Here is a 72089-nt window from a genome sequence, read left to right as displayed (position 1 = left end):
ATCTTTAAAGTTCCCTTCCAATTCAAACAGTTCTTTGACTCTTTGATTCTGTAAGATCAGTTCTCTAAAATATCATGTGATTGTTATGTAAGACATTGACAAAATTGAAAAAAGAAATGCCTTTCAAAAAAGGCATAGAACTGATATGTATGTGTGTATATATGTCCTTTTCTGCACTGTTTTTGAGCTTATTAATACAAAAGGTATTTTTAACACACGTGCTTAAAGCAACATTCGTAAGTCTGTTAATTGATATCAGTGACATTTTGGAAGTACAAATCAGAAGTTTAGACAGCTTGAAACAAAGCCTTTTGTGTGCATGGTTAGGGCACAGGGAAGGTATGCCTATAAAACTTAGTTTTTCCCATGATTTCAGTCAGATTAGAACAGTATTTAGTGCAACAGTCAAAATTTGGCATTTCAGAATCAAAATATTCTTTCTAACATTTCAGTACTAGTACCAGTAAAGTGTACTCAGGGATGTGCTATAAGACCAAAAGACACAATGTTTAAAAAAGAAGATAAATGCTGCTCTTCTCTTCTTTTCTATAAAAGATATTGAGGCCCTGGAGCGTGTTCAAAGAAGGGCAACGAAGCTGGTGAGGGGTCTGGAGCACAGGCCATATGAGGAGAGGCTGAAGGAGCTGGGAATGTTCAGCCTGGAGAAGAGGAGGCTCAGGGGAGACCTTATTGCTCTCTATAACTTCCTGAAGGGAGGTTGTAGTGAGCTGGGGGTCGGCCTCTTCTCTCGTGTCATTAGTGATAGGACCAGGGGGAATGGTTTCAAGCTACGCCAGGGGAAATTCAGGCTGGACATGAGGAAGTATTACTTTTCAGAAAGGGTGGTCAGGCACTGGAATGGACTGCCCAGGGAGGTGGTGGAATCACCGACCCTGGGGGTGTTCAAGGAAAGACTGGATGTTGCGTTGAGGGACATGGTTTAGTAGGAGCTATTGGGAATAGGTGAACGGTTGGACTGGGTGATCTTCTAGGTCTTTTCCAACCTTAGTGATTCTATGATTCTATGATTCTATGATTCTTAAATGCTACTACATTCATACATAGGTTTCTCTATGTTAATAGCCATCAGTAGCAGATCAACTTGAAGCATGTCTTAAGACTGATTGTGCATACAGATCAAACAGGACAAATATCACAGAATCATTATACATATATATCTATATATATACACAATATAATCACAATAAATAATGATAATAATATATCACATATCACAGATATAGAGATACAATCTGGAAGACCACCTGGCCTTCCTGCAATCAGATTTGATCCTATGTTTTTGCAGAGAGCAGCAGCGCATTTAGTTATCTGTATTTATCCAGCTCCGTGTTAAAACTGAGATTTTTAACCACAAACCTGTGATTGAAAGTCAGATAAACTTTTAGGCATTGTGATACTCTTTATAATGTCATTTTGCTTGTGACTGTGAGCACTTTATCTTAAGAAACTGTCCTACTGCCTTTATTTCCTCTTCTTTTTGTATATTTATGGGTAGAAATTATTTCCTCTACAATATTTTTCTGATAAGAATCTCAGTTCCCCAAGTTTTCCCTTAAGTGACAGGTTCTCTTTCTGCTTCCTAATTGCTTCCTAGCAGCAATTCTTTGCACCTCCTCCCCTTATTTTTTTAAAGAGAGTTCCAGATCCCTTCACAGAAAATTTGTTGGCTGTTGTGGTTCCTCAGTTACTGGTTGGCAATTCCAGTCTTACTCTATAAAGATGTTGATTTCTGCTACCTGTTGGTTTATATCAATGACTTTTTAATCAGGTTTGAAGTTCCTTAGAGGAACTTTAAATCAGATTCCTCTGAAGATGATAAACAGGAAAGTTATTTAAAAGCCTTTTTCCAGCCTGATACTATTTTCTTCAATTGCTGTCTTCCTTGAGACATCCTTTTGTTCAACATTCATTCCCTTCTCTCATTTCACAAGGGTTTCCTTTATGCTAGTATATCAAATCCTTTAGCAAAGTACATAGGGAAAAAAACTACAACATTTCCTTTGGCTCAGAACTAGGTTTTCTTATCAAAGTTACCTTTTCAGTCTTTGTAAAACACATATTATAGGTTGCATCACTTATTATTGTCTGATGTCTTTAATTAATCTCTTCTTCTGTTACTCATTCTAATAGCTTAAGGTTGAGAAATATTTCTAAATTGAACATTTTTTCTTTTATAACCCACATTAGACAAAATAAAATAAAATCTAGTTCTTAACCCTGAAATAGTTACTATAATTTGGAAAATGATAAGGAACCATAGGGTTGTAATTCCACTCTACTATTAGTGAGATACTTAACTATGAAGCATCCAAAGACGAGGTTAATGTTCTTGCCACTAGGTAATAGAGCAGGGAACACTAAGTTGTATTCCAGCATTGAATAATAAAGAGAATACAAACTCTTGAATAAATTATTTTTTAAAGTCCAGATGAATGCTCTTATTGCATATTTCTATAAGCATGGAGTAAAAGTTTATTTCTTGACCCTCCTACCCTCCCTTGTCAGAGAATATTGCATTATGTATGAAAAATTGGAGAGGACTAGTAATATAAACTGCAGTAACCTCCTCCAGGAAAAGTCCCATACTGTATTCTGATTCAAGCCCTTGGTCTGAAATAAGCCAGACAATATTCCACGTAAGGCCTTACTCACTCAACCAGCAGATCTTTGGCAATCTGTTCCCTTGAATTTCTTTGCTTCACTTCCTCCTTTTTTTTTTATCTTACTCTGGTACTTGCTTCGACAGACATTACCTTTGGCTAAAGCAAGACTATCCTGATAAGAATATTGTTATTATTATGTTTCTTTAGAAAGTTCAGATTTAACTAACTGGTATTTTTTGTCAAAATAGTTTGGTGGAAAATCTCAAGCCAGAAATAGAATGGTTAAATGAATCTGTGTCAATGAAATTTATTTACAGAAGTTAGAGCTGGCAAACATAGTCTGTTTAGTGTTTGTTTACTTCAGTAATTTCTCTGAAAAATATTTGTATTCTCTTAAAATTAATCAAATTAGTTACTTAATTTTAAAACTGCTAAGGTTATATTTTAAAGCACTCTATCACTTGTATTAGGAAAGCCCACAGTTACATTTGTCATTTTATTTCAGTTATTCTGTGTATTTACATGCATGTAGTCTATAATTATGCAATCTTATGCTATGTAGTCCATGCCTCTCCTTGTGTGGAGAATGGGGAGCACTCGCTTACAGAGCAACTAATCAATGCTGTGCACTCTCTTTAGTGTTTATTATGTACACAAAGTTCTTGTTTACTGCACAAAATGTAGCAGCTGCAGTAAGTTATTAAATTCAGTATATGTTTTGACATGGTATTCTTCGTTATGGTATCTCAGTTCTCTACTTTTATTTACCAATTTTCACAACATTTCTAGTGAGGATGGTGGCTGAGGGAAACAGGAAAAGGTTAGAAATATTGAAGCTGATGCACATATTAAATCAAAAGAATCTGTTAATTTGAGGTACTCTGTTGGCTTTTTCTTGGAGAGTATATAACTCAGAACATCACAAGCTGCTCAAACTACACAGAGTGATCTGCAAATTGCATACTGGAAAATAAGGTTCAACAGTGCTTCGTTTTCCAACACATAACCTTTGTCATTCACTACTCATCTTCCACATCTGTTGGAAAGAAATTTGTAATAAAATATTGATGCAGAGCTCTGACTTATTTTGCAATAGAATTGATTCAGTGCAGTGATTAAGACATAACAGCTTTGGAAAACTTCATTTGTGATTGTGTATGTATGTTGAGTCACATTGAGCTTGCACGGGAAATACAAACAGTGGAAACTCCAATTTGGTATTAATATCCAATTATGTTTCATGGCACTGGGCACAAGATCTTCATATTGATAATGAGCTGGTTAGAATATAGCATGCTGGTGGCCACATTTTGTGGTAATAGGAAATATCCAGTGAAATCCTTTAGAGATTTGTGGGGAAAAAAAAAAAAAAAAAGGGTGAATGTTTGTGGGGGGGTTGAGGAGGGGGGGGTTGGAGGGAGAGGGTGGTGCTGTTAAAGGTAAATGACTTGAAATAGTAGGAAAGCTGTTGGTACCAAAGTCTGTAGGTGTTTAGGGAAATTGAAGTGAAAATTGACTGTCAAGGATTGCAGAAAACGTTTGAGACCATAAGTATCTAGAACAAAAAATAGGAGATTAAATATGATTTATGTAAATGTAAGTAAAGGATAGAGCACTGTCCTGATGAAAGGGACTTGGAGTTACTGGTGGATGACAAGCTAGACAGTATCCAGCAATGCGCCCTTGCAGCCCAGAAAGCCAACTGTATTCTTGGCTGCATCAAAAGAAATGAGATCAGCAGGGTGAGGGAGGTGACCCTGCCTCTCTAGTCTGTGCTCCACTGAGACCTCACCTGCAGTACTATGTTTACATGGGGAGTCTTCAGCACAGGAGAGATGTGGACCTGTTGGAGTGCATCCAGAGGAGGGCCACAGAAATGATTCAAGGAATGGAACACCTCCCCTGCGGAGACAGGCTGAGAGAGCTGGGGCTGTTCAGCTTGGAAAGAGAAGGCCACCAGAGAGTGGCCTTTCAGTATCTCAAGGAGAGCTGTAGGAATGAAAGTGACAGATTCTTTATCAGGGTCTGTGGTGATAGAACAAGAGGAAATGGTTTCAAACTAAAAAAAGGGAAAGATTTAAGTTGAATATAAGGAAGAAGTTTATTACAATAAAGGTGGTGAGTCACTGGAACAGGTTGCCCAGAGAAGTGATGGAGTCATTCAAGGCCAGGCGGGATGGGACTCTGAGCACCTGATCTAGGTGTCCTTATTCATTGCAGGGGAGTTGGACTAGGATGATATTTAAGTAGATGATATTTAAGGATAGTTAAGGATTTAAGGATTTAAGGATGAAGCTGTGAATGCTCCATCCCTGGAAGTGTTCAAGACCAGACTGGATGGGGCCCTGGGCAGCTGGTCTAGTATTAAATGTGGAGGTTGTTGGTCCTGCATGTGGCAGGGGGGTTGGAGATTCATGATCTTTGAGGTCCCTTCCAACCCAGGTCATTCTGCGATTCTGTGATTTTGTGATACCTTCCAACTCAAACAATTATATGTTTCTGTGATTATTTCATATTCTAGCAGCCAGCAATCTGACTTTTCCAGTTTAGAGTAAGAACTTCCAGCAAAATAATGGAGATCTAATATAGTGAATCTCTGAGTCTTTTTTTCCAGCTTCTGGTTTCAGAGGCCAAGGGAAAGATGAGATACTATTCTCTGGATACTTTTATAGAAAACACGATGTAATTAGACTGGAAGTAACAGAAAAGCAAACTTCAAATCTGCATATTCACATCTGCTGGATCTTACCCAAAGGGAATCTGGGATTTCCTCTTTATGAGGATACATTAAATTTGTGAAATGTGACTGTGAGATGGTTATTGCATAAATTTTGGACATTAATTATTGTTTTACATAAAGAGGGTGCTTTAAATCGTGCTAGTTTTCCAGACCTTCATGAATGCATTACATTATGTATCATCATAATTGATATTTCATGTCTCATGGAAGTACTCATGAGCAAAGTATACCCAGAATTTAGATTTTTCTCATGGTTAAATGTCAGTCTCCACCATCAGTTTAGGCATCCCCTACACTGTTACTACTGGAATTCTGGGAAGACTCCTTTGAGATCTTTGATTGATCAACAAGTGAACAGAACTGGAAGAAAAGCTTTGTGTTGACTATGTCTTAAAAGCTTTCCATTTGGCTAACAGTACATTTTCAACTTCCCATAGAAAGTGTGGTTCCTTTTAGCTATAACAAGATGACTGCTGAAATGTGGGATGTTGATGGTTGTTTTCATACAGCCAGTCCATGGCTTCTGTAAAGCCAAATGGGAACTCACAGAGCTGGTGCAATTCAGTTTTAATTTGCTGGAAACTGCTTATCAGATCATATCAAAATGATCATTGACAAGTCCTGGAGACACTAAACAGGAGTACTGGCTTCTTTTTAGAGCTACCTCATTGATTCATGCTGAGATGAAGTTTCACAAGCTTGAAACATACAGGGTGATACATTGCATTTTCAAAACAAGTTTGATAAAGAATGTTATGTCTCCTTTCCTATCTTTTCAAAATTATTAGCTCTAAATTAGAACATTTAGTTGAAATATTTGTCCTTCCCACAAAGTGAAAAAAAAAAAGAGCAGAAAGAAAAGTTTGCTGCCTTTATAACTTATAGGCATATATTGGGAGCCTTTAGTGATTTGTGTTCACCAGTTCACTTTGTCTGTAAAATTCTAACTAAAATTCTAATTTTACAGACAAAGTGATATAACTTTACATACAGGAAGAGCCTGAATCAAAGTGCAAGAGTACATTCAAAATTACTTTGTTATTATTTTAATCACCTAAATAATTTCTTCTGCTGTCTTGATTTTCTTTTATAATTCACAAATCATATACTGTGCGATGCATGAAAAAAGTTGAAGTAACTGAAAACATAAAAAAAGGAAGCCCAGGAGAATGAGGTTTTATCCTTGGCTCTTCAGTTACACTCTTGAAGTTATGGCTTCATAAGAAAAATAGAGATGCTGGCATTGGAGGCACTCATCCTGTGCTCTATTTAAATTTTGCTATATTCTGAAGAATTACACACATGTACATAATTACATAAAAGGTATTCTAGAATTGAACATTCTGAACAACTAAAGGTCACCATATCCAGTGCATGAAATTTTTACTGAATTAAAAACCCAAGAGATGAAGGAGAAATGTAATTACTAAAAAATAAACATGTTTCTTTAAAAAAAAAAAGAACAAACAAACAAACAAAAAAAATTGACCTCGAAACGAACTATCCTTTCTGTATACTAGTTACTCTAGAATTTATGGTACTCTGATGCAATTTGTCATAGCATGGGAATCTATTCATTTTGAAATATTTCTTGGACTGTGAAATCACCTTGAGGTGTTCTTCAGATTCTCCTGAAAAATAAATAGTTAAATATCCTCTTTTGTTCTTCCTGTAGTATCACAATTATTTTTGTTTATAAATTATATGTGCACAATCTTACATTTTACATCAAAAATTAGTATAAGCTGCTATGCCAGGAACAGTATTATACCTTCTTTATAACAAATTGTAGTGAAAATTGATGATACTGAAATACACTCAATCATTTTAAGAGATGTTATTGAAGTGATAAGGCATGATCAATCTCTTGATTAATGATACAATCATGCCTTGTCAGAATCTTAGCAATTTTCTTTCGTTAAGGAATAGCAGTTAAATTAGAGCCCATGGATTTCTGCAGGGGAATGGTTTTTTTAGGAACTTTCCATTACAGAGCTACTTTTAAAGGAAGCAATAGTGTCTTCTTTGGACTATTAAAAATGTTATTGCTCATGGTAAATATCTGATGGTTTTTTAATATGCTCTGTGGGTGTTCTCTTACTTAAACACTGATTTTGTGGGCAATTCTAAGAGGTTATTGACTTTAATGTTTTATGTACTTTGACTTTACAATATGTGTTCTCAAGAGATATACATGTTGTCTCACAATGAAAAAGCAACTCAGAGGACAAATTACTCTTTACCTTGAGAATCTTAAATGTTTTCAGTGATCTTTCCTCACACATTACTCCATACAATAACTGTCCTTGGAGAAATTTGGTGTTACTTGACATGCTTAAAGGTAATGAGGTAAAAATAAAGAAAGACTCCAAATTGAATATCAAAAATCAAATTCTTCAACAATGGACTTAAGGTTTGTACTGTGTGGCACTTACTCAAGTTTTTATTCACTTTTTAGAGTCACTTAGTCAAGTTTTTATTCACTTTTTAGAGTTTCCTTGGGGAAGCTCTGGCAACAAGAATTAGTTTTAATTAAGAAAGAGCAGATTACGTCTGTGTTGAACCACATCTCACTTACATGAGGGAAAAGCAAAACTTGGTAATGTTTTCCAGCATATAAACTGCCACTTTATGTTAAAGAAAATAGACTTAAGTGTTTTCAAGTGTAGCCCCTCAATTTCCATTTTGAGATAGCTTTCTCTTGACCGTGTTAAGTAGCGCTGAGTGTGTACTCTGCACAAGCAAGAAGACTACGCAATAATGCAAGCTCAAGGATAGAATATAAATAAATAAATTGTTTTCATATGGATTTGGTCTGGTATAAATGATACAAATTGAGAATTAAACTAAATATGAGATTTTTCAGGACTATCTGGTTCATTTTCAGTGCTAAAACCATTTTGATATTTATTTAGTATGATCATTAAAGTTCAGTATCTCTGAAAGCATCAAGGTCAAACATTCACTTTGGTAGTTGTTCTCAGAATATAAATTTATGCTGAAATGAAAAAAAAAAAAAAAACAACACACAAAAACAGACTTTGAAGTTATAGGTTTCCATGGAATTCAGATGTACATCAAATTTTATTTAAGTTCATCAAGGTGTGGCGACATTCTTTACTTCAGTAATTAAAAGGTGAACACACAGCATGATGCCTTCAGGTTTCAGTTTTTATGTCTGTGTTAACACTACATTACCTAGATTAAACACAATTCCTCAGAAAAAGAATAAGAAATGAGGATTTCACATATTCAGTGGACTAATTCTACAGCCTTCCTTATTTCTTCGTTTAGTTTATTTTAGTGTGATCCTAGTCAATACTGCTTTTCTAACTTTTTTTTTATTTAATCATTACCTAAGTCTTGTTGGGAAAATATGGGAGATGAGTTAAATAAGTTATTGAAACCATTTCTTTTCTCCTATTAATGAGAGAGAAGGAATATAAGGTACATCCAACATTTATTCTGAGTGATACTGCATCACTGAACCAAAATCAGACTTTAAGCAAAATGTGCCTCTACATAAATCCATGAACTCAACTTGAGGTTTACCATAACTGATATTTATACAAGCTGTAGCTTGTATTCTTAAACTTCTTTTGCCTAACCCACCCAACTAGTAGTTGATCAGTTAATAATAATAATAATAATAATGTAAATCTATTACTTTTAGATTTGTAATATGTTCTTATTGTAATGAATTGTAGGAATATAAAATAGACAAGTTATGTTAAATGATCACTGTAACGGTATTTTGTTATATTGTCCTTTGAACACACTGAAGGTCACCAAGAAACATGATGGAAAAGAGGTCCATAGTACACAGAGGTTATGATTGATGTCTCACATATATAACGTAATCTGTAACACAAAGGATTTAATTTATTCCATGACATACAGCTTAAATTTTGTTTCCATTTTGATCTGAAAAAATGGAAATGTGTTTGAGTATATTTCCCTTTGCAGCTGTCATTGATTACTGTAATCCACAATGAAATTAAAAGGCACAGTGGATCAAACAAAGGTATTGGAAAGATAACTCTTTTACAGTACAGAAGGCTAGCACATAAAGGAGAACTATGTTAACTATGTTGACTTTCCTCCCTATACTGTTGGAAAGGAGAGGTTATGATTAATAGCTTAAATACCAACAGTTAGGCCTATTCACCTTGGTATCTTATCTGACTGTCTGAAATGGCATGTAGTGTTAATGTGTTAAATATGATAACTTTTTTAACTTCTGACTTCTTTTTTGAGAAATGACTTGCGTTTTCACGCACATAAGAAATGCAGGCAGTCTACTGTCTTCTCACATTAAGTCTAATATCTTGGATGGTTGAAATTCTTTTCTTCTAGGAAAAAGCTAGAATGTATATGTAGCCTATAGTTTTTCTTGCTAATTTTTCTATTTTCCTTTAGAAGATCTTCATCTGTCTGTTTTTATGTTATACTATTTATCCTCTATATCACAAGGCATTTTGGAATGAGAAACTAGTTAAAGGAATGGGGACGCGTCATACAAGTTCACTCTCAGCTCTATTCTGTAAAATAGACGTGTTTTATTTTGTTTGCTTGTTTGTCAAGTTTTTGTTCTGTTTTGTATTGAGATGAAAAATAAGTAATTAAGAAATATTCTTTTATGTTTCTTCACCAGTGGGGCAGGCATGTTTCTTGGGAGAAGTCAAAATGGAAAGTAAAATCTCTAAGAACATGTTAGCTTTGTCTCAGGTGACTAGAACAAGGCACTGCTGTGGGATGATCTGATTGGTTATCATCTCCGCATGCTACAGTACCATTCATGTTCTTGATGAGGTTTAGTTTACTGGATGCATTTTTTGGTTGTCTATTGGTTACCTAAAAGATCATTTCCTAAATGTCAGTTAATGATCATTGTTATAGAATATTTGGGGAATTATCTTTTGGATGTTATTAGAGGCATATCTTCTTACAGTAGGAGACTAATTCAACTAGCATAACAGTTTTCCTCCATAGAACAAACTTGTCTTCCCCAAAACTGTCACTGATCTAATAGCATTACAGAAAAATAAGTATTTCCTGCCCAGATATTCAGTAACACAATTATTTTTCAAAATCAACAACAGTTTTAAAATGTGTAATTTTACATTGTAAATGTGCCCCAGAAAACTATTATCTTATCTTATTATCTTAGCTTAGTTTGTGTTTATTGAGCCATATGGATCATACTTTCATATTCATTATTTCATGTATGATAAACAGAGACACATAGAAATATCAATTAAATGGACTGCTGGGTTCAGAAGGTGATATATCAACGGCATATTGGTAGTGGCTATTATAGATCTGTGTACACTAAAGTTGATACTGGGACTCATTCTTCAGAATATTCATCAACATTCTACATGTTTATTTACATTCTATGCTTAGTGAAATTTTTCATGATATCAAATTGTTGTAAGAAGTCTTTCAGTACACAAGGACTTTAATGATTGAATCAACAAAAACTTCCTGAAGTTCTACATGGAAAATTGCAAAGTTCCATAGCAAAAGCAGAATCACACCACACAACAGTACATAAGAATTTAGTGATCCTATTTGAAAGTACTTTTGTGCATTTGTTGAGGACAAGTTTAGTACACATGATGAATAAACAAATCACAAGTCTCACAAATTGCATACTGAGATACCTTAAAAAGAAGCACAGCAAGCAATTCGAGTTAAAACACTTCCTTTAGTGATGATGAGACTGCTACCAGAAAATGTGGTCCAGACCAAGGACCCCTATTTCCAGAAGCATGTCAAAAAGCTAGAGAGTCTGCCATACACCTAAAAAGGTCTTGAGGCCCAAGAGCTCATGAGCTATAAAGTAAAGCTGAAAGAAGTGAGTTTGTTCATCTGCTGATAAGGAAGACAAGAGGCCATCTAATAGCAGTCCATTGCTGTTTGAACACTATTGCAAAGAAATTGGAAGCAGGTTTTCTCAGTAGTAGCAGAAGCCAACAAACAAAGCCCACAGACAGCAACCTGAGGTTCAGACTGGGTATTAGGAAATTTGTATTTGGAACGAGTCACCTAGGGGGCTGGGAATTCTTGAAGATTTTCAAGGTATGGCTAGGCAAAGTTAAGGCTGATCTGCTCTAGTATTATTGGTGAAAATAGCTGTTGAAACACACGTAGGACTAGATCACCTCCAACATTTCTGTGATTCTGTGACACTTTATGATTCTTGTGCAATCTCGTAGATGCGGCCCAAGAATTCACTCCCCAACAGTCCTGATTGAAGGAGGCGGCTTGTAACGCATCACATTGTTAATTAAAAATGCCTAGATATCAAAAACTTCTTCAGCAGATTTTAGCTTCACAAAAGGGTTACAGAGGCCCCTCTTTTCAGATGTAACTCTCATGATTTGTTCTGCCAAATAAAAATTAGCTGTAGGAATTCTGGCTTGTGGAACTCAGTGAAACACGCAAAGATTTAATCTGTGCTAATGCACTCTCACCTGACAAATCTCAAGACAATTTTCTGACAGGAAGGAAAGAAGTCAGATCATAACAAACTTACAAGTTCAGTCTGTTGCATTTTAGCATATCCTGCCTCCACAGATACATGCATTGTGAGCCAGAATGCAAAAAACATAGGTGTGGTGACTATAAGAATGTCTCTCTAAGGTATTATGAGGCAAAAAGTACAGCCAAAAACATTCAATTATCTCAGTCTTCTCTTTTCCATGTTGCTTCATAAAATGTGCTTTAAGAAAGACTAAGCTACAGTCATTACTTTAATACAAGAGTCATTCACTGCTCAGTTCAGAATGCTAAAGCAAATAAGTTCTCTACCTTTTGCTAGGAAACAGAGTAGTCTTTCAAATATCAACACTACATTAAGTATTTTCTTCATGCGAACATTTCAAACAACATCAGAGTTGTGCTTAGTATATTCAACAATGTAAGAACTGTCCTGCCAAAGTCACTGTATAATGACTACTCACATACTTTTTATTAGATTATAAATATCAGTTGTTAAAACTGATAGCATGTAACGTCTGTGAATTGATTGTTGTGGCTTAAAGGAGTTTTGCTTTAGGAATTACTAGATGAGAGTTAATGTCTGGTGAGTTTAGATGAGAAGATCATAACAGTCCTGTGAGACAACCTTTAAAGGATAAACTGTGCATGTTACCAAGAAATATTCAGAAACTTAGAAATAAATGGAAAATGAGATAAATTGAAATGTGTGTTTATAGAAGACATTTGTTCAATATGTTCCAGATATGCCCCCCCTTCCCCTCCTCTTTATCTAGTGAGGATGTATCGAGCTTTAGCCCAATGTGTAGTATGAAAAGGCAGTTTTTCCAGATTAAAAAAAAAAAAAAAAAAGCAGATGCACTTAATCTAAGTCTGAGAGGTAATAAATTATTGAGAAATACAGGAAACAACGAATTATGCTGAATCAAACTGGAAGGTTTTCTTGGTATCAGCTAAAAGTGTTAGTGATGAATTCAGAACAGTGATAAAAACTACTAGTGAGTTTTAGTGATAGAGAATTGAGAAATATTTTTTAATTGAGAATAACTGAAAAATCAATATTGAGGACAGAGATCACATGTGGTTATATTTTCTTTTAGATGTTCTTTTGAACATAATGATTAGAAGCGGAGTTATATATCAAACGTGATGAAATATTAGTTTTAATAGGACAAGAATAATCACAATTAAAGAATCAAGAAAAAAAAATAATTTTACAAGGGAAAATAAAAACTACATTCAGACTCAGATGAGGAGAGTGAATCCTGAAAAAGAATTTGGAGTGGAAGAAGGAATTACACATCTGGGTGGGGAGAAGGTCATCAAATATAGAGGTTCATAGGAGACATTTTGCTGCTTTTTTTGATTTTGAAAAATCTCTTTACTACTGCAGAGGAGAAGTTCTAGAGCAGTCCTCTGCTATGAACACATAGGAGAAAACTGTTAAAGATACGATTGAATCATTACCTCTGTCTGGAGAATTAACTTAAGGGATTTTCTCTTTTACTTGTTTGTCCCTAATTCTGCTTGCTGCCTCTTATCTTACCTAGAAAATCTATATGTAAATATTTACCTTACTGACAGTACGTCATTACTATCACAATCCTTTAGGACTGTGGCAAAGCCACTTTGGTGTATAGGTTGCAGTCACCTGTTGCAGGAGTCACACATCAACATTTATTTAACCGTGAGAATTCACATATCCAGCTGCAAAATGCAGCTCACTGTTGGATGAGATACAGGATAAACAGGATGTGCTTTTTCCTAAGATCTTTGGCTTAGTTCTCTCTCTCTTGATATTTATGCCTGTTATCAGCACTCTATTAGGAGAACTGTTGTTCTTTTTATGGGCTCCTTCACTGTCATCCACTAAAGGTGGATTTTCTCTTCAGCAGAGAACTCCTTAATTTCTTTCTGTTTTTTGATTTCTTCTCCAAGAGCTGCTGACTGATTCCCTAGCCTCCTTAGCTCTGCTCAATACCACCCTCTAAAATAATCTTTTCAAAGGTGAAAATTACTTGCCGCATTGCTGCTAGTAAAGCTCTCAGGATTTAGATTTTTATACAGCACACTGAATGATATTCCTTTGTTCTAGGTAGAAAATTCTTAACTAGTCAGGAAAATTTTTAAAAAAGAGAAATGATTAACTAAGACAGTCTACCTGATTACCAATGTAGCAGAAGCACGCAGGGCTGTAGTAACACACTATTTATATTTGACAGAATGTAGGCAATAATAACTAAAAAAAAAAAAAAAGTTTGCAGAATGTCCTAGAAAATGATTGCAACCTCTTTGAATGGTTTCAAAGAAATGTGTTAAAAGACTGTCATAGGAAGGAAAGAGTTAATACTGTACTCAGTCTGGAGAAAAAAACTACAGACATGGATAGATTTACATTGAATTGGAGGTGGTCTTCATTCAGAATTGTCTGCTTGTAAGTGTGTGTATATTTGTATGCATGTGTGTACATTATATATAGAGGGCTTAGATCTTCCTGTTTAATTTCAGTTTGCAAACAGCAGCAGGAAGTTTGTCAGTAGTCAAAAAACTTGAGGTAATGGCTCTTGTTACTTACTCTGAAAAAAGTTAGCATACAGGAGCTTTGAAAGATCTAAATAAAAATGTGTTCCATATTGGGAAAAGGTTGTGTAGGCGTGGGTATGCGTTTACATGGGCATATCCCTGACTCTTCCTGGAACTGCATTTTGCAAGAAAATCCAGATGTTGCATACAAGTTTCCATTAAGTTCTTCTGTTCCTGTACTGAAAACAGTAGATACCAGTTTAAAATGTGACCCAATACTGTGATTGCAGCATTTCTGGAAATATTATTTCTTGGGAAAAACAGGTGTTTTATATTCATACAATCATTTTTATACATATATGTATGTGTGTGTAGACTTATATTTATGCACACAAACTTATGTGAATTAACAGAATCAAAGAATGTTTTAGGTTGAAAGGAACCTCTTTAGACCACCTAGCCCAATCTCTCAGTTCAAGTAGGACCAGCTAGATCAGCATCTTAAAGGGCCAAGTCCAGTTAGGCTTTCAGTATCTGCAAAGGTGGAGACTCCACAACTACTCTAGGCAAGCTCTTACAGTGCCTTATCAATCTTACAGTAAGAAAAAAAAAGTGCTTTCCCCAGATGGTATTTTATGTGTTTTGTCTTGCATCCATTGTCTCTTGTGTCACTGGACACCACTGAGAAGACTCTGGTTTCATTATCCATTAATGAAAATGTTGAACAGTATTTCCTGCAAGACCGAACTCAGATACACCACCAGTGACTGCCCTCTAACTTGACCTTGTGACAGCACATGCTTTGTCAGTTTGCCCATGTTGATACTGTAGAACAGTATCAAAGTCTCCACTAAAGCTAAGATAAATATTCAGTGCTCACCTCTTTTCTCCCAAGCTAGTTACTTCATTGCAGAGAACAAGAAGATTGGTCAAGCAATTACAATTTCCCTTTTGTAAATTCTGACTTTGTAAGTTCCCAGTGTTCCCAATCACTTTGTCATTCATGGTAGGTTCTCATTCAGAATACGTAGGAATCATGGTGTAGAGCAACAGCTTGCAGGAATCCGAAGTTTGCCTTAAAGTACAATGTAAATACTTAAAAGCAAGGTCTTCGTTTTACTGCTTTGGTGTTAGAAGGGTCATCAAAAAATATGGAGAGGAATAAAAGTTTTTCATCTGAAATGCTGTAATCACCTAAATTAATTCTAGCACAGTAACCACAAGCTGAGGTGATAGCTATACCAAGAGTACTACAAACTTAGTCAGTCAACTGAAAACCTATCACCAGAAAAATAAATTGGATTCACAAGACATGTGGCCCGATATACTTCTATCAATTCATTTATTTATTTTTGGGGGCAAGATCTTTAAGTTAATGTATTTTGTTTTGCCTGAATGATTTGGGTATTTTGTTTTGTGTTGTTGTTGTTGTTTGTTTGTTTATTTTTTGGATATAAACTACAGATGAAGAATGATTTAGTCATCTTGTCTTTTGAAATTTGTCCAATCAACTTAAAACAGAAGAATTAAGGATTATTTTCAGTTGTATATTCCATTCAAATTATAAAAAATAATAGACATTTGAATATGCCTTTAGAATACAGTAATGCTTGAAAAGTGAGAGTACTAAGAGATTTAGTGTGTATATTACAATTTAATAAAATATCATCTGAATTTCTTTTGCCAGATATATGATAATTAATGTTCAGTTATAACAATCATTTTCAATGAATATTTATTTTCCATTAAATGACAATGAAAGCACAAGATAACTTATTCTGAATTTATGTGTATTACTGATTTACTTTTAAATAAAATCCATATTCATTTTAAGTGATCAATAATATTTGCTTCTCGTATACTATTTTATCTCTCAGTCTATTGAATCTTTCATAGCCACTGTATTAAAGCTAGATTAAAAAACAAGTAATGGACAAAAAACAAAACAAAACAAAACAAAAAACCAACAAAAAACAATGCATTTTCCAGTGTCAATTACAAAAAAAAACTAATTTAGTAATCCTCAACATAAAAATTTGCTAAAAAAAATCCTAGGTGGATCTCTGTTTTGAAAAAGACAATTATTCAAGTATTGAATCATAAAGAATAAAATGTGGAATATTGCTGTTATCATCTACTATACTCTTCCCTCTTCTTAGGGTATTTTAGAACAAATGATAAACCATCACCAATCAAGGGGCAAGGTACTTTTGTTCCCCATTCTGATAATCTAAACAATCCTGATCAGTGTAACGGTGCTGAAGTGTAAGCACTGTCTTCATGGATAAGTAGTGATTTACTGTTGTTTAAAAATCTTATATTTTAATTATATATCATATTTGACCTTCTGAAACAGAAGATTTTTGGCAACTAGCTACTATTCCTAAAACACAGTCATTTTTAAACTTTTGAAATTGTTTATTTTTGTATGAATATCTAAGTTAAAACTTCTTTTTTTTTTTTTTTTTTTTTTTTTTAACAGGATCAATTGATTTATGCAGTTGCACAGACATAAACAAAGCTAGTACTGAAATCTGAGGAATTTGCTTTTATAAACATATCACATACTTCTAAATATTGTTTCTTATTGACCTGTAAAAGTTGTATTGAATTGCATAAAGTCTTCACTGCCTGTATGAAAAGTTATATACATTTTATTGAAAGTTGTCATTTTGTGTAAATCTAAATTTTCTCAATCCCCACCAAGAAGATGTATCTCAGCATCTAGTGCTCCCAGCTGTCTCTGTGTTCCCCAAAGAAAAGATGATTATGAATTTTTTGTCAAAAGAAGGAAAAGAACCTTAGAACTTTATCAAAATTGCTAGCAAACCTTGAGTATATCACCTTTCCAATGTGTTCCACATGGCCTTCTCTTCAGCTGCACAAGAATTTATTTCTATTATCTTGCCTATTCCCATTTCAGGCTAATGACATACTCTGAAAATTTTTCTTGTAGGTTCATGATCTAACTGTATAGCTGACAGTTATTTCTACAACAATCAGTGAACAACAACCTCGCGTTCACTTCAGTTAACCTTCAGTTAAAAGCAGATCCCAAATAGAATACCAGTCACTGAAACGAGTAGAACACCTATGATATTAATATCAGTCTGTCTAGTTCATGTCATGGTATGGTGATAAACCTATGTGTTCTTTGCTATAAACATTAAAAAGAGACCTAGCAATTCTAAATTTCACTGCTCAAGTCAGCTAAATTATTTGCTTCAAGAAATGCTCTCTGGTTCTTCTTTTTACATCAGGAGCAACTGTCCTGCAGCTGCTTTTCATTCTCAAATTCCAAACCAGCAAGGCTTTTCAGAAAGAAAGTTAGCTCATTTCTATTTCAAAATGTTGACAAAGAAGGAGGGGATCTTGTCAGCTTGTTGTTTTCAGATGCAGCAGTGATTATTTGTGGAATGATCTCTGCACGGGTTTGGGCCTCTTGAAACCCAGCATGCAGCAAGATGACTTTCTCTGGGAGTGTCTTGTCATCCTGTAGGGCACAGAGGGCTATGGAGAAACTTTTATTCTAAGGCAGCATTCCCAGAGAGAATTCTGTGCTTAAATGCCGCAATTTAACACTCTCTAAGGTTTCTCTATTGGAAGGCTCTGTATGTTTCTTTTGGCGAGTTCCACAAACATGTTTAAAGATCAGCTAATTTGTAACTCCTTTGGAAGTAATACCTCTTTTCCATATATTTACTAGTCTGTGCTGCCTTTCTACAGTTGTCTGCCATGACAAAAGTGTTCTTCCTGCTACATCTGTTCTGGCTTTCCAAACCTTTGTCACACTGTGTTCTGCTATCACATGACCCTACATGGTTAAGATACCACAGAAAATGGTGGGTGGAGCATTTTGGATAGCATGTGCTCAAGCTATTGCCTGGGAGCCAATAGCAGCTGGTTTGCAGGAACTTGCATCCAGGAAACAAGTCAGTGGGCAAAGAAACATCAATCAAAAAGAAGGGTTGCGGTACCAAGCAATTTTTATAGCATTCTTTTTAAGAAATTCTAAAAATAAAGATTTTTCCAAAAAACCAAACCAAATCAAAATAAACAACAAAAAATGGGCATTATCAGTCCAGTTTGGGAACATTGTGCATTCCTTTCTTGATCTTGCTACATTTTTCCTTTTATTCCTCTTCTTTTTCTTTTTCTTCTTTATTTCTTTCTATTTCTCAGTCTTTCCTCCCTTCCTCCCTTCACCCCTTTCTCTGATCCTTTCTTTCCTTTCCTTTCCTTCCTCCCTCCCTCCCTCCCTCCTTCCCCATTCCTTCCGTCCTTCTCTCCCTCCCTCTTTTCCTTCCTTCCTTCCTTCCTTCCTTCCTTCCTTCCTTCCTTCCTTCCTTCCTTCCTTCCTTCCTTCCTTCCTTCCTTCCTTCCTTCCTTCCTTCCTTCCTTCCTTCCTTCCTTCCTTCCTTCCTTCCTTCCTTCCTTCCTTCCTTCCTTCCTTCCTTCCTTCCTTCCTTCCTTCTGTTTTTCTTAATACTTTATAATATTATATTTATTATTATTGACTAATCCACTAAAATTTCACTTTTACAGATATCATATTATGCACTGCAAGTAATTTAGATAGAAGAAGTGCAAGATTTATTAGCAAGTCTTTTTTATATTCTGCATAGGTATTGTCTTTATGTCAGTAATGCTTGGAAAAAAAAAAAATTGTACGAACAGACAATAACAGGAGTCAATAGTGAAAAAGCTTGTTTTTCATATCCACTTTACAAGTGTTTGAAATGAGAAAATGTTCAGAACAGTTGTCAGGATCAAGTTCTAATTGCTACATGCATGCACAAAAGCAGCATAGACTAATATATACAGTCAATTCCATACTGCTCTATGAATGTGACATAACCAGAAGAAAGGAAAACACATAATTTAACTGAAGAAATAACATTTTACAAGGAGTGAAATTAATCAATAAATTATCAACCTATGAGTAATACTAATTCACATACATCAGTAAGGACCTAATTTAAGGATATTTATACTTTTGCACAGATTGATCTTCTCAAAATATACTATTTATTTATTTGTTTATTTATTTATTCATACCTAGGAAGTAAAAAAGCCATTCTTAATCACAGAGGAGCTGTGATAGCATAAGGCAAGAAAACAGACATAGTATAAAATATTTAAAGATTTCTTCTCACATTTATCATGGAAAAAGTGTAATGACACAGGATTCATAGGAAAAAAAAATCAGATTATAGGTTATATGTGGAGGACTGAAAACCCATAAATGAATCTTCAAACTCGCAATTTGTGGTACTTTTGGGTAGCATTAGACTATTACTTGCAAGCTGGAATGGGTGCACGCTAATTTAAGGTCAGCACCTGACTAAGGATAACTCTCAAAGGTGAGTTGTCCAGTTAGTAACAGGGCAATGGATATAAGATTTATGTTTCTGTGTGTAGACTATTAAAACTGGGGTAACAAGAGGTTAGTGGGGCTGGAAGACACGGATGTGCCAAGAAGCTCCCAAAAAGAAGTTTCCATGGGAATGAGGATGAGAGTGCCTAAGTGAATTCACTAACTCTGCCATCCCTGTTCATCTTTGGCCCTGCATACAATCCAGGATCCTAGAAAGGCCATACTATGTCCTCAGCCCTACCTCAGTCTTGACAGCTCTGAAACTCCCTCACCTCACTGCTCACCTTTCTCAAGCCCAACTCCTGCTGCTCCCTCACAAGGCAAGGGGAATGAAGCAGGTTCATCAGGCATGCTGCCTGGGCCTTCCTGGCCAGGCATGACATCTCCACTCTGTTACACTCCTGCTATCAGGAGGATTTTGTCCCATGCCTCTTCATGTGTCTCAAGCGAGACCACAGATATCTGCCCCCAGGTGATCTGGATACGGAGCTGTTCCTGAGACTGAAGGAGAACAGATCCCTTGCCTTGCCTGGATCTTTCATGCTCAGTCACTCCCAGCCCAGTGCCACACTCACTGGGTCTTGCTTTCCCTTCCAGTCTCCACCACTCTGGAAAGCTGCAAAGGACATGGTTACTTGTAACACTATTGTGTAAAAAGCTAAGGATAACAAATATAAATCAAGTCCTGTTTTGTTTTGTTTTGTTTTGTCATCTGAGTAGTACCCAAAAATTAGGAACTGGCATAGCCTTACTGATAAAACCCATTGTTTCTCCAAAAATTTTGGACGGGATGACCTGTTGACAAGTTTCATTAAACTTCACCCTTTCCCAAATTTCTAAGAACAGAGTGATGCTGTAGCCTTTATACAATCCACGCTGAGAAATTTGTCTCTGTTCCCAATTTTACACACTGATGCTGAAAGGCCAGACTTTGCCATTGGGTGAGCTCATTCATCTCTGGAGCAAAGGACCAGCTCTTTGGCTTGAATATGTCTGTCTCCTGAGGTTGTCTGGGTGTGACCAAGAGCAATTCCTGGCCCTAGAAATCAAGTAAAGAACTTTCAGCTCTAGACTGACACTGATAATTGGCCTTTGCTCACACAGAAAATATTCATGCTGCAGCCCAGCATGCAGTAAGAAATTAGATAGTCCAATGTGCCTAGGAAAAAAATTCCCCATGAAGCAAAACATCTGAGCCTGTAATATGAGTGTTCAAGTATTTTTAAAAATGTAAAAGGTAAGATGTCTGACACTTTAAAGCATTCACTAGATACAATATAATATTGTTATAATAATTTTTATAATACAATAATTATTGTATTATATAATATTGTATAATATATATATTGTATAATATACAATAATAATTATTATAATACAATAATACAATATAATATTAAATTTAAACCCAGTCATGTCAAGTACTGTGCTTCATGATAATAATTATGAGGGGATGAATCAACCAAGACCGCATGAAATCTTCAAAGCTTGGAGCTATTAAAAATCTCTGTGTACTATGATCTCCCAAATCTTTTATACACCAGGCCCTGTGTGGTCCTCCAGATGATCTTTTGATAGTTCAAGGAATATTTACAAAGTAAAACTCCGTAATGATTTAAAGATGTGGTCTGTCCTTTCTATCCAGACTGCAGTCATGCCTTTCCATAACTGATGAAGGTCTTGTACAGAATGATTGCACCACCAGACACTGTGCGTGTGTATATATAGCTAAGTTTTGTCAGAACAAATAATAACATTCGTTCTGCATGCTGTCACTGAGATGCAGAAATAAACAGCATTCTTCATAGATGTACTACTGCATGCTTTGTTTAAAAAATGCCCTATATATATAATTTATATAAAAATATAAAGCTACTGTTTACACATTAAATTTTATAGATTAATAAATTTTAAAATGCCAAACAGCAATAGTTTCATCCAACAAGAGAACTGATATTGTCTCGGGTTATATTATAATATACACATATGATACTTTTATTTGAAGTACTGAATTCCTTATTTTGTGTGTATATTGCACTCCATAATATTCTTCAGTTTAAACTATTTCATTATCGAGTTCAAAATTTTCTAATAAAATCAGTATTTCTTCTTTACTGAACTGGGGATCAAATTGAAAAAGACCAGAAACTGCCATGGTTAAAATGAACTTTTTTAGTTCCACAGCTATAAAATATAAGCTAAACATGAACTTAGAATAATATATAACATTGTATAACATTTTTCAAATTATCAACCATTAGCAGTTAGTTTTCTTTAAATAAATAATTCTAAATGTTTGGGCGAGATTCATTGTCTGACAGAACTGGAGATGTTAACACATTAACCTTTGAAGTTGCCTTTTTTGGTTCTACACTTTTGGTGTTCTATAGAAATCATTAGTTTCAGGGGACAATTAATATACCCAACCTGAAGTTAGTTCCAACTGAATGTCACTCTAGAAGAAACTTAAGGCACATTTAGATGTCCACGTTTGGTCCAATGATTTCTTGTGATAGATCTGGAAATTTTTCAAGGCCAGGATGGATGGGGCTGGTCTAGAGGGAGGTGTCACTGCCTATAGCAGGGCTTTGGAACTAGGTGATCTTAAAGACCCTTTCCAGCCCAAACCATTCTATGATTCTATATTTATGAAAATATAAAAAGTGTAGGATTAAGGACCAGGGTCCATAGCAAACTTCCATGATGTGCAAACTGTACTAGACAAAGCAAGAACATATTTACATATGCATGTTTTACACTCAAAAGAGGCCAAATTTCATATCTCAACACACATGTTAAAAAAGATAGGAAACAACAATTGCCTTCTACCTCTGCACGCATATTCCCCCCTTATTCAATTGCCTTCCTATTATTACTCTTTGGGATATTTGGCTTTAGCTCCATGCTTATGATTATCAATTATCTCAGTCAAAATACTGGATTCAGCATTTCTTCTGTCTCTCCTCCTGCCTGTCAGCTAATATCTTTCTGATTTGGTGTCCAACCCTGAGAATCAGGCGGTAACTATCTCTAGTTTTAAAAAGAACCAGGTGATGTTTTCATAGCTGAGCTGTATTAGAATTAAAAATAACCCCATTACGTTAAATTAAGTCATCTGATTTCTGAGGTAATTTAATACATGGAAAAGTCTTTTGGATTAATATTTGTATGAGTAGTTCCAGTATTGCTGACTGTGATCAGCTGTGCACCAGGTCAGGGGCTTTCATTTCTGGAGCTCTCTCATCTTTACACTCTATTCTCAGTATGTTTCTAATGACTTTTCCATTGTATAGTTAAAGTTTAAATCACTAGAAATGTTTAAAAGGACATCTCTTTGTAGCATCAGATTTAACAAATTTCAAAGTGATTTTCAAGAACACATGGAAATATGATTTTGAAAGGATAAAAATAAAAATAAAAGCCAAAGTATTCATGCTTGCAACTGTAACAATGGACAGAAAGTTGTATTTTGAATTCCCTACCCAAGAATACAATCAAAATTTCTTATACATGCCGATTTTTTTATGTCCAAAATTATTTGCATTATTATTCTCCATCAAAGAATTTGCAATAGCTTCATATAACTCAATACTCTAGCAGACACTAACCATGGGATGAAGTATATGGTAAAGTTTGAAGACAATTCTTTGTTTGAAGACATGTATCTGAAGCCTTGCCTGGAGGATTACTTTTTCTAACATAGCAAATTCTATATAGAAGAAGCTCTTCATTCTCTCTCTAGCTATAAGCTACAGATTTTACTTAATTTCTCACAAGTTAATGGCCTTTGAAAACAACTAATTGGGTTGTTACCAATTAGGTAAATTATTCTTGATTTTGTCAGAATAGTAATTTCCATTACTTTGCTGTTTTCCATACAATTGCTGCTGTGACAATTGCACAAGCTATAAATAAATCTGAAGAAAGATTGGATGGAAGAAGTAATCAGAATTGTATTACTCAACTATTTTCCACAAATTTGAATATATCTATTTCTCTATTCTCTATTTCTCTAACTTCTCTGTCTTTATATATATATCTATATAAGATATATAGTTTTATTTCTCCAAATCTCAGTGAAGCAGAGGAATAATTTTATCTAAAATAGGAAACTGAAGTATACAAAAAATGGGCATTTAATTCATCTAAAAGGAAATATTTCATTTTAGAATTACTTTTTTGAGTAAGAACTATTTTAAAGGGCATTTGTCAACCTATCTTTTCAAGCTAGTTCTTTTCATTAAAACCACAATTCAATAGAAGAAATAAGCACAAATGTGAACTCTTAAATACTGGAAAACCAATTCACACAGAAACAAGAACTACCACTGCCCACACCATATTTAGAAATCAAGTTCTTATATGGTTCCAGTTCTCTTTTACTGTGAGAAAAAAAAATTAGGCTTTAATAGATGATTAGCAAGATCTTTACGGAATAAAAATCATTGAGGATTTCTGCCAAATTCTGGATGTCAAGATAACTTTGGTGACACATAAAAATTTCATATTCAGTAGCCATTAAAATGTCTTGAAATTACGTAAAATGTTATGAAACCTTTATAGGCAAAATAGTTTAAAGCAATAATGTCATAATTAATCACCATATTTTAATCCCAGGACCATAACTTAATATCAGAAACAACAGACAAAAGTGTGAATGAAAATTTATCTATAAAATGATCCTGATATTATTTTATCATATCCTAATATTATGATATACCTTAGGTTTAATCAAAAACTGTCACCTTTCCAGGAAGTTCAAATCAAAATTATTTAGCTCTCTGGACATCACTTGTTGCAGATTCTCCAGATATTTATTGTAGGCGGTTTTTTTTTAAATATAGTCTCAAGTTTCTTTCCATCTTCTTCCCAAAACTATGCTATACTTGTCCATATTGTTTCATCACAAAAAAATTTGAAAAAGAACTCAAATCCCTGTAATGAAGTACTTAGAAGCATGTATTTGCAGTCAGTATTGCCCACAATGAGTTCATCTTTGCTACATCAGCACTTCCCTGTCAGGCACCATTTTGTCAGACTGCCCCTCTCTTGCTGTCTATCACATGGCCACAAAATGTAATGGGATATTGATGAGAAGGTACAGCCTCTACTGCCATAACACAAACATCCACATTTGTAGATGTGGGCCATTACAAGGCATTACTTTCGGAGCAGTCCTCATAAAATGTTATGCAAGTTTGTTTTCCTGGATTACTCTTCAGATATCAGTGCCTTGCTCTAACAGCATTTCCTTTCCACTGAGTTACAGTAAGCACTTGGTTCTTCTTAGACTGTTTTTGTGTTGTTTTTGTTTTTTTTTTCTCATTAAAGGTAAAATCACAGATGCAAAGTCTGAGTTTATTTAAAATAAATTCAATTTTATTGCATTCACAACTGCCCTGGAAAAAGATATGAAAAATAGCATGCCAGCTACGGTCTTCTTCCATGTTCAATGTACTAGATTTATCTATTTTTGCCTTTATATACTGGTAATGACCATATTCTGTATGTTCATTTTTCCATCTGTCCATTAATATGTTAGAGAATAAATCAAGGAAAAAGAGTAGGAAAAAAAATTATAAATTTTGGTTTAAATTGTGTGAACTGCTCTCTGATTGTGGTAAGAAACATTTCAGATGGAAGAAATTAAGATTTTGATAGTGCAAGAATCTGTGGAATTATTCAGTGTGCAAAGGGAAGACTGCAAACTTTAGTTGAGTACTGCCAATAATCTCCTTTGAAATTCTATTTCTGTTGATTTTCTCTATGTTGCCATCTCTCATCCTTGAAAATACTTATATGGTATATGTCTTAAAAGCTGAGAAGCTTTTAAAAAGCTTTAAAAAGCTGAAAAGCTGAGAAGCTTTTAAGACATATACCATATAAGTATTTTCATCATTTTTTCATTATATTGAAATTAATAATACCTCCATCAAATTACACGTGTATGGACAATGCTGATCAGTCCTTAGAGATACTTACGAAAAGTTTTTTGTTTGTATTCTTGGTTAAATATGCATAGACTTATTTTGAATATTTCCTTTTTTCATCTTTTTTCAGGTTTTTTTTTTCAAATTATAGAGAATCATAATCCTTTTTATGCATCCTCAAATATTATAAAATGATAAATAGGTCATAGTTATCTCAAGGATAAAAATGATTTTCAATAAGTGTTGAGCAGTTGGACAGCTCTACTGGAAACAAACTTGATATAAATCTATCCCAGATGTATTCAATCTGACATCAGTTGTGCAGAACCATAGAAAACACTTCTAGTGAAAGTCTGAAGGTCTGCAGAGTTCAAAAGTGCTACCTCTTGGGAGTTCACTGTATTACTGTAACTTTGTTTGACATGAACTCTACACAGAGCTCATAAATCAATGCAAAGAGCACGGTGACAGGAAATTTGGGATTACTTGGTTCACAGAGACAACCCTCTTCCCGTTATTCCACCACAAAAGACTTTTTTTTTCCTAATCAGAATTTATCCAGAAACATGTGTAAAATGCTGGCATGTGTGGTATTAGTGATAGAGCTAATCATGAGTTATGCGAGATAATCTCATTATCTTACCGTTGTTTTGTTTAGGACAGACTACATGCAACATCCACTTTGAAGAATTTCAGGTAAAAACACCTTAGAACAGGTAATATAATTTTATTTTGATATGTGAGTCCTATGAAGTACAAATTAAGTTTGCTTTCTATTAAAACTAAGAAGTGCAGTTTTAAGAATGGGCGAATAACAATTGGTCAATAGTTAAATAAATTATTAGAAAAAACTTGTTAACAAATCAAGCTTCCAAATACAGATAACCTTGAAGTTATATACATAGATTCATCTCCCCAAAGTACATTTTATGGCATTACAGTCATGCTTTGAACCTATAAGGATACCTATTATCTTCTGAGTAAAACTGTAACAGCTAAGAAGGCAATTATTGTCTTTCTTAGTGACACTTCATCCCTCCACAAATACCTCAACTTTGTATACGCTACCAATAACACACTGACTTGAAATACAATCTTTTGTCAGATGATTTATCTCACATGTTATATTGATGGAATTGATAGAAGGTTGATGGTACTATATAGTCTTTAATTCATGACACAGTGCTGCTCCCTTTTTTCAATATCACTGTTTGAATACATTGTAATGTAGAGTTTTTAAAGGATTTTTTTCTATCCTATGCTTTCGAAAACTTGATGCTTCCTGCCACTAATGAAAAAATAGAAAGATGAAGGATAAAAAGTTAATTGGATAACAATATTTTCATCTGTTTTGGAGTCCCCCAGTACAATAAAAACATTTATAAACAGAAATGAACTCAGTGGAAGGGCATGTCAGAGTTTCAGGACTGGAAAAACTGCTTTGTGCTGTTTGTGAAGCTACTCTTGGTAAAGCAAAAATACTACTTTGGGGAACCTGTCTTGGACACCTAGCAATATATTAAGGAGGCCTGTAATTAATGTTCAAGAAACATATTCATATACACAACTACACAGCCTACAGAAGAACATGGAATATTTCAGGATTGCATTTCTGTATCAAATGGTGAAGACTGGGACTGATTTATCATAGCATTGTTCTTCACAGTCACCTAATCACAGAAGGCTCCTGCTAATAACATCAGTAGTCTTGCATCATTCTTAAGATCATGAAAACAAATCACAAATTATAGTTTAGTTATATGTTGATTCACATAGCAAAGAAAGAAAGAGGACTGTCGAAGAAGTTGCAGATTTTCTCCTAGAAATATTTTTTATGGGAGTTAAGCATCTCTTTGTCTATATATAGGATAATCTCCCTGTAAATTTTAGTGACACTTAACCAACATTTTCTTTTAAACCAGCCAGTATATTAGTTTTTTGTTCATTTATCAGTGAAATTACTCAGAAAAATCTCAGTTACAGTAAAAACGTCACAAAAGCAAAAATTTGATCAAAAGTGAAATTGCATTTCAACTGTTCTCTTTTAAATTATAATAATTGAGCATTTAAATCATTTAAATTGCAATCGGAATATCTTTCTTCAAGGATCACAAGGTATTGACTGGAAAAAAAAAACCAACAAACAGATTTCTGTTCCTTGTCATGTCTTCTTTCTTTGTGAAATTAAAAGCAAAACAAACAAAAAATCAGTTTTTTAAGATTCAAAATATGCGAATAATGTGAATATAATTGTAACTACAGCTAAAATCATTCAAGCTTGGTTCTCGGTTTAATAAAACAGCTGGTATAAAACCCACGTAATTTGCAACTGATTGTGGATTATTATCTGAATAGTCTTTTTGACATAAATTTCATTATATCTTATCACAACATGAATACCACTTTCAGCTGGTATCACAAATGTAACAAAGAAAAAGAACAGTTTCTTTCGGGGCTTTTGGTTTTACTGTTCTGGCGTGAGAGGGAGAAAACGTTGCTTCAAGAATTGCACAGCAGCATTTTCAAGAAAAATAAATACAACTCCACATTTCTGAAAATGACTGTATATTTAGATTTTATGGGCATGGGTACATGTGCTCCATATATCCTTGTGTACCACTGCATAAACTCTCAGCTATTAACGTAATCACCTAAATTATAGTTAGGAATTAACAGTTCAGTGAGAAATATTTATTAAACTTCAAAAGAAATTATAACTCATATCTGTCATCAATGACTTAGGTAAATGCGCGTGGAGAATATTATTATGTAAGAATTACTGAGACTTCTATTCTGTTCATTGTGTTCTTCTCCAGAAGATTCATAAAGTATCTACTTCTATTCATCCAGAAAAAGGACTTGTTTAATTATAAAAACAAATAGAGGACAAGTAACCAAAAGAGTTAGAGTAGACATACTACTATTTTTGAGTTGAATGCTGACAGAATTATAGAGGTAATATTGTCCATTTCTAGAATATCATCTCACTTCCATACAGCATAACAAACCATTTTGTTTAGTGAACTCTACAGCCCACTGTCCATATTTCAAAATCCAGTTAAGTTTTTCATTATTTTGTTTCTCCCCATATGTTTCTGATTTTGTGTGTGTTTTTAAAAAAACATATGGTACTTCATCCTCAAAGGATATTTGTTCCTATGCCACATGCAATGGAATAACTTCACATATTCTACGAGTCTCATGACTAATCCATCATGCATACAGCAATGGAAGTTTTAATTAAAACTATTTAATGGCTTCAGGAAGCCTAAATAACTTTTTTCAGTTTTATGGGAACACTCTGCTCACTGATGGTAAGAAATAAAACTCAAAACTACATTCACTACAATAAATTCCAGAAGCAAGAATAAAAAAATATGAAGCTAACAGTTAACTGTGCCTCTTTCTTTCTTTTTAGTGGTCTTCTCAATCTTCTGTGTTAGAAAAATGCAGACTTCATAGGTATCAACAGATTATCTTTGTTAGTTTGATTTTTTTGATGATATTTTTTCAGAAATCTTGGAGGGAGAAAATGAAAATATGAAAGTAACAACATAAGTGCTCATGGAATTCAACAAAATTCTCTCAACTTGCTCAGGAAATTTAAATAAAGCAAAATGTGAACAATGTAAACTATACCTTATCTTGTAATGTAATAATAATAATTGTAATAATGTATTGATATGTATTGCAAATATTTCAAAATTGTGCACACATGGACAGGTAAGGTTTCTGTTCACACTGTGGACTAATAATTAACATTTATCTTAGAAGAAATGTTATGACTTTCCTTTAAGCTAAGTACCTAGACTTTGAGAGGAGAACGTAAATATGTAGTAGAGACACATTCAATGAACTTTAAAAAAGAAATTATTATCTAAGATATATCAGATCTTTTTTTCTTACACTGGAATAGGAGTTGATTCAAAGCAAAGTTATGTTAGAGGGAGTCTTCTCACTTGTTTTCATGGACTTCTTATTTGACACAACATAATGAAGAATGTTGTTTAGATAAGTGTAGACACTCTACTGTTAAACTAATAGCAGTTAGATGAAATTGGAGTCCATTGTTCCTTAACATTATCTTTTTTTAGATCAATGTACATCTAGAGATAATTTTCATATATCATTTTTCTAGCTACATCTTTGTTTTATTTTGTATTGTTTTCCTTTTTTTTTTTTTTTTTTCCTTGGCAAATTTATAGCTTTGAACTTATATTAAGAGAAGATGTAACTTTAAATGGATATGGAATTTGTTTGACTGGAAACCGTAATATAGTCCCAAAAAAAAACAATGTTTGTATTTAAAATTAATTGCAGATGTCTTAATTTACCCTGGGAAAATAAGGTCACGTATATGTTAGGAGTACAGATTCTGAATGTATGTGTGTAGAAATTAAGAACAAACAAAATAAAAATTAAGACATTTTAAAAAATCAAGGGTATTTTTCTTTTAAGAATAGTAGACATTTCAAATAAATGGTGAAGACAATATTCCAGAATTCACTGAATGGAGAGAAGAAAAATCCAAGTATTTAACTTCTTATTTCAAAAATGTTTATGATCCCATTGTTCTTTATAATAAATTAAAAGTAAAGATAAATAACCTATGCACAGTTCAGAATTTCTGACTTTAGATGGAACATGTACTGACCCAAAATTGGTCTGCAAGCAACAAAGATTTTCTCAGTTATATGTCTCAGTATCAACTAAAGTGCTTAAATAGATCACCATCTGAACACTGATATATCTGTTCATTTAATTCTTTTTTATCATCACACTTGTAAATAAGAGGTTGTATTTTTATTTTTAAAAGATTTTCTGGAAATGATTACACAAACACATATTGCTGCCTGATGCCAGCCATAGAAAAGTTTTGTAAAAACTTTTGCACTCTTCTTTTCTTCCCTAAAGTTTCTCAGATGGAATGAACTACTGAAAGTCACTCATTCGGTACATGACAGTCTAGAAAAAAACAGTCAGGATCTAGATCTAGGTGTAAAAAATAACTACTTAGTACAAGGGAAAATGCTGTTTTCATGTGTGTTTAGCATATTAGAAGTTATTGCACTCTTCTTGGCTGTCTCTAGACAACACAACATACCCAATTTGTTATGGTATTGTACTAGCAAATTTGGGTTTCTCCCCAGCAAAAAGGAGATGAGGGGTAGGACAGGAAGCACACTGCATTTGTGAGGAGCAGGAAAGAAAAGAACCTCAGTCTACAAGCACTAAGATAAAAGTGTTTCATTTCCTATTACACAAAGGTGTAATAATTATCTATTTTATGGGCTTATACATACTGTAGTAGTTTTTGGTGTTTGCTTTTTCTTCCTTTGCAGAGATACTGCCTTCTTATGTTCTCTCTGCTTTGATTTTTCTCTGAATTCCTTTCTGCCTTCTGTAGCCAAGTGAAAAGTTAACAAAACTCCTTTTACCAAAGGAGACAATTGTACGCAGCATTGTTCAGCATGAGGAGTTCTGAGTAAGATTCTAATCTTTCAAGTAGTCATGTAGAGTTTTACTTGAATCTCTGTTGTGTTTTTATAGAGAATATCGATAATGCTTAGGAAAAAATATATTACAGTACACTAATGGAAGCTAACAGTAAGAGTAGAAGTGTGCAATATCATATCATAGTCGAGTGTAAGATAAAAGACTAACAGAGGCAAGTAAAAAGAAAAACAGTAACTAGAAACCACACAAAAGTAATTGCTGTAAATTAAATACTCTCTTGGAAAAACAAAACAAAACAAAACAAAAAAAAAACAACCAAACAAAAATAAATTTATATGTATACTGCAGTCTTCCCAGCAAAAAGGGCTTTGGCTAGAAAAGTATTGGGAAGAATGTCTGGGGAAAAAGATCTGAAGATGTGTCAATAAATGGAAATACAACAAATGGAAACATTTGTTAAATATAATAAACATTTTACTTTCTGAGTTTATCTAAAGAAGACAAATACTTCATGGTAATGGCTATTTAAGATGCCACATTTTTTTAATATTTCCAAATCAGAATCCCAGTTTCCTTTCAGAGCGATGTTTTCAGGATTTTTAAGATTATGTAATATACCTCACATGCATCTGTTATTTTCATGTTGTATGCAGCTGTGATCTTTTAAGTGTTTTCGGTTGTTTGCTTGCTTTGTTTGTTTTGTTACGTTGGTTTTTTTGTTTTTTGGGTTTTTTTTCCCATTTGTTTATTATTTGTTTGGTTGTTTTTTGTTGTTGCTGAGACAGAATACTGACCTCAGGATTTTTTCAATCTCCATAGAAAACTTCCTAAAACATGACAGAAAGTGGAGCATTAATCAGACAATTAAAAGATATCTGGTGTTAATTTTTGTGTGTGACAAAATATATTGCAAATATTCACAAAAGGATTGGATGCTACACCACCACCAAAAGGTCATAACATTTTTAAAGTAACAGAACAATTAGCTACACACTTTAAAAGAACATATGAAAGTTCTGATCATGCTTTTTGTTGTTGTTATTTGTTTTGCCAGGACAGTATATATATTTATATTATAAATAGAACTACAGTAATGTAGTTAGCTGTAGCATTTTGTAAAATACCAGTTGGAAGAATGTGCCTGAGAATTTCCAAACTAAGTATAAGTTCAGTGTTTAAAAAGAAAGAAAAAAAAAAAAAATACCTAGGAAACTTCATAACCAAAGCTTCTTTTCCGGAAATACAAAGAGACCAAAGCTGTTCATCCATCTCATGTTACACCTGACACACTGTTCTTTTGTTTGATAGCTTTTTCTGCCATACTTATCCACTTCCTCTGCACATTGCTAAATACTGAATTAAAGCATAGCTGACTTCTTGCCTGTCACTGAGTTTCCCGTGGTGCTAGCTACTGGTCTCCAGAGTATGAATCCACGTGCAGGAATTACAAGGCGTTCCACAGCATGAGTAACCAAGTGACCTGGAACAGCACATATGTTGCTCCCACACGTTTCCAAAATACATTGTCCAGCTGTCTCAATGCATACATTATACAGCGAGGCAGCTGGCCTGCCTTCTAAGAAGCAAGCTGAAGCACACAGCTGCTCTCTTCTGACCCCTTATATACATTGTGCTACCCTGACAAACACACCTTGGCACTCAGGTTGTCATTAAGTGAACTCCCGGATGGATAGGCTTTTGCTCCCACACTGAGGGGAAAAAATGGGGGGACTTTGATAGAGAACTGTTAACAGCAAGACAGAATGGATTCAAAAATATTTGCTGCTCATGAGGTGATGAACTCTCTTGCCTCTGTGAATGTTAGCCATGCTTCCTGGAGATAGAATTTGATCTGACTATATAATTCAGTGATGTGGTGCACAGCTTGAAAACTAGAACTCCCTAAATTCTGATCTCATCTCTGCCACTCATTTAAGCTTGACAATGAGCCGAATCATGTCATGTAAATTGCCTTTCTTGAAACATCAGTTAAACAGAGTAGACTGATGGCTCTGACCTTTGTGACCTTTTTTAAGCACCCCAGGTAAATATTTAATCATTTAATTTCACAGTGTCAATTCTTTAGATATTCACTGCACATTTTTGTTGCACAAAAGAAGATAACATTCACCCTTTTTCAAATTGAAAAAATTAAAGAATTTCCTGTGTTCATGACTAGTCTAAATGAGTAGGTTGGTCTTCAGTTCCTTTTATTAAGAGGACAGTTCCTTTTATTCGGGTCCCCTTTGCTTTGCATCTTTCTCCTTCTCTACTGCACCAAGTACCTTCAATGTTTTTCACTCACATGACTAATTTCACTTATTTTTCCCATTTGTTTAAACACAATATTCTAAAATTTTTATACCCTCACTGATGGCTATATTGAATATATTTTTTACTGGCTTTACTTCATATCTTACCATTTTTGTCATCAGAAATAGCTTGCTTAAATTAATCAGTAAACCATGCAGTAAGAATGATATTTACATTGCTCTACGCATTCTCTGAAGATAATATACAATATAGAGATTCAGCGTTCAAAGGTGGTAACGTACAGCACTCAGTGTTACTGTCCTACACTTTCCTTCAAATAAGCAGAAAGGTCTTAAGACCTTTACACCTGACTTATGCACTGACACGATATGTCTCATATGAGCATTTCACAGAAGTATGATTGAATAAAATAGGTTATTATACAAATAAAAAACATTACAGTCATATATCAGGAAAAGGACAGCCTATAGCAGACTCAAAAGCAACTGAGTGTCCAATTATTTAACCTAGGGTTATTTTAGTATAGCCCTCCTTTGAAATGGAAAGTATTTGAAAACAAGATAGTACATGCTCTCATCAGAGAAACCAAACAAATAAATAAATAAATAAAAATAAAAAGAAGTAACAAAAATAACACATTAAGGTAAAGCAATTCAGGACTTTCCTGAGGGTTCAGTCCTCTAAGTTGCTCAGTCTATTTAATACTTTATATCTTATATTTTATTTTATATTCAATAACATGCTGTGATTTCAAGTGTATTATGAACTTTTCGTTGTACTACTAGCTTGCTTCTTTTCATGATATGCATCTGCATATTTTAATTACAATCAAGTACAAATGCTACCAAAACCAGTGAGAGTGTTCCCATTGATTTCTACTGAATGTTGGATGAGGCTCAACTAACCTCATTAATTATTTTTAATTAATTTTCAGGAAGAAATTTAGAAATGTACTAAATGTATAAAATCATTTTTTCTTTAATATAAAGGACTGTAATTACATCATGAGGATAGAAACAGTCTGTAGATTATTTTCCATCAGAGCTGAAGTATATTATCCACTGTAGAATAGAAGTGCTGTCCAATCTAAAAAAAATGCTGATGAATACAAATCATTTATGTTAGGTAAATTTAGGAAGAGTTATATATCTTTAGTTTTGCTCTCTTATTCAGTTTCATTTTCACTTTAATTTTTGAAGATGGCAGAAACTTTATCATGACCTCTATAAATAAAATTCTGGAGTAAACCTCAAATTCAAAATCAGAGACAGAAAGAGAGGGACAAATGAAGTTGACTAAAACATTTTTCTTTTGCATATATTGTCATATTGTGGGAAAACATTTCTTTTATTGGAATGGTCATATCATAAAACAGAAAACATTTTCACAATGTGATTACATACAGGATTTTAAAGCAATTAACTACACAAAGTGTGTCTGCATGGGGGCCAGCATGGACTGAACAGTAGTAGTGTCTTGCATTGGCATGAAAAAATTAAGAGGAAAAACAGTACAGAAGGCAGTAATTTGTTTTAGAGGTTTCTATAGGAGAGCAGGAAAGGCAGTTTGTTAGTATCTCATTTATTGAAGGAGACTGTATTAGTCCTAGGGTGTTGGACAAGTTTTTACGAAAAAAATGAAAGAATAAAACGTGTTAACAGACCTAAAATAGCAGGTCGAGGCAGGCCCCAGCACAAGGAGCAGTGGGGGGTACAATAAGGAGCAGTTGACAGGAGCAGAGCAGCTTAAATTGGGTCTCCTATCTGCAAACATTTGAAAGCCCCAAAGTGTGAGTGAGGTATTATCATAGGAATAGGGAAGGAACCAGCTGTCTTAGCAGTTGCCTCATCAACGAGGACTGTGAAATGGAATTAGTTATGCATGAAAATTAGGTTTTGTATGCTGCACTGTTTATGGTTTTGCTAGGGTTGTCTTATTTTTAACTGTTTTACTATCAAAAATTATTATTATTATTATTAAGCAAATGAATTTCCAATGAGAAAATTAGCCTGTATTACAGTTTTTCCTAGGATTCAGGGCAATTCCAGTCAACACATTCTTGGTGCTTGCTTTACATCTGAATTCAGTACATGTTACTACCAGTTAAGAAAGCTTATTTCTGGTTAAGTAAATCAGAAATATCTGATACAGAGTACAGATAACCTATTATATTTCCAATATGCATTATCATGCCTCTGAAGAAAAAACAGTATGACCAAGGAGTGTAATATTGTATTTCTTGTTCAGATCAGTGATACAGAAATTACTGGCTCTGCATACTCAAAGTAAATCCAGTCCTAAAGTTTGCTTATGACCTGGACTAGATGTTGTAAGGAGTCTGTAGGAGAAAAAGTCTAGTTTAATCTGATATTCCATAGACATCATTAAAGATTGGCTTAATTTCTTTTCTCAATTAATCTATTTTGCTTTTGTCATGTCTTTTTCTTCTTGCTTATTTTTAAGAATTAAAAAAATACCATTACAAACATTTAACAGACAAGTCTTTTGCTACTCTCTGAACTAGTTTTTGTTGAAAATGCACTCCCTCAGTTTTCTTTTTCTTGTGGGTGACCTTGCATTATGTAGATCCATCAACTGACAGAGAGACAATAGACTATTCAACAGACAATAGGCAGTCTTGACTGTCCTCCTTCTGAAACACCTTATATTCCTTTTGGGAAGTTAAGCACATTAGAATTAGAGAAATAAATCATCACAGTGCTGCTAAGCTTGGCTATTTTATAATCTCACTAGTTGCACTTTATGTATGCTCATCAAAACAAATTCAAGGCTTATCATTTTTCAGTACAATGTTAACAGAGTGTTCCTCTTGCCTAGAAGTTATACTTATTCCATTTAAGAAATAATATCAAGAATGGATTACAAAAGCTAAAACTACAGTTACACCTAAAATTAGTATTCAATCATTAGAAAGTTCTTTCTTGATGAGTGATTAAAAAAGAGATTTCTGCAATTAAATTTAACAAATAATTGCTTGAGTTTGAAATGGAAAATTGTAATATTTCATTGGTCTGGATGCCAGTATATAATATTTATTGATTCCTAACTCAATATGGTTCTATAATTCAACACAGATGCTTGTAACAAGTCACTCAGTCTTGAGTGATGCAATTAACATTTTGCTAGTTAGCTAAAAATTGTAATAATTACTTCAGTAATATATATTATCAGGCAATGAATGTGGAAATAAACTGTGAGTTAAACTTGACCTTTCCCTTCTGTCATCAGTTATTTGTTTAGCATAGCCAAGTATGTCACAAAAATGCCTTTCATCGTGGATGTAAAGGTGCAAAGGTAAACTATAAGATTCTCATTAAGAATGTTTATTTCCTTAAATATGCATTAATTGATGAAGTGTTACATGCATTACTTTTGTAGCATATGCTGCAATGATTGGGGGAAAAAAACTTAGTCTATCACTTCTTGGAAAATGTCTAACAACAGCAGTATTTAGACCCCCTAGATTCCATCTGTGCTGTGACTTAAACAGAATGAAAGTGTAGAAAACATATAAGGTGCAGTTTGCATTTGTAGTGATACTTATGGTTATCACTAGGATTTCTTTTTGATACTCTTTTCTTTCATAGAGACACAACCACTGAATGGTAAAAGTCATAGATGTGGCCTCAGTTCTTAATTCTTTGACCATCATTTCCTGAAAAATAAGGCCTAAGTTCCTTTTCAACCCCAGATAACTTATTTCACAGAACTGTGGAACAGATCTTTTATGTTCTTGAACTTTCTCTGTCCACAACAATCTTGGTCTCTCAACAACAGCTCAACTTCAGCAGTTTTGAGTGGGAGAAATGGGCACCTGGAAAAAAGAAAAGACTGTTGAGGTTCATGAGGATGTAACTTTCCACCATCTCAAAAAGACAACGGAGTAAGAAATCTTCCCATTTAATCAATGCAAATGTTGGTACTTCCGTCTTCACCTGATCTGGAAAGAACGAGTAATTCTGAATTATGAAAATAGAGTCAGACTGTAAAGGTATGATTCAGGAAATCAAAGTTAAAAGAGAACAACCCAGCCCTGTTAACAGGTTTTTAATTTTTTTAATTATAAATGAGTAACTGTTCTGCTGCAATTAACAGACAGAGACCCTTAATCTGAACAAGCAAAGATGGATGTAAGCATCTTGAATCATTCTACACAGCTAGCAGATGGAATATAAATCCATACTGAATACATTTGATGCCTGGATTAATCCAAAAGAGATGAGATAATTATTCTGGACACCTCAAAGAGGCTACCCAAATCTGAGGGTTTTTTTTTCTTAAATAAAAAAGTGTAAAATTCATGTATAGTGTTATGAACTACACTGAAGTAGGGTTTTATTCTGAAATTGAAGTCCTTGCTGAACCCAAATAAATGTGCTTTTAACATATTGTGGGAATGTAGATAAAAAATTTTAGTCCTTGACAGTAATACTAAACTTTACAGTTTAGGAGAGAAGTGAAGAAAGATATCCTTTAATGAGTATGTAGCTACAGAAATAGCCTGGAATATTACCAAATTTGAATTGCCCAGATTTAAATTGACCGATTTAAAACTTGTCCAGGAGCCAAGTTTAACATCTCATGTACTCTTGCAAGCAGTGCAACAAGATCTTTTAATGATCAAAGGTGCCTAATTTTGTTTTAATGATTTATTCATAGCAAGCCATGCCCCAACACTATTGCAGGTCATGGATGCAGTATCAGTTCACAAAGAAGGCTCCAGCTATTAAATTCTCAGGCTACGTCTTCCTCATTTAGATACTCTTTCTTGACATAGAATAGACTAAGAAATATTTAGCTTGAAATTATATGATTATGATAAACAGTTTGTTTAGAAACCTTGTTTCTCATTACCTAAAAACTCACAGGACTTACTCTGCTCTATAAAACTGTACAGACTATACATTGTATGACTATATGTGCACCTAAGTAGAATGTATTATACAGCTGCCTCCTACTACTTCCCAGCTGTTTTCCTGTACTTGCCTCTTTCATATCAGGTGTCTTTCACTTAACAGAAAGTTATAACTTGTATTTATGAAATTGTGCAAGACAATGAAGCCAAAGTTGCGTTTAGATGGAACTCCATCAAAGATTTTATTGTTTGTGTTTGAAAGGCAAAATAGCATTCATCTTTTAAAACAACACAGATAATTCACTTGATTGGATAGATCTACAGGTATTAAGACATTGTAGTTTAATAGTTTCCAGTGTGATAAAGTATCAATAAAAGCTTTTCCATTCAAATGTGTTGTCTATTGCTTGTTATTGGCATAATTTAATATCAAAGAAATATTATTTGCAGTGAAGACAGAATATAAGATTACAAAAGACTAAAAATAATATTTTCCTTTAGGGAATTCTGTTTCATTCATTGAAACTGAGAAGAATATTTATTGATTTTAACATAAATTAGAACAACCTCTTTTGTTTTTTAATCTGGACTGTCCAGTGGAGGCAGGTTGCTTTCATGATCCCTGGCAATTTAACAACTGCTGTTGGCCTGAAGGCAATTGAAGTAATATTTGTGTGGAGAGTTAACAAGCCACAGGGGACCTGGAACATGAGCAAAGGCATAACCATCACAACAAGCCCATGTTTTCTTACTGCTTGCTTGCTGTTGTAAGGTCATAGGCTGTAAAGCTGTGGTTAGTGAGAGAAATTAGTCATGAAAACAGCATTTCCCAGGAGGGATTTGTGATACATGAATCAAATCTAATTTTTGTTTGTGTAAAAGAAGCTGTCTTGAGAAAAAAAAAAAAAAAAAGAAACACACAAAAAAACCCAACGCTATCAATATCCTAGAGGCATAAGATCATGTTTTGAGTTTTCTGTGAAATACATGGCATGACAGTCAGAACAACAATGAGAATTTTGGTGCATTGGACATTCAATTTCAGCCAAGAAAACAACCACATCTTGTAGGAAAAACTATGTTGGCTTCCCATGAAAGCCACTGAATTTTCCAAAAGAAAGCTTTCTCGTGGAGTTACGTGTCTGCTGTGACAGGCAATGGAGAACTCATCTACAAAATAGAGAGTTCAAATTCTCTGCAAGGACTAAAAATCAGTAGTAATTTGGGCTGTCTGTGTAGTTGTACTGCTATTGGAGTGACACTGAAGAACTTATCCCAAGAGATTTCACTGCTATGAGCTCTTATATTAAACATCACTAAAACAAGAAATCTCAACTGCTTGTATGTAGGTTGCTCCAAAAGTAATGCTTCCTATTTATTTCCATTAAACTACAACAGCTACAAAGAGCACAATAACACTATTTGATAGAACAAATTCTTAGCTACAATAGCATTCTAGCTATTTTTCAACTCAGTCACCTCCATTAACCGTATATTTTCACCAGCAACAGCCTGCATGCCATACTCATAAAAATCTGCACCAGCAGAGATCCACAGTGCCCCAGTTGCTGTTATGGTGTCATTGCTGAAACACATCACCCATCACGTCACTGTGCTAGTATCCACTGATCTCCATAAACGTTCAGCAAGCATTAATTAATGCCAGTGGGTGCAATTTTTTCCACATGATGTAATTCTGTTCCATACTTTTGTCTCATCAGCATTTGACACCATTTTGTCAGACTGCCCCTCTGATGCCACTTGTCACACAGCAACAAAATATAATGCAATACTGGTGGGAAGGTTCAACTTTGCCACACCACCAACATCCACCTCTGACACTGAGCAGTCTTCATATTTTAAGAGAAGAAAACAGGGCTTGAGAAACAAAAGTTGCTACAGGTAGCAGCATGACAATAGTTTGTGTCTGAGGGATTTTCTCAAGGAGGAAATAGTAATGTAGCAACTGCAGCCAATGAAGGAACTGCTTCTGCCAATGCTGCAACAGCTAGAAAACACCAACTCAAAGCATGCTGAGCAGGTTGTGCATTTAAAATTAGGTAATAAAAGATAGCAGAGAAAATATCTGGAGTGATTGTTAAGTTTCCTTGCCTTCTCTTGTTATTTTCTTAAAGCTGTGGACTTGCTTTATCACAGCTCTGCAATAGTTTTGCATGTTCTAGTGACTCTTTTTTGGCTCATCTCATAAGCTGATCCACAGTCACAGTTTTACTGAACAAGGGTACACACCTGCCCAACGGATATAACCTGTGACTTCCATTAGAAATAATTGTTTAGTGTAATAAAAAGATAGATTGAAGAAGACACTGTAAATATCTTCAATTGAATAGTCACCAAAAGAACGGAAATCAGTTGTTCTCCACACTCACGGTGAACAGGGCAAAAAGCACTAAGTTCTGTGGAGATAATCAAGGAGACAGGTTGAGCATTAGGAAAAAAGACTTCTGATAGTAAAAATGGTAAATGTTGGAATACTTTCCCTAGGAAATTTGTTCAACTTTTATTATTGAAGTATTTGAATGTCATCTGTAAACTGCTTTGCTAAAATGAGAGAAGATAACCTGTCTTGGTATCTCCTAGTTATAATTTCTGTTTATCTAAGGTTAAATATGTCCAAGATTGGGATAAGTTATAGTTTTGCACAGGACTTGTAAATATGCTAATTCCGAGTTGAAGATGCAAGATTATATCTCAATCATATATTTTCATTTTCTGAATCACAGGTAAGAGACATACCTCTGCAGTGGTACCTAGAAGAGAGAAAGGGTCATGGTAAGAATGTGTTTTTGGAAGTATCATCACCAAGGACTAGATTACACACACACAAATAATAACACAGTACATGGCAAGAAAATAATTCTTCTTAAGGCACAGTAGGTCTACAATGAGTGCTCCAATACGAAATAATTTTTCCACAACTTTTTGCTATTTAATGTTATTTTTCTAAAAATAATTCTGACAGACAAGATGGCTTTTGATGAATTCAAATCATTCTCTAACACTGTAAAGTTATTAGTATATGTTTATAGTATTAGGAATATATATATTTATATTTTTGTGTCTGAAGTCAATATGATCTTTTGTTTTGTCTTGTTATGTTTCATTGTTTGTTTATTTCTTGTTCTTGGGAAAAAGAAAAGAATGAACAACTGGACAAGAGGTCAGAAACGAAAGCTTTTCTTAAGAGCATGAAATAATGTGAATGAGTGAGAGAATACATAATTCAGCACTGAAGAGGGAAAAAAAATGCAAGTAAAGTAATACATCTGAACAGCTCAGGCTTTTTATATGACAATTTAACAATGTATTTTGATTACCTTAAAATATTTGTCCAGTGGAACATTCCACACTGTACAAAATCCTCCTAATATTCTGAAATTTCCATATTATGGCAAATAATCACTGCTTTTCCCCTTGCAGCAGTGCTGGGAAGTTCCCCCCATTGCCACATAATTGTAGGAATCAGTGTGGGTTGTTTTGTTCATGCAGATGTGGCTAATAGTGCCAATTTACTTCTTCAATTTTAGAAAATATTATATCTTTAAAACAGTTACCATGTGCCTGGCAATATCAATACATTCTAATAGACTCACAGAAACTGTAAGTGGTTAAACATCATTCATTTTGCCCTCAAAGATGAATGTCTCATGAGTATATGAGATGTAAATTGAATAACTAAAGCAAATGAACTTAAATGCTTCAGATAAAATACATTAGCCTTGCAGAAACTTATCCAGCAGTATTCATAATTCAGGGAAATAAATTATTTCAGACCTAATGAAAAGCTTCTTATCTTTATGCTGTATGGATTTACTAAAAGCCTAACAGAGATTGAATATATCTTACTTACAATCATTTATTCAAGGAGCTTTACCATTTATATTATGCAAGACACTATAACAAAGGGCTACACTACACTGATATCCATGGGCAGCTCAACAAAAAAAGAATTTATGAGAAGTAAAGCTTTTTTGAAATGTAATGGAATGAGTTCAGGCTCAGAAGAGGAGTAGGAAGCATTAATCTTAGATAAGTGACAGTGGCACTACCACAGTCTCCAAATTCATTAAAAAGCATTTTGTGGAATAAATGAGAATTTTCATTAAAGCTTCAGTGTATTTTTATGACTGTAATTCAGTCCTCAGGGCTGTACTAAGGTGTGTCCTTATTTCCACTTTAAACTTCAGTTTTGAAGGAGGTACACCCAAAATTTTTTTCTGCACAAAGATGTTTCATGTAAGAGGTCATCCTAGGAATCCATTCCACCATTTTTAGGAAAAAAAAAAACAAGTTTTTTATTGTTGTTTCTCACAGGAAATCAAAATGAACATGCTGTCTTAATTTTTTTAGGCATGTGTCAAATTACGAAGGCATTTTTGTTTCCAGTAAAGAAACATCTCAAAAGAAACTGGAGAGTGAATTAAGCCTGAAGTCAGCTCTTACAGGAAAACTGACATGGAAAAACTAAAAACAGATAAATTCCAAAAAGTTCAGCCAGCAATTTTTATTAGAGATAGCCTATTTTCCAATATGAAGAAGATTTGTTATGCGTGAGTTTTCTATCAGTGGATGTCTCCAAACAAAAGGCAGCAATGAACTGACCAAGAATTAAGAGCAGGCCATGACTGCTTTGGCTGAGTTTGTATCAGCAGCCTGGACACAAGCAGCATACAGTGCAAAGAGGTTGAGAAGGAAGACTTAAGATTGCTAGGCTCATTAGATGATAGGTTTATTAAAGAAGGAATATTTTGGTGTTTTTTTTATCATCTTTTATAGAAGAGTGAAATCTTGTAATAAAGCCAGTCTAAAATAACCAGGAGGGAATGGATTTGTGAGGAGTCTTATTTTCTTGATGTATGTTACATTGCAGCTCTGGAAATCACCTGTTTCCTGCAATCCCTGTAGAAGCTGAGATGGAGCTGGGGGTTCACCTGACAGGAAGAATACGTCTTCATTTCATGGAGAAGTCATCTTCTTCTGACATATTCAAGCGTAGGATGAATCAGTTTCTGCTTTTATCTCAACCAAAAATCTTTACCTTTTTTCCAGTTATCTCCCACCCTACTGGCATGAATGACTGTGTAGAGAGCTTAACTGCCAGACAGGTTAAAGCACAGAAATTAGTTACTATGTTTTATTTACCAGATCTTCTCCAAAGCAATATTTTAAATTGCCTTGTAGCTGAGTGGCGTCATGTGGCCTAGAAATTGGCTGAAGCTACAAGTGGAGACATCCAGCACACTCCTGGAGGGTGAAAACCTTGGTTTATTGATAATTATATAATGTTTGGCTATGCAGATTGCTAATTAAATATCCAGAAAATACTAGGCTAATTTAAAATGGGAGGTCTAATGACAATGATATGGAAATAGATACATTTACACAGACTAGAAATTCGAGGGAGGAAAGTCCAGTATAGACAGATTGAAAAACAACTGGAGGAAACAAGTGTGAAAGCTAGTGCTTAATTCCCAGGGTAGTAAAATCAGCATTTATAGCAGTGTGGTTGTTCAGACGCAGTTCAGTTAAAGCTAAGTACCTTTCAGCATGTCAATCTTGATAAGTAAAGGGTTACTGGAAAACATGCTGATGATGACATCAGAGAGATAACAACTTGAAATTGTTATAAGGATCTGCTGAGTAGCATTTGGAGACAAAAAAAGTAGGCACAATGCTCAGAGATGATTATGCAGATTGACTAGCCATGACAGAAATATAATTTAATGGAATAGCTCCAGTTCATTCAATATTCCTTTACAGTAGAGATAATATTTTTATTCATGGAAGGCTACATACTGATGCAGACTCTAAAAGCAAATTGATAAAATCAAAACTGAAAAGAAGTAATGAGGAGGACATGGAAGATACCAACACTTGCTGTCAGATAAAATATTACATTTCTTTCAGTATTATAAAGAATTATCACAACTCTCCTCAGAAATTCAGGCCAGGTCTCAATAATGTGATGGTGGCGGAAAATATTAGTGTATCTTTGTAGCTGACATAGAATAATAATAGAAATATGTCCAGATCACTCTGAATTGCACAAACTCTGCATCAAAGCATAAGGGGTGATTTCTCCCTTATGTAGCACTGCTGATATCATACAGTTACTGTGGTATAAAACATGCAAAATATTGATCCTGTGGTACAAAAGAAGAAATAATAAGGATCCTGTCATGAATGCAGATCTGTAATTCATTTAAAGGTTTAACAGGAGTGGTTGCACAATAAAAGATCAGAGTCCTGCCTGTTTTTTCTTTAGAGCTGCCTGTGAATGGTCCTCAGCATTCACGAGTACCTGAACCCAACACAGTTTTTGGTTGCACTTTTGAGGGCAGGGGGAGCTAGGGACTCCTTAGGCCCTGGAGACAGTGGGGGCTCCCCAGGATTGCCACACGTCTTGGCAGCCAGGGCATGTCCCATCAGCCAGAAGCAGGGAAGGCTGGGGCTGCTGTGTATGTCCCAAGGGGGGGAACAGGCTGAGGTGTACAGGTAAGGATCAGTCTTGCTGAGGAGACCCAACATCAGACACTGCCCAGCATGTCAGTATATATATATATATATATATATATGTATGTATGTATGTATGTATATATATATGTCAGTATGTACATATAACATAATATAATTATATATTCTATATATTATACCTTCTTAGCTACAGCAGATCAGGTTTGGTGGCTTCCATGTGAATTAAAGACTAGATATCTGGAAGTTCATATTATCTACTTTGGCACAATTGTAACAATTTGTTTTATATAAGCTAATTGATAAATGTCTACAGATGGTTCTGGAGAGGTCAGAATACGATTTATGCATCCATGCAGGTGGGAAAGACTTGTGTTGCCTCTTGTGTATTGGCCTGCAGCAACTATAGAATACTGTGTAAATTCTATAACCAGAATAAGGAAAAGGGAGCCAAAGAGACAAATTGGACTTCTGAATCAAGTACTTCTGAGCATGTCCTGACAACATACACATTTTTTAGAATATAAATTTATTAAATACATATTTCATTGCTTATTTCCAATATCTATTCTGAGCAAGAAAACTGATTACAATACAAATTTTTATGGATAAAATAAAAAGTAATCTTTCATTTGCATAAAAATCCAGTTTTACTTAGGCACAACTAAAAAAATGATCTTAGATTTCTGAATGATATTAAAAGAAAAAACAGTTTATGTTTTGTACAGAAGTAGAGATACTATATTACAGTTGTTTAGTTTAGGTTTTGTTTGTTTGCTTGCTTTTACATTCAAGGCTGTCAGCCTTTCTTAAAGTGTTCCAACCAAGTTAGAATATATAGTACTGACTCTATTAATATCATTAAAAGAAGTTAATGAAGCACGAACACACTGCATCGGAGTCCTAGTGCTGTACATCAAAAGATAGCTTGAAGTTTTTATGGTTTTCATGCTGTAGAATAACTAAGTGCCTGGTTGGGTAAACCAACTCAGTACACTTCATCCACATGTTGCATTCCTCTGATATTTTGGCCAAGTTTCTGTTACTAAAATGCCTTCCAGATGCCATCATTGCAATTACAGATCCAATCTGGGCTTAGAATACCTTAACTGGAAGGAAAAAAGGAAAGAAGAAAAAAATAAAGGGAAGGAGGAAAAAAAAATCTTAGAATCAATTCTGTGGGGACTGGAGAAGACATTTGGAAGCAGTGCTTAAGTCACTGTCTAACATTTACATTTACTCTGATATAAAATCTAAAAATTAGAAGGAACTGCTTATCAGGATTTTATGATGATTTGATATGTGTTTATACCCTTTATGGCTGCACAGTCCTCCTCACTTAAAAAACAGGGATTTTATGATTCTGATTTATTCAAATAATAGGAGTAAATAAAGTTAAAAAGTCACATTTCCTTACAATGGAAATGAAATAAATAGCAGAGATTATTTAATTATTATTATTATTATTATTTCCCTTTAGACGATAAAATAAGTGCACTGCTGTTCAGATACTATTTTATTTTCGGTCTTATAAGCAGCACTTGCAGCTAACCTTTACCAGGTTATTAGGCTGATAATGCAGTGATATATCAAAGTGGTGTTGTCAGACAGCAATAAGGCTGATGCTGACTCTTGGAAATAGATGAGTAATCCCAGATGTATTTTTTCTCAAATGAATTCAAAGTAATAGCAACAAAGATGTTATATATCCAGACTTTTTTAAGGAACAGTGGAACCCTTTCATCCACGTAAATTATACTATGGAATCATACTAACGAGTTTGTGTACATTCACTTGTGGGGTTTTATTCATGTGGGGTTATGCCACGTGTATAAAACAGTATCAGTTTTATGAATCGACGTTACTCTGAAAATACTCTCCCGTTCATAATGGACAATGCAAAATCAAAACATAACAGAAAATGTCTCAAATTTTTCTGATGAGGCAAAATTCGATTACGAAGCGTTACATAAATTAATGAAAATCATTTATTTCATTCTGAAACATAGAAATATTATAAGATTTTTTTTTTCATTATTATGATATGCCATAGTTATTCTTCCTCTATGTGATTATAATGGCTACATTAAATATTACTTTTTTTTTTTATTATTATTGAACAGGTAACAAGTTACTGCTCCTCTGTTACTGCTCCGTCACGCTCACCGTAAAGAAGTTCTTGTGCACATTTGTGCGGAACTTCCTATGCTGCAGTTTCCAGCCGTTTCCCCCTGTCCTCTCTCCACACACTGCAGAAAAGAGTCCGGCCTTGCCACTCTGCCCCCAACACCTTAGATATTTATAGACCTGGATCAGGTCCCCTCTCAGTCTTCTTTTCTCAAGGCTATACAGACCCAGTTCACTTAGCCCTTCTTCATAGGAGAGATGCTCCAGGCCCTTCACCATCTTCGTGGCCCTCCGCTGGACTCTTTCCAAGAGATCCCTGTCTTTTTTGTACTGGGGAGCCCAGAACTGGACGCAGTACTCCAGATGAGGCCTCACCAGGGCAGAGTAGAGGGGGAGGATCACCTCCCTTGACCTACTGGACACGTTCAATGCATCCCAGGATGCCATTGGCCCTCTTGGCCACAAGGGCACACTGTCGGATCATGGCCAACATGTCATCCACCAGGACACCCAGGTCCCTCTCTGCAGAGCTCTTCTCCAGCAGCTCATCCCCCAACCTGTACTGGTGCATGCAATTATTCCTCCCCAGATGCAAGACTCTACACTTGCTTTTGTTAAACCTCATCTGGTTTATCACTGCCCAGCTCTCCAGCCTGTCCAGGTCTTGCTCAATGGCAGCACAGCCTTCAGGCGTGTCAGCCAATCCTCCCAACTTTGTATCATCAGTAAACTTGCTGGGGGTGACCACTATCCCCTCACCAAGATCATTGATGAAGATGTTGAACAAGACTGGACCCAGCACCGACCCCTGAGGAACACCGCTAGTTACAGGTCTCCTCACCTATTTGTACAGCAGTGGATCAGATGGCACAACTTAGTATTTTGCATCAGGTCAGGTAAACGAAAGGAGAAAGATGAATTCAGTGTTCTTATTTTGTCAAGGAGCGATAAGAGCTGAAAGAGTTGTCCAGGGGATCAGGCTCAGCCAGCACAGCTTCATGAAAGGTTGTGCTTGACCAACCTCATTTCCTTCGACAACTGGGTGACCAGCCTGGTAGACAAGGGAAAGGCTGTTGATGTAATCTACCTAGACTTCAGCAAAACCTTTGGCATGGTCTCTCACAGTATTCTCCTGGGATAGCTAATTGCCCATGGCCTGGACAGGTATACCCTTCTCTGGGTAAAGAACTGGCTAGCAGGCCACGCCCAGTGGGTAGTAGTTAATGTCCAACTGGTGACCCATTACAAGTGGTGTCCCCCAGGGGTCAGGACTGGGGCTCATCTTGTTTACTATCTTTATTGATGACCTAGATGAGGGGATTGAGTGTACTCTCAGTAAGTTTGCAGGTGACACCAAGTTGGGAGCTGGTGTCGATCTGCCTGAGGGTAGGGAGGCCCTTCAGAGAGATCTAGATAAGCTGGATTTCTGGGCTGAGGTGAATGGGATGAGGTTCAACAAGGCGAAGTGCCGGGTCCTGCACTTTGGCCACAACAACCCCATGCAGTGCTACAGGCTAGGGGATGAGTGACTGGATGACTGTGAAGAGGAAAGGGACCTGGGGGTGTTGGTTGATGTTCGGCTGAACATGAGCCGACAGTGTGCTCAGGTGGCCAAGAGGGCCAACGGCATCCTGGCCTGCATTAGAAACAGTGTGGCCAGCAGGAGCAGGGAGGTGATCATCCCCCTCTACTCAGCACTGGTGAGGACGCACTTCGAGTACTGTGTTCAGTTTTGGACCCCTCACTGCAAGAAAGACAGTGAGGCCCTGGAACGTGTCCAGAGAAGGGCAACGAAACTGTGAGGGGTCTGGAGCACAGATCCTATGAGGAGCATCTGAGGGAGCTGGGATTGTTTAGTCTGAAGAAGAGGAGGCTGAGGGGAGACCTCATTGCATTCTACAACTTCCTGAAGGGAGGTTGTGATGAGGAGGAGTTTGGCCTCTTCTCGCAGGCAACAAACAGGACCCAAGGAAATGGCCACTAGTTGTACCAGAGGAGGTTTAGGTTAGACATAAGGAAAAACTTTTTCTCTCGGAGAGTGGTCAGGCACTGCAATGGCTGCCCAGGGAGGTGGTGGAGTCGCTGTCCCTGGCAGTGGTCAAGAGGGATCTGGATGAGGAGCTAAGAGATGTGGGTTAGTGACTTGTGGTAGCAATGGTAATGGGAGGACAATTGGGCCAGATGATCTTATAGGTCCATTCCAACCTTGTGATTCTATGATTCTATGATTTTACGAAAAAAAAAAAAAATAAATTCACAACCTTTTGTATTGTTTCATGAAAAGTACTAGAAATGTTTAGTATAGGGAGGGACTGGAAGCCTATTTTACTGCAGCTTGATTCAACAAAGCACTGACAGTCATCTAGGATATCTATCCTCATTTTTGTCATCCTTTCCTGTGATGGAACATCAGTTAAATCATAATATACTGTATTTCAGAGATTAAAAGACACACTTAACGGTGAATAAACAGAAAATGAAGTATGATTGTCCAAAAGTGACTTTAAATTTGTGGAAATTAAGGCTGAGTCTGAATTGCAAGTCAAAGTTTAAACTGAATCACTGCTGACTAGAAACCTATGGAAGAGCAGAAATATGATGTTGCATGTATCCCAAAATTCTTCAGTTTCCCACTCATGTTTCTAAACTCATTGGGATAGACTCAGCATCCAAGTGATAAGACAGAGAAATACGTCTGAATAGAACCCCTGGATGGATTTGCATATAGTTTTATTCAGTTCCAGATATCTCTTGAGACAGTTTGGGGAGAAGGACAGCTGCTTTATTCTTGCAGTTTGTTAAATGGAAAAGCGAAAGAGAAAATCTGTTAGTGTGAATGTGAAATCCAGATACAACTAAATATGTTTTCTTTTCCATATACGTCTCTCTAAACCCTGAAATGTTGTTGCCAGTGTTTGAGACTAGTGAAAATATGCTGCTGATCATTTCAGAATGACCAGCAAACATTCTGTTTCTCTAGCTGTCAGTCTGAACTGTAGTGGTCTCACCTAATTTCTCAGAGTTAAAGGAACTTTTCTGTATAAGCTTATGGACTAGTTAAAGAGGTAATCATTAAGGACAGAGTCTGGAATATTTTTATTTGATTGCCAGTAGTCTTAACCTTCACGACATGTGACAGAACACTAGAGGTGAATTTCTAAGCAAATTTCTAGCAACATTATGGGGTATACTGAACGAGAAAGAGGCCTTAAAAATCCAATGCATCAAAATAGCAACAAAATAACGAAATATTATGAAATATATTTCATATGATAAATAAAAGAAATATTTCATAGTGTGTCATGAAAATAATCAGACATTAAGCTGATAGAAATATACTAGACTACATATAAGTAATAAAATAAATATTTTCAGCAAGGAACACTTTGTTCACTTTGTGAATACAGTGATTTTAAAATTTGAAGACAAAAATAAACAACCAGAAAGAAAGAAAACAAAACACATTCGTTCTTCTGTAGATGTTGCCATTATATTTCTAATTTTCATAGAGAACTGCTAATTCACCCAGAGATGGGTACATTTAAACATCCCTATGTCCTTAGTTCACCCTTCAAAAACTGAATTCCTTGGATCCATTATCATAGAGGCCTGTTGTCATCTTGTCATGATAAGAAGTTTTTATTTCCTGGAATAAAATTAAACTATTGCTCCAAATGATAAGTCCTAAACACTTCATTTTCCATATTAAATGAGTCATCTGTGAACACTTGAATCCAACATCCTGAATCCTTTTTCCATTTTGAACTTGCCAACACTTGCTGACTTAATTATGTAACAGAAGTATGTAGAACTCCATTTTCAGTTTCTTAAACTTCAGTTTCTTAAACATTGAATTGGCCTTCATTTCCACCAGTACTGGTCAGCTCAAGAATTAGACAGGTAGGGAGAATTAGTGTAGTAGCAATCATAAAGTTGCACAGAGGAGGCATGAAAATCAACAAAGCAATTTTGGATCTGAGATATGAATTGTAACCTAACAAGCATCGCTGTGAAAGTAATATATACAAATCCTGGGATGGCTGCAGTGACAATGAAAAGCATAGTGATGGATTTGTGTCTGTAATGTAACTATTCCAATATGTTCTTCACATGTTGCATAATGTGGTTAGAAGAGGAGGGAAAAGAGAATGATTTCTTTTTAATTGGCAGTTTTTGCAGAAATTAAGCTTCTGCTCATAAATGGACTTCTATTATTATTTCTGACAAAATACCTTAACATAAATCATCTTTATTATGCATCTGAAGTGATTTAATTATTCAAATGGATAAACTTTTCTTGCAGTTCTTCTGATTAGATATATTTTTGGACCTGACCAGAGCATGCTTTGTGGCATCTTACCAAACTGTAGATTTTTCATCTTCTTCTGTCTAATCTGTGCAAATAAACACATGTAAGTAGTATATTGTGTTAGAGCAGATGAGAGAACATCTGTCCCTTATCTGTTTGAAGCTGTAAAAATGACAAGCAGAAAAGCAAGTTTAAAGCAAACAAGACCATACCTAAATTTGTTCTTAATTGCATCCTGAATATATAAATATTTATTTTTCTTGATCAAAGTGATCACTATTAAGTATGAAAACCCTTTAATTGTTTCTTCATCTCTATCTGTCTTTCATAAACATTACAAAAAATCATCAGATAATCAAAGGTCATGTTTTTATTATGATACAGAACAAGAGAATATGGGTATCTTCTAGTGTGTTACGAGCTTTCCAGAAGAGTTATTAAAACAGTTGAATTAAATTAAAAGATTTCTTTCTTCATAATGATGGCCATATATGCTGAAAATGAAATATAACAGGCCTATACTTGTTTTTCAGTGGATCTTAATCGCTTCTGCTCTGTAGTTCCTAAATTAGTGACAGCAGCAAAATGGAGTTCATGGAACATATACTTTCCACTATCACAGCACTGTTTTGCTGTGGATGAATGAATCTCAGTTCCTGTGGGGTGAAGGAAAGACATGTTTTGAAAGCTACTGATGAGTGAAGAACAAATTAGAAATGGCCAAATATGGTAGGCAGTTCTGAACTGGTATTGATGTGTTCAGATTCAAGGACCACTGAAGCTAATGTGTTTCCTGTTTAATACATGACAGGCAGATGAGACAAATTGACCTACACTTCATTTTGAGATTTCTATGGACAAATACATTAGATCACTATAATTGTGCTCTTCATTAGGGTTTTTAATTTAATTGTAAGCCAAGAATGGGAGTTCATATGGCTAAATACAAACATCAAGACTTAGAAGAGAATTTGTAATTCTGAGTTATCTGTAAATCCATGTAAAATGAGATCATCAGTTGAGTTGTTCTCTAAATGTTTAATCCTGCTGTCAACAATATGGCTGCTATTCTACTCTATTATACCTTCTACTAGTGGATGCTGTAGTATAAAACAACTAGTGCAAAAGGCTGTAGCTCTGAAAGCAGACAGCCTGAAAGTAGTTCATACAAAACTAGAAGAGTGGTAATATTAAGATGAAGAATAGAAAACCACATGCAATAATTTCATTCTTTCTACTTCAGTGCATTCTACTTCCACTCTGAGTTCTGGATTTGTGACAAAGCTAATATTAATAGGAAAAGAAAAAAAAAATAATATTAACAAGAGTAAAAAAGCGCCTTTGTCATGCAATATCAGTGAAATAGAGCTAATCCTGTTTAATGGGTCATAGAGTGTGTTCAGAAAACAAAAGTACAACAAAGTGAAAGATTAATGATGTAGAGGTGGGATGGAAATTTGCTCTCCTGTACTCACAAAAATGCTTGTTGATTTGAGAAATATTCCTGATTTTACAACATATTTCAGAAATTTTCTCGTTATATAATTAGGTGTTCTACAGAAGTGGTTTCAAGATATGATGGTCCCAGAGAAGAAAAATTTAAAAAATTGATTTGAGCATGGAAAGTTGACAGTTCCTAGTTTTGCTCCATAATTATGATCTTTATACCCCAAAGCCATATATTTAAAACAAGGTGATGCTCAATTTATGTTTGAGCATTCTCTTAGCACAACAAGCCAGGAATCAGTTTGCCCCTAGCTGCAAATAAGGTGCTAGAAAAGATGATTTCTCAGGCAAGAGATCAAACATTGTGGTGCCCTATGTACACTTCAGATCATTGCCCTGGCAGACCAAGGTTACTCTAGATAAACAACACTGCCTAAAAGGAGATTTGTTCCTGTCTTACAAAAGTGCTTTATTTACTGTTGGTACAGCTTGATACAGGGAAAATACATGACTGAGGACAGATTATTAATTTGAAGAGATAGCTTTTATAGTCCAAAGTTATGACACTTTTTTTAAAGAAAAAAAAAAAAGCAGGAAACTGTTGAATGTTCCACCCAAGTTACTTGTTTCTGGGTAGACCTGTTCTATTTATGCTGTTCTAACATCACCAGAAGCATCAAGACAAAACCATCGACCATTACTGGAATTGCCTAGGGATTTTAGAATATAGAAATAAAAACTAATAATAGACTAACACCATACATTCTCGGTTAGTTAAATCAATCAATAAAGTAGCTCTTGCTATATTGCCTTTGGTTCTGAAATTCATATATCTTTCACTTTTTTTTTTTTTTTTCTGGAATCTTTTTACTAGAAATTAACATTTCTGTGAAAGCATAACTAAAAGGAAGAAAAAAAATCTGCTTCTTAATGACTGCTTCAGAATTAGCAAAATTCTTAGCATTTGCTCCAAGGATTTTAACAGAACATCAGTCTAACTGTTACATCAAATGTTCTAGAGATTAATAAGAAATAATTCATTGACAGCTACAGCCTTGCTATCTGGGACAAAAATGGAACTAAAAGCATAGATACATCTGGGTTAGTTTAACCATTTCTCAGTTGTAACAGGGAATGAAGGAGACAACTAAACTAAGTTGATTTTTGTTTTTCATGAACATCTGGAGCTTCTGACCATTCTCCCTGTAAATAATATTGGATCCAAAATAGTTCACATTCTGCATATTAAAATATATTTTTTTAAAATCATAGAGAATAAATAAAAGATGATAGCAGTAAAACAAAGTGACATTAGGAAAGAATTAACTGTTTATATGAGAAATGAGACTAGCTTACTCTCCAATTCAGCGAGATCCTGAACTTTTCTCTCGCACAGATTTTTGCCACAGCCCTTTTTGAAGAACAAACCCCATGGGAGAAAACTGTGCACCTCCTCCTTGCTGCCATCAGACGCACAGTCAAGCAGGCAAAACAGAGGACTGAAATAGAGTGGAGAGTCAAGATGCATATAGTCAAAGAACATATATGATAGTAGTGAGGCTAATAAGACTGGTTAAAAATTCTTCACCAAACAGATTTCACTATTTCTTACTAAAAATCTGATCTTCTGATAGTGAATATTTTCATGGGATTCCCCATAAATATAAAAGATCATTTTATTTTTCTGTCCTCCAAAGAAAAACAGAACATATACACAGAAGTAAATGTTAATTATCTTTAATAATGCTCTGAAACATATGAGCCTTTGGAAGATTATTGTGTTGGAATTGGGATATCAGTAAAATATTTTGGACTTTTTATCTCCATGCCTCCTGTCATTTATTTCATTACAAAAAGGATTTAACTCGAAATATCAGTATGAAAAGTTCCATATTTTCTTCTTCAGGCTACGTATTGTTTTTCTTTCCTCGATATTACTGATTTTCAATACCTACTTAGCCTAAGACATAGAGACATGGCCAACCTTTTTTCAGTGGTTTGTGGGGAAAGGACAAGAGTGAAAGGCCATAAACTGGTGCACCAGTATGTGAAAGAAGTTCTTCACAGTGAGAGTGATGGAGTACTAGAATGGGCTGCCCGTAGAGGTTGTGGAGATCCTTCTCTGGAAATATTCAAGACTCATCTGGATGCCTACCTGTGCAACTTACTGTAGAGAGCCTGCTTTGGCAGGGGATTTTGGACTCAGTGATCTCTAGAGGTCCCTTCAAACCCCTACAATTCTGTGATTCTATAATCTTCTTGAAAGTAGAGATAACCTACTATATTTAGCTTTGGATTTGTGATCTTTTGTCTTTCTTGATAACATGGGACACGATTTAGTGGTGGGACTTGGTTTGCTAGATTGATGGTTGGAGTTTGTGATCTTGAAGGTCTTTTCAAACATAGATGATTCTATAATTCTATAATAACTGTCCAAAAAGTATATTTAGAATTTTCCATTCTGTTGCAGAAGCAGATCTCCAGGGACAATTTCCACATATATTATTCCACTCTCTTGTAAGAAATTTTCAGTGAGAGAAAATATTGTGTCCCTATAAAATGCATGAAAAAAAAAGCTTTGTGAAATTTTACTATTTATTTATTTAACTTAAACAAGGAAAATATATTTTATTTTAGCTAAAAAGAGGAAATGGGTACAAGCTATATCAAAAGAAATCTAATTAAATAATAGGAAAATTTCCCACTGAGGGTGCTCAAACATTAGAACAGGTTTCCTGGAGCAGCTGTGAAAATTTCTATCTTGGTGAATACTCAAACTCATCTGGATAGGACTCTGAGCAAACTCATCAAACCTTTGAAGTCGGATCCAACTTCGAAGCTGGTCTTGCTTTAACAGGAGTATGGGGCAGATGACACAGAAATATATTCCAAGATGGACTTTTTGTGATTCTATGATTTTGTTCAATTTATCTTTGTTATGTCACTAATTAATTCCATTTAATACACACAGGTACCATTACAACAATATTTTTGCCATTTGCAATAAAAAAATCCAAGTGCCTTCTTACCACTGTATTCTACTTTTTCTACTGTAAGTCCTAAATGGCAGCAGTAAAATCAGAACATGAGATTTTCTACACCAATACACAATCTATGATCACTATTGTTAAATTAAAAACTGAATCTATAAACTCTGGAAATAGGATGTATCCTTTTTCTGAGGGTAAGTTATGAAATGATTTTAATCATTTTGTATGTGCTTCACACATACAAAATAGAAATAGGAAATGACTAAAAATAATTACTCTTACATGCTGGGAATAGAGATGAAAGCAGAAGAAACCCACAAATTCTTCTGTGTGTGATTCTTTCTGAATGAGTAATTCTATTATTATTTACCAATGGGATTTCCAAAAGTGTGTTTTAAATTTGGTAGATTATTTTAGCCAAATTATAGCATTGAAGTTAATGAGACAGATTTCATTCCTATCACTCTCTACTGATGAATCAAACTTATTTATTTTACTTTTCTTATATTTTGCTTGCAACTGTGTTAAAGTGAAAAGAGAAATAAAAATAAATAGATTCGGCAGCCCAGTGAGTTTATCTATTACTTGCCAATTCAGAAAACATTACTATATTTTGAAAATAAACCCTTGTATTCTCATGTCCACAATATGGTTGTATAAATTGATATAAGTGGAGTCTTTTTAGCCACTGTTGTAATTTCTAAAACCATGTAATGTACTTCTGGAGCATGCATTTTCACAGTTTTTCTCCTTGTTTTTCCTATAAAGTGTTGACATATTTAAGTTTGTGTTTGTTGTTATTTGGGTGCGGGTTTTTGTCTGTATTTTGCAGCTGGTTTCCCCTATTGGTATCATTCATGAAGAGAAGAAGCACAAAAGGATTTTGTCCTATGGCACCTGTTAGGCTTCCCACTCTATTTATTTGGAGATTGGCACATTTCTGTTTGACATATAATCTGCTTTCTTTTTCAGAGTTTCCTTTCTTTTGACTCATTTGCTCCTGAACAGTTCTCTTCCCACTTCTATTTTCAATATCAGAAAGCACGGCTCACAACAAAAACACAAAAAATGCATGAATAAAAAATTCTGTTAGCGCGCTTGTGAGATTTAGAAAGCTTCAGAGCAATTTTGGAAAGCAATTCTAGCAACAGTACCTCTACACCAGTTTTCAATTTTATTTAAATTTGTATTATCATTATTATCATTTCACTACTGTTATCATCCTTGCTATTTTGATTATTGTTATTGTTACTCTCAATAATGTTAAAAAAAATGGAAGAGTTAATGTAACAGCTAGTAGTGATTTATACTTCATGCTTATATTAATTACATTCTTTCATTCTTCCTATTATAAGAAGTAATGGAGAAATTCAATTTTTAAAAAATAAAATTTGGTTTCCTTATGCAGTGAGTGCAACATTATTTATACAGCTCACTAAGGTTTATATAGCCCATTAATTCTGATAGATTTTATTTTGAGCACTAAAATAATTTAAAAAAAAAATAGAAAGTCCATTCCTTGAAATATAAAATGATTTTCTATAAGTTAATTTAAATTTTTGCATCTGTTTATACTTTTGTGCAGTACAAGCACCAGGGAGTCTTAAAGACCACATTTTTAACAAACCTTATGGCATGTAACTGTTGACCAATGGATTCTATCACAGATGGTACAAATCACAGCATATACAATATTTTGCCCTCAATCAAGTATTTGTTTCACTTGTAGGTGTGCTCTGGAAGCCTTTGATCACTCCTGAATCTTTCCTATTTTTCAGTTGAACTTAAAGGTAATGACATAAGATTGACAGTTTCTCCACATGATCTTTAATGTCACCTCCTGAAAATAATGATAGAGTCTGTGGACCTAAGTCTAGTCTGCTCAAATGAAGTGAAATTATATGTTTGGGATGTGCTTTGGGCAGTGTCAGTGAAGCAGCATTTCTGGTTAGAACACAGGAACATTCAAAGAATTTTGATGAGAAGCATGCTTTCACACACTTTTCCTGTGCTTCAAAAACATTTGTTCCAAGGTATTTACCAAAACATGATGAATCTGCTTACTGTGGAGTTGACAGCAAGTGAAGTAGAAAATACTGGGTAAATACACAAAATCAAATGTTCTAAGACATTTGTGAAAGATCAGAATAACTGAATTATGGGCCTAAAAATACTATTTTTAAACTCATTACAGATAGTCAACTTATGCTCAGAATTTTTATTTTCTGTGTTCCAGATTTTCTCTTCCTTTTGATAGAATCAGTAATTTCCCGGTTTCTTTGTTGAGATATAAATCTGCTTGTGCAGAAAACTGTTTGCATTTGAGTGCTCCCAAAGTACAACATACACAAAAGGCTAGGTACAGCCTGAGCTTTTCATCTCACAGAAAATCTTTGTAAAAAAGGATATTCTTGTTTGACATTTACGAACATCTTGTAAGATAATAATAGTGACAAAAATACTGTCACTATTAAAACTATAAAATCATATAACCATTCATAGAATTGCTTGAGTTGGAAGGAACTTAAAGATTTCTTAGATCCAATATCCGTGCCATGGGCAGGTTTGTCACCCACTAGACCAAGCTGCCCATGGCCCCATCCAATCTGGTTCTGAATGCCTGAAGGAATGGAGTATCCAGAGCTTCTCCGGGCAACCTGTGATACTATCTCACCACATCAGAGTAAAGAATTTCCTCCTAAAATCTTTCTAAATCTCCCCTTCTTTTAGTTTAAAACCAGACTTTCTGGTTTACATGTTTTTTCTCCATCTTTTTTTATAAACTCAGTTTAAATACTGAAAGACAGTGAGGTCACCCAGCAGGTTTCTCTTCTGTGGACTGAACAAGCCCAGCTCTCTCAGCCTCACTTCACAGGATAGGTTTCCCAACCCTCTGATGATCCCTGTGGTCTCTGGACTCTCTCCAAGAGCTTCACCACATCTTTCTCGTGCTGGATGCTGGAGACTTATGTGGGATATTCACAAAGGCAGTATTCTAGATGGGGCCTCACAAGGGCAAAGCAGAGCAAAGGGGAAAGATCCTCCCTCATCCTGTTGACTACTCATCTTTTGGTGGAGCCCATGTTAGCTATGGCCTTTCAGGCTGCAAGCAGACAGTGCTATCTTGTGTCATCCCTCAGGACCCACAAGTCCTTCTCCACAGGATAGTTCTCAGTGATTTATTTTCCCAGTCCACACTCATATCAGAGATTGCCTGGACTAAAGTGTACTTGTACTTGGCTTTGTTGGACCTCATTAGGTTCACAGAGGTCCACTTCTCAAGCCTGTCCAGGTCCCTTTGAATGGCACCACTCATTTTGATGTCTGCAAACTTGCTGAGGATACACTGTATCCTACTGTCTATGTTGTTGATTAAAATGTTAAAAGACTACCAGTCACAAGATGTACTGAGGGACACCAATAAACACTGGTTATTCCATTTGCTTGACTTGTTTTCTTTGCTTTTTATGTATCTGTTGTGTGTTTCAAAAAGTTTATGTATGCTTGTATTGACTACAGGATAAAGAAATACTAGTAATTTGCTATTCTGCTTAAGGCACTTCTTGGGTTAGACTTTTTTTTTTTTTAATTTAAGTGCAACAGCTTATTATAATTTTTCCATTTTATTTAAGCAAATAAATATTGAACAGAACCCCCAGCAGTAAATTATGTTTTATATAATATCAACTAATATTGTATGTGTTGGTCTTAAAACATTTATTTTGACCCAATTAGTATGTATCACACAACAAAAGTTGAACATAGATAACCACAAGACAGCAGAGAATTTCATCCACTAAAATCAGCCTCAATTTTTTTTATCCTTGATTGCATTAGGAATTAATTTAAGATGCAGTGAGCTGCTTACTTCAAAATACTCCATGCCAAACTGTGTTAACCAAAAAAACCATCTGAATCCACAGTATCTATTAATAGGATGCAAGTGCAATATGTAACATACAACAATTAGATTCTCTCTAACGTGAGACAGATTTTATACTGCATCCCCAATATATTTTGGAGGTACACATGCCTCATTGTGATAAGGAAGTGTTTTTAAAAAGACCACAGGCTCTTGACAGCAGTGAGATTACTTGGATTGTAAGTCCGAAAGGTAGCGGTTCCATAAGTTTTATGAGGAACAACATTCTATAAATTGGACCATTTTAATGTAATTCCACCACATGTGATGAGATAAAAAAAAATTGCCTTCAGAAGTTTAACTTCGTGATTTTCAAGCAAAGATCTACAGTCCAAAATAAAATTAGACTACTTTTTTCAAGCTTATTTACCACACATGATTCCTTTTGTATAAAATTGATTCAAAAACACTTCATTGATATTAAAAGAAAGAAAGCGATACTTGGATCATTTGTAAAAAAGTTTTTCAGTTCTTTTAAAAAATCTTTTTTTTTTCCCATGAGATAATATATTATTTGAAAATATGGAATTGCATTAATGTGTTTTGCTTATACAACACTTATTTATAGAAATTGGACAAGTATTTTTTATTTCATGAAAGTTTATTGAGACTGCTAGAAAGATGTAGAACTGAAAGACTTTATTTTAAATTCAACAGTAATAGTCTTTAATAACCATATTTTACATTGAAACTACTGTAGTTATAGTGAGTTACATCAGTCACTGATCATGGCCTTATAAACAGTTTGGATCTACAACATAATAATAGTGTACATGTTCATTTTCAAAAGAAACATTCATATGCTTCACATGGAATACATGTAGCTTTAAAAACAGTGGAGATATAAAACTAACAATAGATAGCATAGCAAAAGCATAGTAGGATGTGTTATGTCATAATGTCAGGATTCAAAGCGTTTGACAACAGACACTGTCACATAGACTGTTTCATTCCTTTAAGTTAGAAAACAAGCAATTTTTACTCTCTCTGAAAAAAATAGGAGAATAATGTATAAGCATTATAAGGGAAAGAACTGCAAGGTAAGAAATGATGATGTGGCTGTAATTGTGCTATTAGACTTGATCTAAAATAAACAAACTGATATTTTGAAGAATTATACACCAGCTTACATAAAGGACTTATGGCGGCCCTTGAAGATGAAACAGATGATGAAGCAAATCTTTATACATAGCAACTGGGAATGTGAGCTCCTGATATTGTATGTTTTTGACAATATATAATTAACTGTCTGCATAAACTAGTACCAAACTTCAGTATAAACTCACGTCAGTGTTAATTTGCTTGTTTTCTCCATTGTAAAAGGAATGTTTTTGTTACTCCTTCCACAAACCATTCCTTTACTCATCTTTTGCTTTCAGAGATGAATAAAATATTTTAATCTTACTTGATAGGAACAGATCTCCACTTCATGCTAGAAGACCTTTCTGCCATTATTTCAGTGTGAAATGGTTTTCTGCAGAGGGTAATCTGCTAGTACTCTGTGCAGTAGTCTTCTACTCTGGATGAAACTTGAGGAGAATCCTAAATAATGACTTCATAGGAAAAGAGACATAGAATGTGAGCATTTGTGCTGACATGAAATAAGTTCCCTATATAGACAATAAGATGAATAAGCCTACTGTGTATCTTTCATGAAATTTAGATAGCATTTAAAAAATGGATTTTTTTCTCATGTGGCTAAACCTAGACTAGTGAGTAAAGCATTTCATCTCAACAGATTTACAGAATATTTTCAGTTTTGAGGATGCAGTATCCACACCACATTATCTAAGGGTTTGTATTTTAGAATAACTCTTGCCTGTTTCCAGAGTACCTAAGTGTTCATTTTTAAGAGTATCTTCAAGGAATTTATTTTCTGTACTCATTTTCTCTGAAGGAAATCCAGTCTTCCTGCTTCAAGGCTGCTTTAGGTTGCAAAATTCACTGCTAGAGTTGTGACAGACTATAGAGTTTCTTCAAAAGTACACTACTGATTTTGATTAAAATGACAACAGTAGATTCAGTCATTGTGTTCTTTCCCTACAGTAAACTATTGGAGTGATATTTATCTTGAATTTGACTCTTGATATTGTCTAGGTTTATGTCATGCTCTATAATATGGAATAAGCCACTTGTGACACTTCTGAAAAAAAAAAAAAAAAAAAAAAATCTTAATGTTGAACCAGTAATATGTTGCTAATGATCTGAATTAAAATAATAGTAAACATTTTTTAAAATGAACGTTTTTTCTTTTAATTTCTTACAAAGATTTGATGAGTTTCCTGATTTGCTAGTAAAAACAAAGAGCTCTTGATTTTTTATTTTTTTGTTCAGTCTTCATTTGATCAACAGCTATTGGTCAGCACAACAGGGGTGAAAGAGCAGATAATATAATGCTCTGTTTCAAAGGACATATGCAACTCCTTAACAAATATAGTTAGGCTTACACTGTAACATTTAGACACAATCTGTATGCAGGGTGTGGTATGGATCTGGATAAGATTGAAGCTGCTTGGCTCCTTAAGCCCTTGGTTTACAGTGACTCTATACAGTTTCCAGATTTCTTGGAATTCCTCCTGAAATTCAGACTGAACTGGATGAGGGGGAACATACGGAGATACTATTCCTTGCATTCATTTAAGCATCACAACTGAAAGCACGTCCACTTTCTCAGGGAAAAGTTGGTATATTTTCATCAGTACTGGAAAGAGAAATAGCATCGTTCTATATCTTTAATCATAAACCTTGCTGCTGGTGTTCACAGACCTATTGTGAGAGTACTGTCCTTTGTTCTCTCAGACAGGGAACTGCTAGGGCCTACCTGTATTCAGCAGCCTTGAAAACAATGCTGACTCACAGAGATACTTGCAAAGAACAGGCAATTCTGCAATCAACACTGAAGCAGATAATACCTTGGGATCTTAAAATATTGTATCTATTTTCTCAGAATTTTCTTATTTTGTAACCTCTTCTGCGGGAATATTTAAAATACGTGAAGTGTATTCTGCAAAGTGTCTTTGAGATCTAGAACATGAGTCTTATAAGGAGCTGCTGAGCAAGCTGGCATTGTTTAATCTGGAAAAGAAGAGGTTTAGGCTCAATCCTTATCATTCCCTACAACTGCCTGAAAGGAAGATGTAATGAGGTGGGGTCAGTCTCTTTTCTTAGGTAACAACCGTAGTAAAAGGGGTAATGGGTTTATCTTGTTCCAGGGGAGGCTCAGGTTAGATAATAGAAAAAATTTCATCTCATAAAATAATGTTGCATAAGAACAGGCTGCCCAGGGAGGTGATTGATGGAGTCATCATCCCTGAAGGTGTTTAAGAAAAGAGTAGATGTGATACTGAAGGACAAGTTTCAGTGGGTATGGTTGTGATGGGTTGATGGTTGGACTGGATGATCTTAGTGGTCTTTTCCAACCTAAATAATTCTATAAATCTATGATTTATGTGATAAATATTCACACTGTGTCTCATATTGAACTTTTTAGTCTTGATTTTCAGCATGAGGTTGGGAATATTTATAAAACTTGGAGGGTAATGTGTACTATTCTCTGAAAAATTCTGAACAGGCCCACAGTTCTGAAGGGAGAAATCTGCCAAATCACTGGGATTTTCCAAGGTTAATTAGTGTCAATATTTTGCATCACTGATCAGGTCTTAAAAATAAAAAACAGTAAAACAAATTTTGCTTTTCTATATTTATAATTAAGAGTAACATCTTTAGAGCGATATTATTGAAACCAGTTACTTCAGCTGAAATCTATGATCAACAGCCACTAACATTAAAGACTAAACACTGCGTAAAGGGACCTCCAGAGATCATCGAGTCCAACCCCCCTGCCAAAGCAGGTTCCCTACAGCAGGTCGCACAAGTAGGTGCCCAGGCAGGTCTTGAACATCTCCAGAGAAGGAGACTCCACCACCTCCCTGGGCAGCCTGTTCCAGTGCTCTATGATCCTTACTGTGAAGAAGTTCTTACGCACATTTGTGCAGAACTTCCTATGCTTTAGCTTGTGGCCATTTCCCCTTGTCCTGTCTCCACTCACCACTGAAAAGAATCCAGCCTCACCATTCTGCCCCCCATACCTTAAATATTTATAGACCTGGATCAGGTCCCCTCTCAGTCTTCTTTTCTCAAGGCTATACAGACCCAGCTCACTCAGCCTTTCCTCATAGGAGAGATGCTCCATACCCTTCACCATCTTTGTGGCCCTCCGCTGGACTCTTTCCAAGAGATCCCTGTCTTTTTTGTACTGGGGAGCCCAGAACTGGACGCAGTACTGCAGATGAGGCCTCACCAGGGCAGAGTAGAGGGAGAGGATCACCTCCCTTGACCTACTGGACACGTTCAATGCATCCCAGGATGTCATTGGCCCTCTTGGTCACAAGGGCACACTGCTGGCTCATGGCCAACATGTCATCCACCAGGACACCCAGGTCCCTCTCTGCAGAGCTCTTCTCCAGCAGCTCATCCCTCAACCTGTACCGGTGCATGCAATTATTCCTCCCCAGATGCAAGACTCTACATTTGCTTTTGTTAAACCTCATCTGGTTTATCACTGCCCAGCTCTCCAGCCTGTCCAGGTCTTGCTGAATGGCAGCACGGCCTTCAGGCATGTCAGCCAATCCTCCCAACTTCGCATCATCAGCAAACTTGCTGAGGGTGACCACTATCCCCTCATCAAGGTCATTGATGAAGATGTTGAATAAGACCGGACCCAGCACTGACCCCTGAGGAACACCGCTGGTTACAGGCCTCCAACCAGACTCTGCACCGCCAACGACAACCCTCTGTGCTCTGTCAGTCATCCAGTTTTCAACCCACCTCACTGTCCACTCATCTATCCCACACTTCCTCAGCTTTGTTATAAGGATGTCATGGGGGACAGTATCAAAAGCCTTGCTGAAATCAAGGTAGACTACATCCACTGCTTTCCCCCAAGTCACTGGTCAGAGTTCACTCATCTCCGGGCTGATGACATTTCTGAGTGAAAAGACATTGTTTTCTCTTTTTTTAAGTCAAAATCTTCAAATGAGCTACAGTCATTCCATTTAGCTTGGTTACATGTTCTGAAAGTAAGGATTTGTATAAAAAATAAAGCGCAGCGATTTAATGACTTTCCATAGGATTATGCACGCTGAATCGCAAAGACGGGATGAAAGCCTGATGTGAATCTGGGGGGAAGGACACAACACAAGTATCTCCCTTGTGTTGCACATTACAACACTGGGACTTGAAAATAATTTTGGCTTTTTAGTTAACCTGAGTTGAGTTACAACTAATTTTGAGGGTGTTCCTTATAAAAAAGTTTGCTATCCAGGAGCTTTTCCCCCCCACTAATGTTTAACATACCCCTAAGATGGAGAGTGGCTGAGATGCTTCTCTTTGACAGAAATAATTGGAAAGCTGTATACTCTGTCACAAGGTGTGGGGAACTCTGTAAACTCTCAGGAAGTCTGTGACAGAATACAAGCAAGAAAACAGAGATATAAAAGAGTATCTTGAAAACCTATCATCTTCATTTCTTGAGTAAAAAAAGACATCTGGAAAAATGTCCTCACAAGATGAGGAAATTGTTTCTATGTAGATATAAGTAATTCCATCATCTAATCCTATTTCTGATATTCACATTTTTCAGGTGGTTTAAATGCAGTGCTCATTCTAACCAGCAGCACATTCTCCCATAATAAGATCACTGCAGTTTCATTTCTGAAGTAATGCTCTTGGACAGTCTCCATTTCTTGACTAGCACTGCGGACAGCTTGAAGACCAGAAGTGTCTGGGTCATCAACAGAACTTACTAAAGGAGTCAGAAATGTCAACATCCAGTTATTAGCTGACAAGCTAGACTTAAGTGAGATGTAAAACTAATTTGACTATTTTGTCACACAATTTAATAACTAGCTGAATTAGAGTTGATTAAAAACAAAATGTATAAAATTAGTCCACAAGGGGAAAAGCAATACTACATTTCAGGTAGTGCTGTGTTTCATTTTCATATACTGTGGCTGAGATCATAATTGGCCAAAGTAAAAGAAGAAATAATATGTACACAAAGAGCGCTCCAATCCTTCTTGAAAAATATTCTAATGATACATAAAAATATGTTAATTCTTGGGAGTAATGGATTTCATTAAAGGGACATCCTCTTGCAAGTCGGAGAACCAGAATGAAAGACAGTTGTGCATGAATACACATGCAAAATCAGTGTGCTGCAGTGTTCACTCTGTGCCTGTATGGAGTATGCTGCTACACCTATTAACAAGGCTTATTTCAAATGGCAATTGTTCAATACCATTCTGTGAAGAACCATGATCGAGTCCTAGATATTATCTCAAACAGCAGTCATATTTCCATACAGTTCATCTTTAGATAGCAAAATAGAAATCAAATTATTTATTACAAGTTTTTATTCAATTAAATGTTTCTTTCCAGGAAAACAAACAAACAAACAAAAAGGCAACAGTGGAAGTAAAAGTAAAGAATTTTCTATTATTCAAAAAAGTGAGACTGAGATTGCTCTTTTCTGGTTTCATTTCTCTTCTTCCTTGTTTCAGCTCTCTTCTTTGGATTACTGTCCCCACATTTTCTCCAAACAGTGTAAAAATAAGATGAATCTTTCTTGTGTGTTGTAGCACATTCTTGTATAGCTATTGACAAACTGATTCAGGTTCCTGCTCAAAATCAACAGCTGGCTTTCAAAAAACTTGTAGGCTTAACCTCCTTTTAATATATTTAGGAGGATACATTTATCTGTGTGTGTGAAATTAAGAATGTAGTTGCTCTGATATTTTAGGCCAGAACCAGAAACTAGGGCTGATTCTCTTGCCCAGTGATTACGATATCTGTGCATAAAATTTTATTCTGCCTCTTTCTGAGACAGCCCATTTTATAGAAGCTTAAGGTGTTGTTTTTTTTTTTTTTTTCCTGCAAATTAAGAAGAAAATTGTTATGAGTTTCCTTAAACTGAGAAAAGTATGTGAATCTCCAGTATCATAGCCTAGTGACATACTTCTTTGGTACTGTTACTATGGATATTTTTGAGGAATAAAGAGCTGCTAATGTTTCCTGCTTCTCTTGACCATCTAAATGCATTCTGCAAATTCGTGAATGTCTTAACCATGTTTCTGGCAAATAAACTACTGACAAATAACATTACCCCTGGATGGTTGTAAAGGTAAAACCTCGGCATGCTTCTACTCAGAAAACAGCTCAGTAAAATTTGCATTGTGGCAGTAAAATGTGCATTGAGGCTCTGGATTTATTGTCTCTCAGGGACAGCGGAGAAAGTTTTCCTAAGAGTCAGTACTGGAAACTATGAAAGCAGCTTTGATTTCTTTCTGACTTCTACATTAACACAATTATTAAAGACTCTGTCAAATGAAATCTACTGGGAGCACCTTACTGTCTTCAATTTCTGACTCCAGTTTAAATTTCACTGAGCAGGAAAGTATAAAACTGTGAACAAAGCATATTCCTGCAGCTGAAACTTTGTTCAGATCTGCTGATCATGTGGGAACCAGAACAGAAAATGACTCATTTTCCATACCCACTCGGCTCTACAGTGTTTCACTGGAGGACCACAATCTCATTTTTTACAACATCTTCAGCTGTAAATAATTTTAAAAAAATACTTCTGATCTCATCTGTATGCAAATTCTTAGATCTGATCTTGGTTTGAAAAAAATGTGTCTGGAAACTCAGTAACTGGAGAAATGGTATATAAACACATTAATAATAAATAATAAATTTATATAAGATACATTACTTTTTTGAATCATCTATTATGATTTCACATTGTAATGTACCTATAAAACCCAAGGAGTCTTAGACAGTCACAAATGCAATCTTAATCACAGTAGTGGTACAGAAAACATCGAGGCTATGTCAGATCCCAGAAACAATCCATGAGGAACTTTTCATGTACAGGATAAAATTGAGGTCCAAAACAATGAAAATGAGATGAGAAATGCAATGCTCTTCATGCTACATCACAGGGAGGAAAGAACAAAAATTAAGACAGAACTAAGGAAAAGAGAGGGCAAGTGTGAAAGGAAGATATTGAAGTGACAAAAAGGATATGATGAAAATGAAAATTTATCAGTGAGGGAGTGACATTATACTTGACAAGTTCCAGAAGTATTAGGAGACTGAATAAGCAAGCTCGATGGTAAAGAAAGAGCAAACTATTTAAATTAAACTGAAATAAGCATGTCATGACAAAATATATTTTAATACCATCATCATTTACGTATCTCTATATAGTAAGTATTCGGAATCAATCATGCTTGTGGTCTGACTGAAAATTTCTAACATAAATATCTGATCTGAAATTATTTATTACTATTTCTTAGACATTGTTTCTTGACATTTTCAAGTAAACCAAACAGTGATGTCCCTCTAAATAATTGTCACTAGACCTTGTGATGGGAAAAATGCAGATTCACAGAAGTGGTGGAATCTAATAAATCTCAGAGTTATCCTACTTTTCATTTATTTAGTTAGTTATAAGTCAACTGAACAGTGCAGATCCAGGACCCACCAACATATCTGCTTTATTTTGAAAGCAGAGTGCCTGATTTGAAGGGAATGTAAATGCACTCATGTTTGAACTAAAGCACCTGCTAATCCACTTTGATTGAGAAAAATCCATGCTCTGCTTTTCTTTCTAACCATGTCTGATTTCGAATTACCCAAATGTATTACATTTGTTATCAGCATTATCAACAATTTTTCAAATACACACATAGGAATGGAATTTATCACACTATGGTCTGTATTCCCTCCAGGAATTAAACAATGTGTAATACTTTGGTTTTTTTTTCTTTCCAGGGACTTTGTCATTTTCATATCAACATTAAACCATCTGAATTAACAGATACTCAAAACTAAAAAATGGATGTGGATAATAAATCTGTCATATATCTAAGTTCAAAACTTACATTAGAAACTCTTATATGCAAGTGATTACAAAAAAAGTTAGCTATCTTAAACTATGCTAGTGAGAGTACTTTGGACAGTGAACCTTGATAATATTTATTTATGTATCAATTGCTCGTAGGTACTCTAAACTGTGATATAAAAGACATTAATGAGCATAGTTTACATAAACACACCTTATTTCATGCCTTGGGTGAGCTAAGAATATACTCACCCTCAGTCAGTTCCTATTGCAGAGATGATGAGTAGCAGTCTCATTATAACAAAACAGCTTTTTACTGTATGACCTGAGGGAGTTATTTCAAGTGGTATCCAGCAGCTGTGTATCTCTCAAATTTAATTAGTTTGAAGAAAACTAAAAATTTTATGTGATGATATTGAGCATAAGGAAAAAATGTAGAAACCACACAGCAGTGTAAATGGAATTTGACTATTTTTTCATAGACAATGTTATTCAGATATTCATGAAGTATAGCTGGTCTTTTTCACTTTTCCAAGCAGCTCTTCATCAAAATATGTACTTATTACAACATGTAGTATTTTATTTCACTTCTCAATGATCCATTGATCCAATGATCTATTTAGAACCAACAGAAAACATTGCTAGTATTATACGTATTAATCTTCAAAAATATCACATTATGTCATACCTTTATAATCAACACAAAGTCTCTTAGAGTCCACAATATGGAGTCCAAGAGACTAAGACATTCATTTGTTTCTGATGTAAAGCTTATACTGAAGACATTTTTCAGATTTCTGTAGTAACTCTAAATCCTTTCTTATATGATGAGAGCAGTGGAGCTTAGAGTGGGGTTTTGCTAATTTCCTTTTTTATGTTATTTATTTTTTAAGATCTCTGTGCTGTATCGTTATAGTCTTTTGTCATTTAATATGTATTTTCTTAGCAGGACATCTCCCAGCTGTTAAAAGGCTAAAAGACGCATACTAAGTTGTTTCTCTACTTGATTTATATCCCACGAAATGATGCAGATGTGCAGAGGGGTTAAAACTGAGGAGAAACTAGGTTTGGGTTGGATGTGGGGTGGGGGAAAGTAGTCACAGTCCTCTCTTTCTGAGCAAGGACTTTTTTTTCCTATATGACCTGCTCTTAGGCCTAAACAAGTAACATTCTCCCAAACTCAAGTTATCAGTTTATCTTCCATGTGGACCCTGTTGTACAGCAGATTTCTGTCATTAGTGTCATTTTTATTTTTAAGTTGGGTGTTGGCAATAAGTGGCTTCTAAACTTGATTCTATCAGATCATATTAAGGTCATGCATTCTTTTTTACTTTTACTGTATACTTCACGCCAGATTGAAACTGTAGAGCCAGAAAAGCTCAGCATAGGTCCTGCTTAAGAATTTGGGATGAGTAAGTAGATACTGATATGTCTGTCATATTTATAGCCAAGATTGGCTTCAGGGAAATGATTGTATCTCAGCCAGGATAATCCATTCAGTGTTCTAACAAAGTGTTGTTCTGTAAATATTCCACCTGAAGCTGACTGCAAGAGTTTTCTAGTTGTCAAATCCTGTCATTTCACTGCATTTAATATCACTGAAAATAAAGAAGCTACTGAAACAACGAAGTTTCATTTCAGGTAAGACTGAAAAATGTCAGTTATCACTATACAGAATTAAGAGGAAAAAAATCATAAACCCATTCCTAGCAATGCAAAATGAGATCTAACCTACCTCTCTTAATAATGACAAATGTTCTACTCTGAAGAAAGAATGGGTTGGCAATTTTCCAGTATTTTCTTTCTTAAGGAAAGACTAATGTGATAAAGATTTGTCTCATTAAGACATACCTGTAAAACATGTTAAAACAAACAAAGAAAAAGACATGAATAATGATGTTTTTATATTGTTACTGAGACTGTACAGTTTCCTACAGTTAGGAAATTGCATAGTCAAGTGTCTCTTTTTTTTTTTTTATGAGGAAACTGCAACTGATACTAAGAGTACAATAACACTGTTTGATAGAGTAAATTCTTAACCACAAAACACTATTTTCCAACACAGACACCACCATTAGGAATGTAGTTTCACCAACGATGAACAAGAGCCTGCATGCTATGCTCATATAACCCTGAATAGCCATCTGGAACGTGGCTTGTCTTTCACGCCACTCTCACAACTGCTGAAACACATCACCCACCTCCTCACTGTGCTCACATCCACTATTTGGTCTCCATAAATGTTCAGCAGCCATCAAAAAATGTCAAGAGGTGCAAGTTTTTCTGCATGGAGAAATTCCATGACACGTTTTTGTTTCATACACACTCCCATTTCAGATGTCGTTTTGTCAGACTGCCCCTCTGCTGCCATCTGTCACATGGGAACAAAATATAATAGGATATTGGCTGGAAGGTTCAATCTCTCCTGCATACTACCACCATCCATCTCTGATATCGTGGGCCAACAGAATAAAACAGGAGTCATTACTTTTGAAGTAGCCCTCATGCAGCAAATTGCTTTATGTTCACAATTAGAATTAAGTATTTCAGATTATAAAAAAATAAAAGCAAAAGACACTGTTTTCAGTAGGCATTTCTAACATAGATTAGCATAAATTTTGGTATAGAACAATTCATTTATCTACAGAGCACAATAATTAAATTTATTTTCTGATCACCTCATATATTGCCAGTGTAAACAGAAACACTTGACTATGCAATTTCCTAACTGTAGGAGTTATGAATCTCATTTCATTTATGTAATTCATGCACCCATAAAGCATACGTTTATATCTGTGCTAATTACTGTAGGCTATTTTACTAGTTAACTAGGCCAAATAGTGAATTTGTTCCTGCCAAATACTGACAGCTCAACTGAAACATTCTAAAATCTTTTTTTCACAACAAACTGCAAACATATTAGTGAAACTATGATCAGAAAATAAGATATTTACATTAATTTAATAATAGCTGTCTGTAGAAAAGTTCTGCAGTGTACAGACGAGTGATTTAATTCTGTCTTTCTCATGTATTTGTATTGATGCAAAACCTATATTTATCAGGTGATTCCTTGAAAATAAGTTAAATCTGGATTTGAAAAGGCAAAAAAAGTAGAAATTTTGTTTTAAAATTATTTACTTTACAGAATATTATAGAATCATTACATGGGCTAGATGTAGGCATACATGAGGAAGGAAATACGTACAAATAATAATGGAAATCATAGAATGGTTCGGGTTGGAAGGAATCTTTAAGATCATCTAGTTCCAACTCCACTAACATAGGCAGGGACAACTCCCACTAGACCAGTCTGCTCAAAGCCCCATCCAGCCTGGATGTGTGAATTGTGAAAGTATAGAGGAAATATTCATCCAAGCACTTATAAGCATTAAGAAAATGTATCTATTGTATAAATGTATATATAGTATTCATCTCCTTCATGACTGTTGATCTTTATCAAATCTGTTTATACAAGCCATTTGTTCTTGCATTTATGAACTATGCAACTGTTATTAAATACAACTCTAAGTTTAATAGGATACTTACTGTAGAATAATTACATTCCAAATGTTTATTGAAAACACTTATGGTTT

The sequence above is a fragment of the Tetrao urogallus genome (genome assembly GCF_951394365.1).
Source record: "Tetrao urogallus genome assembly, chromosome: 1".
Lineage (NCBI taxonomy): Eukaryota > Metazoa > Chordata > Aves > Galliformes > Phasianidae > Tetrao > Tetrao urogallus.
Note: the sequence above shows the minus strand (reverse complement) of the source record.